Below are 60,948 nucleotides of genomic sequence, written 5' to 3' on the forward strand. Positions count from 1 at the left end.
GACCGAACACTCATCAGGGTCTGGGTCTGCATCCCGCTCGCCATCACGGCAAACTTTGATTTAAAAAAAAACCCAGATGGAATAGACACGAGTGAAGAGAAGGTGAGAAGCAGGTGAGTGAGGGCTGATAGGGTCTGCGGGATACGGCTCGCATGAAAGTATAGTGGATATTATTGGACCTGCACATACAAGAGACAAGTGACTGGTGCATAAATGTATAAACAAAACTGACTTCATAAACATTTCATAACAGGCACAAGCAGAATCTTTAGATTGGTAGGGGTGAAAAAGTTGTTAGTATCATATGAAAACGGTACTACGGTATTCTAAAAATGTTGGTATCATAAGTATCATGAGGTTTTGGTACGATGATATTACCATCGTACAGATATACCGTGCAACACTAATGTCCGGCCTATTGGGCCAAAATCAATGATAGACTATTGTATAGATAATAGAACGAAAATGAACTATTATTATTATGAACTAAACTTTTAAGAGATCAGATTTTTGGTTTGTTTATTTTGCTAAAAGGACATACTTTTCCAGCTACCCACCTCGTTCCTTTCTGCTAGCATGTGCACGTTTGTTCACCCAACCTAGAATACCTCAATCAAATGTCAACCGCATTACCGCCCAAGAGAATTCTCTTCGGTCATCGGCACAGCCGTATATATTCCCCCTCAAGCCGATACCGCGAAGGCTCTCAGGGAACTACACCGCATATCCCGAGGCAGCATTTATTGTAGCTGGGTAGTTAACACATTGCCTGCAGTACTCAAGCTTCAAAAACTCTCAACCATTGTTACACTCCCTTTCGGAATGGCTACAAGGCCCTCCCCCACCCTCCCTTTGGCAAATCAGATCACAACTCCATTCGGCACCCCCTTCCTATAGGCAGAAACGCAAACAGGAAGTACCGTGCAAAGGTCTACTCAACGCTGGTCTGACCAATCAGAATCCATGCTTCAATATTGTTTTGATTACGCGGACTGGGGTATGTTCCGGGTTACCTCTGAGAATAACATTGACACGGTGACTGAGGTCATCAGGAAGTGTATAGGGGATGCTGTTCGCACTGTGATGATTAAAACCTATCCAAACCCAAAAACATGGATAAATCTAAAAGAACGAACCACTGCATTTCACCACAGCAAGGTGACTGGGAATATGGTTGAATAGAAACAGTCCAAGTAAGCCATTCAAAAAGGCAAAACGTCAGTACAGAAACAAAATGGAGTCACAATTCAGCGGCTCAAGACACGAGATGTATGTGGCAGGGACTCCAGACAATCACGGATTATAAAGGGAAAACCAGCCACGTCGCTGATACCGACGTCTTGCTCCTGGACAGCTAAACATGTTCTGCGACCGCTTTGAGGATAACGCCGTGCCGCAAACACGGGCCGCTTCCCAAGGACTGAGCTCTCGTTCTCCCTGGCCAACACGAGTAAGACATTTAAGCACGTTAACCATCGCAAGGCTGCTGGCCCAGGATGCATTCCTAGCCACATCCTCAGAGCATGTGCAGACCAGCTGGCTGGAGTATTTATGGACATATTCAATATCTTCCTATCCCAGTCTGCTGTCCCCACTTGCTTCAAAATGTCCAGCTTTGTTCCTGCACCCAAGAAAGCGAAGGTAACTGAACAAAATCACTATCGCCCCGTAGCACTCACTTCTGCCATCATGAAGTGTTCTGAGGGGCAAGTTCATTTTTTTTTCTCCCTCGGCTGAATGATCTGAATCTAGGATTACAGGGACTCTCCGCAACTATATTCAATGTGCGGGACAAAATTGAGGCTATGATTAAGAAGTTGGAGCTGTCTGCATTATCAAGTACAATATACAGGTCTTTTCATCATTGTATGATTTTGTGTGTGCAAATGAACTCAAGCTTACAGACAATGGCAAACCATCGAATCCCCAAGCTGACATGGTAAAAATCTGTCGTTCTGCCCCTGAACAAGGCAGTTAACCCACTGTTTCCCGGTAGGCCATCGTTGCAAATAAGATTTTTTTCTTAAATGACTTTCCTAGTTAAATAAAAGGTTTAAAAAATGTCAAATGTGATATAGCGAAGAACCCGAGTGAGTTGTGTGAGCAATTAGGCGGGTACTTTCCCGAAATGGATGACACAAACAACTGGATTAGTTATCCCTTTCATGCCCTGCCTCCAGTCCACGTACAGATATCTGAACAAGAGACTTATCGAAATTGCAACAAGCGGTTCTGTGAAAATGTCATTTAAATCAGATGCCACTGCCAGATTTCTGGATTGGGCTGCGCTCAGAGCTTTGTCTATTTCAACAGTATATCTTTGCCGAATATTAAAATACATTTCAGATCATGATCGAAAATAAATCAATTTGGCAAATTTGCCTTGGCAAATCACACTGTTAAGACACTGATGCCCTTTGCAACCACGTACCTATGTGAGAGTGGGTTTTCGGCCCTCACTAGCATGAAAACTAAATACAGGCACAAACTGTGTGTGGAAAATGATTTAAGACTGAGACTCTCTCCAATACAACCCAACATTGCAGAGTTATGTGAATCCTTTCAAGCACACCCTTCTCATTAACCCGTGGTGAATTATTCACCATTTTCGATTAACAAATAAGGTTTTATGTGTAGAATGGTTAAATAAAGAGCACAATTATTGATTATTAATAAGAGCTCTGTCACTTCCCACGAGCCTGGTTGTGACAAAAAAAATGTATTGTATGTGGCAGGCTTACAATGATGGCAAAAAACAACATTTCAGAGTGCGCTGACTGACCCTGGTGATAGAGGGAAGGGTACGCAGCTGGAGGTTGAATGTTTGAAGGGGTACAGGACTATAAAAAGTTTGGGAACTACTGATAAGGAAATCGGTCAATTTAAATAAATACATTAGGCCTTAATATGGCTATAGCAAAAGACTGGGAGCCTAAATGCATGCTGGGCCGGGCATGTCATGAACTGGTGAAGTGAGCACAACTGGAGAGGATGTGTTAACAAGGGCCTTATTGCTTATATTATTGGTCACGTGGCTGAGATTGGCACAAGCACTGTCCATGACAAACTGTTCACACCCTTCTTGTTGGCGAAGAGAACATTTTGCAGGTTTACGCGCTTATTTCCTGCTATTCTACAACTTTTTGCCATGTCTTGTGTGTTCATGTGATATCTGAGTGACTCAAACACAACAGAATCAATGGCAAAAAAAAAAAAACTAGCTAAATAACATTAGCTGAAATGGGCTAGTTGATCTAGACATTTCTGTCAAGTTACAAATAGCTCTTTTTTAGGTCTGCAATTACAAGAGGAAAAGTGACGATTCGAAAATTGCACCTCGTGCATTGTAATATTACAACTTTCAAGAGTAAGCCTGACTGAGCTCCTTAAAAAAATATATATTTAAGTTTACGAACCACAGGCCCAGGGTTTTGAGAAGTGTGAGTCCTTAGCCCTGAGCTCGAGCTTAGCCCATGTTAACAAAGGCTTGGTGAACACAGGATAAGCTAGCCCAGGGTCAGCCATAGCCTGGGGCTAAGATAGCTAGAGGTCGAGGTTAAAAACAATGCGTGTGAAAAGGCCTAGTGCTATTACCCCTTGTGGTAGACACATAGGCAGGCCAGCCGGGCAATGGTCTCTCCTTGCTGCAGCTCCTCCAGACAGATGGAACACTCACCGCTGTCCTTACTGAGCACGTCCGCTGAGAACACAACACACACACATCACAAACATGACAGTTTGACGTTAAAGTATCCTCACAAACCCAGGGGGCAGGGAAGGGGCTTTTAACATACATACTTTCAACACACATTATACCTGAACTTTCATATATGCTACTGTTTGTGTAATAGACTGTAAATATTATTATTTGGTGGGTGCTTACATTTGTCCTATTTCAAACATGTACAAGTGTGTATTCATGTGTGTGATTTGGAAATGTGTTTTTTCCATATCCCTCTGAGAACGGGGTCACGGCCAGGGTCTGCCATTCAAAGGTAACCCTGGAGCAAACATGATTTAAGTGCCTTGCTCAAGAGCACAGACAGATTTTTCACCTTTGTCGGCTCGGAGATTTGAACTAGCAACATTACGGTTACTGGCTCAACGCTCTAACCGCTAGGCTACCTGCCACCACTATAACACCACTGTTTACCATACAATGTCAACCCTTTCTCTGGGTGAATGTAAAGAGCTTCTTTTGTTTGTAACAAATGATACAGGCCTCTGCTCTGAGTTTTTTGGTGCACTCATACTCACCATTGTAAGGGAGAGATGGAGATGTGAGGCAGCTCAACAGGTGATTCTCAATCTTGCCCCCCGAGAAAGACTTGGAGCAGAACGGACAGCGGATATCTGGGGATGAGATGGCAAAAAACATGCACATGATTAACAACGAAACATTAGACAAACAAAGGCGGGGAGAAGATCAAATCAACTTGTCCATCATGCATGCCATGGGTCTTTAGTAGATGTTGACATTTATGTGATCCGAGTATCATCCTGACAATGATGAAGTCAGGTCAACTCAACTCATGATTAGTTTTCCAGTCATCATCATTCCACCAGAACAACATGCATAACTAGAGGAGTCCAGCCTCAGGGGTGGGACGACAAGGGGAAAGAGTGTGCCCAGTTGGCTTCCATATCCCCTCCCTCCCTGGCCCTGCTGTCAGCTGTGCCCATGTGATTACTTTGACCCATTTCCTAGACTTGCTTGGGGGGTGGATTAATGGCGCGTGGGAAAATAAATCCAAAGCTTGGTTTGGGTAGGGGTCTCACTGACATACAACCACTTCTGTCCATCTGTCTGATTAATAATGTAGGCCTACACTGAGATTCTTCCTTGTCAGTCAGGACCTGGCCATATGTGAAAGCTTCTTTTAAAAAAATAGCTGTGGATTGTTTCGTAGGCCTATGACTATAAGGAAAGCTTTTTTTTATTTTGATAAATTCCCCATTACATGCCACCAGTAGTACATATGCAGTTAATCCCCGTAATTTGGTTACATCAATTTATGTTCCTGCATGTATAAATGACAGTCATTTACCGATCTCATTCTCAGAGTGGAAATGTTATTTGTAGAGTTCACAACCTGCTACACAATCTGAAACAAGTTTTGGTTAATTTCATAACCATAATTGACGAGTTGTCAATTTTTTTTCATTGTCTTTTGTTTGGAGTGGTCCATGTGACCAATGAGCATGTGTCTTAGTTTATCTGTCCTGTTAATGTTGAGGGAGCGTGGGCGCCTGAGCACATATAGAAGTACCTGGCCTGCTGCGCAGCAATGTAGGAAAGTCAAAGTATTTTTTATTTGATTTTTTACATCCATTGCAAACGACAATATAAAGCTATTAATACTATAGTTCTTCACTGGAGGTTATTTGAAAAATCTTTCCAACAATCTCCCCCTCGATAATCACCAAGCCTCAGAGTGTTTAAGAGCTAAATGTAATGTGATGATCTCATACAGCGCAATTGGAAAGTATTCAGACCACTTGACTCTTTTTACGTTACAGCCTTGTTCTAAAATTGATTAAATCGTTTCCCTCAACAATCTAGACAATACCCCATAATGACAAAGCAAAAACAAAAGTTTAGAAATGTTTGTAAATGTCTTAAAAAATAAAACTGATATACCTTATTTACAAGTATTCAGGCCATTTGAAAGTATTCAGGCCATTTGCTATGAGACTCTACATTGAGGTCAGGTGCATCCTGTTTCCATTGATCATCCTTGAAAATGTTTCTACCACTTGATTGGAGTCCATCTGTGGTAAATTCAAGTCATTGGACATGATTTGGAAAGAAACACCTGTCCATATAAGGTCCCACAGTTGACAGTGCATGTCAGAGCAAAGACCAAGCCATGAGGTCGAAGGAATTGTCCGTAGAGTTCCGAGACAGGATTGTGTTGAGTCCCAGATCTAAGGAAGGGTACCAAAAAATGTCTGCAGCATTGAAGGTCTCCAAGAACAGTGGCCCCCATCATTCTTAAATGGAAGAAGTTTAGAATCAACAAGACTCCTAGAGCTGGCCGCCTGGCCAAACTGAGAAATCGGGGAGAAGGGCCTTGATCAGGGAGGTGACCATGAACCAGATGATCACTCTGACAGAGCTGCAGAGTTCCTCTGTGGAGATGGGAGAACCTCCCAGAAGGACAACCATTTCTGCAGCACTCCACCAATTTATGGTAGAGTGGCCAGACGGAAGCCATTCCTCAGTAAAAGGCACATGATAGCCCGCTTGGAGTTTGCCAAAATGTCGCTAAAGGACTCCCAGACCATGAGAAACAAGATTCTCTGGTGTGATGAATCAAGATTGAACTATTTGGACTGAATGCCAAGCGTCACGTCTGGAGGAAACCTGGTACCTTCCCTACGGTGAAGCATGGTGGTGGCAGCATCATGCTGTGGGGATATTTTTCAGAGGCAGGTAGACTAGTCAGGATCGAGGGAAAGATGAACAGAGAAAAGTAAAGAGAGATTCTTGATGGGAACCTACTCCAGTGCGCTCAGGACCTCAGACTGGGGCGAATGTTCACCTTCCAACAGGACAACGACCCTAAGCAAACAGCCAAGACAACGCAGGAGTGGCTTCAGAACTAGTCTCTGAATGCCCTTGAGTGACCCAGCCAGAGCCCGGACTTGAACCCAATCGAACACCGCTGGAGAGACCTGAAAATAGCTGTGCATCCAACCTGACAGAGCTTGAGAGGAACTTGAGAGGAACTACAGAGAGTAATGCAAGAAACTCCCCAAATACAGGTGTGCCAAGCTTATAGTGGTAGGGTCTGAATACTTATGGAAATGTGCTATTGTTTAAATATTTTTTTACATTTCCAAAAATGTCAACCTGTTTTTGCTTGGTCAAACATTGAGTCACCATCAGTCGATTCTTGTAAAAATGGCAAATCTGAAAATGTTTGTCCTGTACAACAGTGGTCCTTCTGCAGGGTGCTGAAATTCATACTTCTAATAAAAACTATTAGCAAAGTTCTACTGGGACGGCACTAGCATAAACTTTAACATTAACCCCTGCCCAAACCTTAAGCATAACCATTTAAAATGTAAACGTCCATTGCGTAGGGGCATCCCAATCATCCCATCCTCTGTCTCTTACTACAGAAAACATTTCAGCACAATCTGAGATGGTGGGAGTCAATTCCCTTTCTTGTGCTTTTTGAGGTGGAACGACCCAGCAGCCTGATTATCACAACTTAATACAATGGGTTCAGCTGTAAGTCAAGTAGCCTGTATGCACGAGAGAAAATCACCCCTCCAAGAATGCCGTTTCAGTAGTAAGTCTGACCAATTTGTGTCACGTCTCACATATTAGCTTTAACAGATGTTTGCGCCCAAGCCAATTCACGTTGCTACCTACTGACTGCCTAAATGATGCCGTGTACAGGATTTAAATCTGCCAAAAGTGAATAGCAACTGCAACTTAATAAAGCAATACATAAAAAACACAAAAAGGGTTGTCACCATGTCGGTTGTTGACACGGTAGAGGCCAATCCAAGCCTCCGACGCCGGGCGTTGATTGATGCCTCTCATTCGTGCGGATCTTGCGCTGACGTTGCGCCAGTTAGAGTGTCGATTGCCGGGTAAACGTTCAGAGAAAGTGCGGTGAGACACGCGGCCTGTCTCCTCTCCGGGCAGATGTTCCCCGTTGACAGCACCCTCGGGACTGCTATTACCGTCTTCCTCGCGCTTGCATTCGCTGTTGTCTTCCGCTGGTGATGACTGGCTGATGGATGGGTGGCTGTTGTGGTCGGCGGGGCTTCCAACGGCACTCGCCTGTTGCCCTATGTCCGAATCGCTGCCCTCCTCCGATCGGCTACGGTTGGTCTCCGAATCGTCAAAACTCCCCGAAAAGTCTATTTTAAGACTGGCGGGCCTATTGCAGCGGGGTCGTCGATAGGAATCCCGCTTTATGCCATCTTTGACGAAATCCGAAGACACTGGGTCCTCTTGTAAACGACTAGCTCTTGTCCCCATCTCTTTCGTTTTTTTTACCCACAAAACAGGAGATTTAGCTAAAAAGTGATATTTTCGAAATGTCTATTTAAATTCTTACCACGATCTCTTAAATTATATTCGTTCTATAAATAGAGTATTGTCAAACGGTTCCTTTCCTGTTTCTGAATCGTCTCTTCTCTCCACATTTAATTTTCTTTGACATCCCTCACGTCTGACTGCTTTTGGTTACCAGCGGAAGTGAATTCAGTTTCATCTTCTTCTTCTTTGGGTTTAATTGCGAACTACGCGCAAAAAGGTGTATCGTCGCCACCAACTGGATGGTTGTGAAGAAATTCACAAAAGAAAAGTACATTCCATTATGGGAAAGAGAACCTTGTAATTAATCCACACAAACTACAAAATAATTTACAAAAATAAATAATATATATTCCCACTCCTTCAGACAATTCAAAACTTTAAATCCCCTGCTCAGGCTCTGGGGCCTGAGAGTGTGGCACTGCATGAGCCAATACTCCAATAGCTCCTCAGATGTATTTTAATCCCAAAGGGGAACATCAATGATGTCAATCTATTTTTTTTCCCCAATTTAGCACAGTACCATTCATCACCATTGCTATAAAAGCCGATAACCATATGATCCATCATACGAACATCGACCACTCCAAAATTATTCTTTAGTATATCAATGTCAACTTCTTCCGGCACTCCAGAAATTACTCTTTTGACATGTGCCCTGCTCCGTAGCTCAATTGCACGACCCAGGATAATCATCAACTTGAGTGAGGCCCATTCCCTCTGATCAGCACAAACACAATAAATCAAAACATGCACACTTCTCGTGATCTTCACAGGTGGTACTTTACCCAAAAGTTTCATACCAAGGTAAAGACAGTTTCAAGTTGGATATTCAACTGATATTCATGCTTTCAAACCACTTGAGCCACAGACTCCAAATAAGTGTCATGATGTTGGAAAAATTGCACACAACATTGCACAGGTCTTATTTTCACGATTTGGACATTAATTCGCTTTCCAAAGCTAATACACATGTGGAAATGTGAGCAGCATTTTGTATTTTGCTGACCAACTGGCAGGTGTCTTCACTGACATTTTCAACATGTCCCTGATTGAGTCTGTAATACCAACATGTTTCAAGCAGATCACCATAGTCCCTGTGCCCAACAACAAAAAGACAACCTGCCGAAATGACCACAGACCCGTAGCACTCACGTCCGTAGCCATGAAGTGCTTTCAAGGCTGGTCATGGCTCACATCAACACCATTATCCCAGGAACCCTAGACCCTCTCCCATTTGCATACCGCCCAAACAGATCCACATGTGATGCCATCTCTATTGCACTCCACACTGCCCTTTCCCACCTGGACAAAAGGAACACTTATTTGAGAATGCTATTCATTGACTACAGCTCAGCGTTAAACACCATAGTACCCTCAAAGCTCATCACTAAGCTAAGGCTCCTGGGACTAAACGCCTCCCTCTGCAACTGGATCCTGGACTTCCTGATGGGCCGCCCCCAGGTGGTGAGGGTAGGTAGCAACACATCTGCTACGCTGATCCTCAACACTGGAGCACCTCAGGGGTGCGTGCTCAGTCCCCTCCTGTACTCCCTGTTCACCCATGACTGCATGGCCAGGCATGACTCCAACACCATCATTAAGTTTGCAGACGACACAACAGTGGTAGTCCTGATCGCCGACAATGACAAGACAGCCTATAGGGAGGAGGTCAGATACCTGGCCGGCTGGTGCAAGAATAACAATGTAACCAAGACTATGGAGATGATTGTGGACTACAGGAAAAGGAGGACCAAGCACGCCCCCATTCTCATCGACAGGGCTGTAGTGGAGCAGGTTGAGAGCTTCAAGTTCCTTGAACAACAAACGAGAATGGTCCAAACACACCAAGACAGTCGTGAAGAGGGCACAACAATGCCTATGTCTGTTTATCAAATATGCATAGTCACTTTAACTATACATTCATGTACATACTACCTTAATTGGGCCGACCAACCAGTGCTCCCGCACATTGGCCAACCGGGCTATATGCATTGTGTCCTGCCACCCACCCCCTGCCAACCCCTCTTTTACACTACTGATACTCTCTGTTAATCATATATGCATAGTCACTTTACGACCTCAATCAGCCTGACTAACCGGTGTCTGTATGTAGCCTCGCTACTTTTATAGCCTCGCTATTGTACATAGCCTGTCTTTTTTTTGTGTGTGTGAATTCTACCCCCTTTTTCTTCCCAATTTCGTGATATCCAATTGTTAGTAGCTACTATCTTGTCTCATCGCTACAACTCCCGTACGGGCTCGGAGGTTGAAAGTCGTGCATCCTCTGATACACAACCCAACCAAGCTGCACTGCTTCTTAACACAGCGCGCATCCAACCCAAGCCAGCCGCACCAATGTGTCGGAGGAAACACCGTGCACCTGGCAACCTTGGCTAGCGTGCACTGCTCCCGGCCCGCCACAGGAGTCGCTGGTGCGCGATGAGACAAGGATATCCCTACCGGCCAAACCCTCCCTAACCCGGACGACGCTAGGCCAATTGTGCGTCGCCCCACGGACCTCCCGGTCGCAGCCGGTTATGACAGAGCCTGGGCGCGAACCCAGAGTCTCTGGTGACACAGCTGGTGCTGCAGTACAGCGCCCTTAACCACTGCGCAACCCAGGAGGCCTTTGTTTTATTTCTTTACTTACCTATTGTTCACCTTATACTTTTTTTGCACTTGTAAGTAAGAATTTCACTCTAAGGTGAATACAACACCTGTTGTATTCGGCGCACGTGACAAATAAACTTTGATTTGATATTCCTAGATTAATTAGTTAAGGACCGTAAACAAAGTACAAACTTTTTTTGAATTCGAATTTTAATAGCTCCTTGGTCATGTGACCTACTGACTTCAAACAAGGTTCAGAATGTACATTCAGTGGGCCTACACATTGCACACCCTTTAGTTTGTCCATTATCATCTCACACATTTTTACATTCATTTGTCAACTTTCTAATTTCAATAGCTCCTTGGTCGTGTGACCTACTGTCCCCAACCAAGGTTCAGAATGTCCACGGACTACCCTTCTATATTGCACACCTTTAGTTTGTCCATTTTCATCTCACACGGTTGTACATATTTTTTTAAACATGTTTAATTTCAATTGTTCCCTGGGTCATGTGACCTTACATCCCTCAAACTACTTTCAGAATATCCACTGACCAGCCTTATACATAGCACACCCTTTTGTTTATCCATTTTCATATCACATGATTTTACATTAATTGCCTGCTCTGATTCCCTGAAGGACAGTGTCACTCACACACCTATTCACTTGGGTCTTCTCCCTGGGGCCTTCCTGACCTCCAGGCATGCCCCCATTGACCTGGTGATTCCAGGCCTCTAGTGTGAGATGGAAATGGACAAACTAAAGGGTGTGCAATGTGTAGGCCCACTGAGTACATTTTGAACCTTGTTTGAGTCAAGTAGGTCACATGACCAGGGAGCTATTGAAATTAAAATGTTTGAAAAATTCATGTAAACATGTGTGAGATGGAAATGGACAAACTAAAAGGGTGTGCAATGTGCAGGAACAATGAGAGTAAATTCTGAACCTTGTTTTAGGTCAGCAGGTCACATGACCAAGGATATATTGAAATTCAAAAGTTTTCAAAATTACAGTAAAATCATGTGAGATGAAAATGGACAAGATAAAGGGTGTGCAATGTTTAGGCCCACTGAGGGGACATTCTGAACCTTGTTTGAGGACAGTAGGTCACACGACCAAGGAGCTATAGAAATGTACAATTTTGAAAAATTCATGTAAAATCACCTGATATGCAAAGGGACAAGCAAAATTGTGTGCAATATAGAAGGACATTGTGGACATTCTGAACCTTGTTTGGGGACAGTAGGTCACACGACCAAGGAGCTATAGAAATATACAATTTTGAAAAATTCATGTAAAATCACCTGATATGCAAAGGGACAAGCAAAATTGTGTGCAATATAGAAGGACATTGTGGACATTCTGAACCTTGGTTGAGGTCAGTTGAGGTGTATGTCTCTATTTTAGGTTGGTCAGGGCGTGAGTTGGGGTGGGCATTCTGTTTTGTTCTTGTGTTTATATTTCTATGTGTTTGGCCTGGTATGGTTCCCAATCAGAGGCAGCTGTCGATCGTTGTCTCTGATTGAGAACCATACTTAGGTAGCCTGTTTTCCCACTCTTGTTTGTGGGTGGTTGTTTTCTGTTTAGTGTGTTGTTTCACCTGACAGGACTGCTTCGTTTCTTTCATTCACTTTATTTTGTGTGTTCAGTTCTAATAAATTAACATGGACACTTACCACGTTGCATATTGGGCTGATGCTTCCCACTCCTCCACAGACGAAGAGCAGAAGCGTTACAGTCAGTAGGTCACATGACCAAGGAGCTATTTAAATGTGAGTGAAAATGTATGTATAATCTATTGAAATTAGAATCTTAAAATTATTTTAAAATGTCATGAGATGCAAATGGACAAACAAAAGGGTGTGCAATGTGTAGGTCCACTGAGTGGACATTATGAACCTTGTTGGAGGTGTGTGGGTCTAAAGTGTGTGCAATGTGTGTCTATGTCATCGGGTTAGCTTGAACCCGTTTTGAAAGTTTTAGGAGTATTGGTTAAAGAGCTATTAAAATGTGAAAATGTTGATTTGTAACTGTTGACGGTCCCTAACTGCTGTTGGTGGACGTAAGGAAAACTACAGCCGAATATCCGTTGAATATTCAACCTGAATCTGTCTTTACCTCGGTAGCTATCATCACCAATATTCCCTGAATTGTTTCAATTTAGTTCACCTTTATTTAACCAGGTAGGCTAGTTAAGAACAAGTTCTCATTTGCAACTACGACCTGACCAAGATAAAACAAAGCCGTTTGACACACAACAACACAGAGTTACACATGGAATAAACAAACATACAATCAATAGTACAGTAGAAAAATCTATATACAGCATGTGCAAATGAGGTAGGATAAGAGAGGTAAGGCAATAAATAGGCCACAGTGGTGAAGTAATTACAATATAGCAATTAAACACTGGAATGGTAGAATGTGCAGAAGATGAATGTACAAGTAGAGATACTGGGGTGCAAAGGAGCAAGATAAATACATAAATACATTATGGGGATGAGGTAGATTTGATGGGCTATTTACAGATGAGCTAGTGGGGCAAAAAAGTATTTAATCAGCCACCAATTGTGCAAGTTCTCCCACTTAAAGATGAGAGGCCTGTAATTTATCATAGGTACACTTCAACTATGACAGACAAAATGAGAATTATTTTTAATTAATTTATTTGCAAATTATGGTGGAAACAAAGTATTTGGTCAATAACAAAAGTTTCTCAATACTTTGTTATATACCCTTTGTTGGCAATGACAGAGGTCAAATGTTTTCTGTAAGTCTTCACAAGGTTTTCACACTGTTGCTGGTATTTTGGCCCATTCCTCCATGCAGATCTCCTCTAGAGCAGTGATGTTTTGGGGCTGTTTCTGGGCAAAAGACTTTCAACTGCCTCCAAAGATTTTCTATGGGGTTGAAATCTGGAGACTGGCTAGGCCAATCCAGGACCTTGAAATGCTTCTTACGAAGCCACTCCTTCGTTGCCCGGGCTGTGTGTTTGGGATCATTGTCATGCTGAAAGACCCAGCCACGTTTCATCTTCAATGCCCTTGCTGATGGAAGGAGGGTTTCACTCAATCTCACGATACATCGCCCCATTCATTCTTTCCTTTACACGGATCAGTCATCCTGGTCCCTTTGCAGAAAAACAGCCCCAAATCATGATGTTTCCACCACCATGCTTCACAGTAGATATGGTGTTCTTTGGATACAACTCAGCATTCTTTGTCCTCCAAACACGACGAGTTGAGTTTTTACAAAAGTTATATTTTGGTTTCATCTGACCATATGACATTCTCCCAATCTTCTTCTGGATCATCCAAATGCTCTCTAGCAAACTTCAGACGGGCCTGGACATGTACTGGCTTAAGCAGGGGGACACATCTGGCACTGCAGGATTTGAGTCCCTGGCGGCGTAGTGTGTTACTGATGGCAGGCGTTGTTACTTTGGTCTCGGCTCTCTGCAGGTCATTCACTAGGTCCCCCCTTGTGGTTCTGGGATTTTTGCTCACCGTTCTTGTGATCATTTTGACCCCACGGAGTGAGATCTTGAGTGGAGCCCCAGATCGAGGGAGATTATCAGTGGTCTTGTATGTCTTATATTTCCTAATTGCTCCCACAGTTGATTTCTTCAAACCAAGCTGCTTACCTATTGCAGATTCAGTCTTCCCAGCCTGGTGCAGGTCTACAATTTTGTTTCTGGTGTCCTTTGACAGCTCTTTGGTCTTGGCCATAGTAGAGTTTGGACTGTGACTGTTTGAGGTTGTGGACAGGTGTCTTTTATACTGATAACAAGTTCAAACAGGTGCCATTAATACAGGTAACGAGTGGAGGACAGAGGAGCCTCTTAAAGAAGTTACAGGTCTGTGAGAGCCAAAAATCTTGCTTGTTTGTAGGTGACCAAATACTTATTTTCGACCATAATTTGCAAATAAATTCATTAAAAATCCTACAATGTGATTTTATGGATTTTTTTTCTCATTTTGTCTGTCATAGTTGATAATTACAGGCCTCATCTTTTTAAGTGGGAGAACTTGCACAATTGGTGGCTGACTAAATACTTTTTTGCCCCACTGTATGTACAGGTGCAGTGATCTGTGAGCTGCTCTGACAGCTGGTGCTTAAAGCTAGTGAGGGAGGTAAGAGTCTCCAGCTTTAGTGATTTTTGCAGTTCGTTCCAGTCATTGGCATCAGATAACTGGAAGGAGAGGCGGCCAAAGGAAGAATTGGCTTTGGGGGTGACCAGTGAGATATACCTGCTGGAGCGCGTGCTACAGGTGGGTACTGCTATGGTGACCAGTGAGCTAAGATGAGGCGGTGCTTTACCTAGCAGAGACTTGTAGATGACCTGAAGCCAGTGGGTTTGGAAACATAGGCTACTAGATACTGTACAATGGGATATTATCAACACTAGATGTTCTCACCCACATTTTAGTTTATTTTTTCTATTATTTTGGACAAAAGTCTATTCATCCTTATTTCCACTGCCATCAGATTTAAGCTCCATATCCACTTCTGCCATTGTCTCATCGCCCGCTGAATGTAAAATGCTAATGCTCAGGCGGGCCAGAGTTCAGTTTGCGTTTTTAGAATGACAATTACTGTAGGGCAGGCCCCTTTTGAATACTTTTAAGCACACCCTTCTCCCCTACCTTAAAATATCACTGGACAGTAGATTTGTTTTAAATTTGACACCCTCTCTACATCCCTCTCATTTTCCTGTGGGTGAAAACAACTAGTTGATGAGAGGGGTCGAAGGAGAATGGCAAGAATCGTGCAACCTAACAGGTGGGCCACAAACAGAAAAATAAGAGCGCAGCATCTCAGCAGACGACCACAACGAGTTCCACTCCTAGCAGCTAAAAACAAGAAGCAGCTGTTCCAGTGGGCGCGTGATCACTGGGCAATTGAGAAGTGGAAAAACATCACCTGGAACATGACAGTGAGATCCGTTTCCTTGAGTGGCCTGCGCAGTCCCCAGACCTCAAGCCATTAGAGCATCTATTGAGAGATGGAACAGGCTGTTCACAGCATGAATGTACCGCCGTCCAATCAGCAGCAACTGCGTGATGCCATGACGTCAGCATGGACCAACATCGCTGTGCAACGTTTCCGACATCAAATCCCCAGCTGAGTTACAAAATAAACTGGATAATATATATAAATTAAAAGCAGAAGGAGCCTTTATTAGATCTAGGAAAAAAATGGATTGAGGAGGGAGAACAGAATTCATCCTATTTCTTTAGACTTGAGAAATTTCACTCTAAAAATAACACTATCCATAAGTTAAACATTGATGGTGTTATTACAGATGACCAAAAATTAAATCGCTAAATACTGCAGCAACTTTTACAGAAAATTGTATAGCTCTAAGTACTGTCAGGAATCCACAGATATGTTTTTTAACTCACTGAATAATGTTCACTCTATCAGTGATATAGAATCTAAACAGTGTGATGAACCCATCAAAGTTGAAGAGATTAGAGTCTATCAAACATCTAAAGAACAATAAATCACCAGGTGTTGATGGAATTACATCAGAATTTTACAAATTGTTTTCTGAAGAAGTAGCTCCCTTCCTATTTGAAGTCTTTTTAGAGAGTATTAAAAACAATGTTCTCCCTCCTACAATGAGTCAGGGGTTAATAACACTGATACCTATAAACCTAAAAAAGAAGTGCTGCTCATCGATAACTGGCATCCAATTTGTATTCTTAATAACGACTATAAGATATTAGCCTCACTACTTGCAAAAAGAATTAAAGAAGTCCTGGATGCAATCATTGATGAAACACAGTCTGGCTTCATGAGGAACAGACATATTTCTAACAATGTCAGACTAGTATTAGACGTACTTGACTACTCAGACCTAATAACTGAGGATAGCTTCATATTATTTTTAGATTTTTAGAAAGCATTTGACACAGTAGAGCATCAGTTTCTCTTCCACACCCTTGAGAGACTTGGCTTTGGGGATTTTTTTCTGTAAGGCTATTAAGACTCTATGCAAATGGTAACAGCTCTATCAAATTGAAATATGGCACCTCACCTAGATTTGAGTTAAAGAGAGGAATTAGGCAAGGTTGTCCTATCTCTCCGTACCGGTTTTTATTAATCACCCAACTTCTTGCAAATTCTTTAAATAATACAAGGTACAAGGTATTTCCATAGCTGGTAAAGAAATTATTATAAGCCAGCTGGCTGACGATACTACACTTTTTCTGAAAGACGCTAACCAAATTCCCATATCGATCAATGTGATTACAATCCTTTTCCAAAGCGTCTGGTCTATATCTTAACATTAAGAAATGTGAACTCGTGGCTGTCAAAGATTGTGTGACACCTTCATATTATGGTATTCCAGTAAAAGAAGAACTTACATATTTAGGCATAACCATTACAAAGGATCAGAAGTGTAGAGGCTTACTCAATTTTAACCCTCTTATTAAAAAACCCCAGAAGAAACTAAATCAATGGCTACAGAGGGACTTATCTTTAAAAGGTAGAGTCCTAATAACCAAGGCTGAAGGTATCTCTAGACTAACATATGGGGCGCGATCTTTATATCTTTACCGTAAAATAAGCAAGGAGATAGTTGAAAAGCATCTTGTCTTTCTTTGGAGAAACCGTACCCATTACATTAGGAAAACTGTTGAAATGAACACTTATGAGAATGGTGGACTGAATTTTCTGGATTTTACTACTTTAAATAATACTTTCAAGATCAATTGGATAAAACAATTCCTAAGAAGACCCACTTCTATCTGGAATTTTATTCCTCATCATGTCTTCTCTACTTTTGGTGGCCTTAACTTCATGTTGTTTTGCAATTATAATATTTACAAAGTTCCAGTAAAACTTTCTGCTTTTCATCGGCAGGTTCTTGTCATGGTCTTTAATTTATAAACACAATTTTTCTCCACACAGATATTATATATGGAATAATCGGGATATATTGTATAAAAATACCTCTGTTTTTAGAATATTGGTTCAGAAATAATATCCTATTGGTGAGCCAACTGGTAAATGCAGAGGGTCTTTTACTCAGTTATAAAGAATTCTTATCACTTTACAAGGTCCCTGTAACACCTAAAGATTTTGCAATTGTTTTAGATGCCATTCCCTCAGGTGTTGCTATGTTATTCAGGAACATGTCAAGACCTGACCCTCAGAGCCTACCTTCTATTGACCCTGTTGACTCATCCATAGGAAAGATTTGTTTCTCTTTTGGTCCATTCAACAACAGAGCAATACGATCCTTGTTTCATATATTGATATTGATAATATCTGTTGGACAAAAGTTTGGATGTTGCCACACACATACCTACTTGTTAACAAAGTTAAGGAAGTTTCCTTTAAAATTATTCATAAATATTATCCTGCCAACCACTATATGAAGAAGTTTAAGGAAAACATCAACTCAAATTGCTCCTTTTGTAATGACCACCCAGAAACAGCTGTGCATCTTTTTTGGCATTGTATGCATGTAAGAAAACTGTGGCAAGACATCAGTAGGTTTATAATTGAACACATTTATGAAGATTTTACACTATTGTGGAGAGATGTACTGTTTGGATTCTTTACATACAATAGAAATAAGCGGAATCATTTTTATGTAATTAATTTCCTTATTCTTTTGGCCAAATTTCATATACACAAATGTAAATTTACAAACAGAAAACCACATTTTCGTACCCTACAAAAAGAAATTGAACTGTATTTTAAGACGGTTAAATGCTCTACTAACAAAAAAGCTGTTAGAATTGTAAGTATATACATGTCCCTTAAGGTCCTTGTGTAATTGTAATGTGATATTGTACCCCCTAGCTCGATTGTCTATTGTTTGTAATCTATGTATGCTTGTGTTCCCTCATGTGCTTTATGTATTGATTTGATATAAAAAATAAATTAAAAAACGTTTCCGACATCAAAACATTGATGTAGCAATTAAGGAATCTAGATTTAACATGCGTTAAAAATCTGTCAGTGGCGGCCACCTGGGCAGCTTGGTCCCGTTTCAATTTAAACCCCTGAAACATATCAAAGCCAGCCCATGGAAACATAGGGCAGGCCTAGTTCTATCACATTCTTTTGTCATTTTCTTACTCTCTTTCTTAAGAGAGACAACTCTCTTATTGTGACCTATGTATTATATGTTAACTTTGACGCCCTCTATTGACGAGATACGGATCTTTACGTAGCCAGGGTTGGATCTCAATACAGCTTCCTCTCCACTTCCGCTTTAATAATCTACACTGATTTGAAATAATTTAACAGGTGAAACCAAAATCCCAGTATCCACCATATTGCTTTCACCTGTCCAGGGTTTTCAGATCTTTGTAGGTGAAGGGAAGGAGCCAAGGAGATGAGCCAAGAGTATTGACATTTCCCCAGTGTACGTGTATGAAAATGACTCAAATGAAGTAGGTTTAGTATGCTGCCTGCCAATTATTCTTGTCAGCAGTTCATTGATAAATGCCAACTTCAGTTTGCAGGTGACAGCTGCACCCTATTTCAGCCAACCGTTCTTGAGGTAAGAGGAACCCACCTTACTCGTTTGGACGCTTTCTCATGTTCTTCGAGAGAGAGAGTCAACAAAGGGAGGACAGGGAAGTAGGTTACTTTTTACAGCCTCGCTCAAATAATCAATGGTTCGCGCAATCCGGGATCCCTGGGACGTCCCTACACTAAACTCTAACCACTACCCTAACCCTTACCTAAACCCAACCTTAGCCGTTTTAAATGTCAACTTCAATTGGGTGATGTCAGAGTCTGGAAAGTCCCAAGAATTCCGTTTCAAATAATCAACAAAAAAAAACTATTCGGCACAACCCCCCTTTCAACAACCACAGCAACTTCTTTTACAATTGGTAAAGGCTAGGTGGGCAAATTATATATTGCCACAAGTTCACAGACAAACAAATACCACAGGCAATCATAATGGTAAGAGGTGGAAAGCATCGCCGTGGGAAGTAGTTTGGGGTGGGGGTGTTGCGATTTTTTTTTTTTTTTTTTTTTTTTTTTTTTGAGGGGTGAGAAATAAAAAGCCCATGCTGAAGATGTAAATATTGGTCAGGACTAGTAAAGGCTCAGTGCACTACTTTTGTGAACAAATTTAAACTAGATGTATTTAAATTGTTTACCAGGATTTGTAACTTGAGTCTAATCATTATCTGTACAAAAAAGTGAATCTGATAAACAGGATCTGTCCAGTTTGTATAAATACTTTGCAAATGCACTTATTTCTATGTGAAAACTGAAATGGTCTATTCATTGTTTTGTAGAAGCTCTTATCCAGAGCAACTTACATTAGTGAGTGCATACATTATCATACTATTTCAAACTGGTACCCCATGGGACTTGAACCCACAACCCTGGCATTACAAACACCATGCTCTACCAACTGCACCACATTACATAAACCCAAACTAACTTTGCACTTTTTGATGTATCCTAAATGTTTGAGGACAGTGTTTTGTCCTTTCTGGATTCCATTAGAATCAAACGTATTTATAAAGCCCTTTTTTACATCAGCCGATGTCACAAAGTGCTTTACAGAAACCCAGCCTAAAACCACAAACAGCAAGCACTGTAGATGTAGACTCACGGTGGCTAGGAATATCTCCCTAGAAAGGCAGGAACCTAGGAAGAAACCTAGAGAGGAAACATGCTTTGAGGGGTATCCAGTCTTCTTCTTGTTGTGGCGGGTGGAGATTATAACAGTACATGGCCAAGATGTTCATAGATGACCAGCAGGGTCAAATAATAATAATCACAGTGGGTGTAGAGGGTGCAACAGGTCAGCACCTCAGGAGTAAATGTCAGTTGGCTTTTCATAGCCGAGCATTCAGAGTTAGAGACAGCAGGTGCGGTAGAGTGAGAGAGTCGATATAGCCAGTCTGGTACAAGGTAGCACGTCCGGTGAACTGGTCAGGGTTCCATAGCCGAAGGCAGAACAGTTGAAACTGGAGCAGCAGCACGACCAGGTGGACTGGGGGCAGCAAGGAGTCATCAGGCCAGGTAGTCCTGAGGCATGTTCCCAGGGCTCAGGTCCTCCGCGAGGGGAGGGAGAGAGAGGGTGCATACTTAAATTCACACAGGACACAGGATAAGACAGGATAAATATTCCAGATATAACAGACTGACCCTAGCCCCCCCGACACAAACTATTGCAGCATAAATACTGGAGGCTGAGACAGGATGGGTCGGGAGACACTGATGCCCCGTCCAACAATACCCCTGGACAGGGCCAACCAGACAGGATAGAACCCCACAGCAGGGGTTCAAACTGTAGAACCCAGTTCCTACATTTGAATACAAAAATGTATTTTATCAAAGAAAACTATGCTACATTTTATTTCTGGGACCCTCAAGATGACAAATAAGAGTAATATTGGTCCTTCTGTAGCTCAGTTGGTAGAGCATGGCGCTTGTAACGCCAGGGTAGTGGGTTCGATTCCCGGGACCACCCATACGTAGAATGTATGCACACATGACTGTAAGTCGCTTTGGATAAAAGCGTCTGCTAAATGGCATATATTATTATATTATATTATTATTATTATTATATTACTGAATGTAAGTACATTATATACCTTCAGAGGTGAATATATCAAACCAGTTGCCGTGATAATTGTTGTTGTTGTGCACTCCCCTCAAACAATAGCATGGCATAGCTACTGTAAATTTTACAGTGCATTTAGATTAACAAGAATTTAAGCTTTCTACCCATATAAGATATGTCTATGTCCTGGGAAATGTTCTTGTTGCTTACAACGTCATGCTAATCATGTTAGCTTACGTTTGCGTAACCGTTCCGGTGGAGGTTCACCGATCCCGTAGAGGTTTTTAAGATCGAGACCGAATCTGCGTCTCTCACATGGGTAGGCAGACCATTCCATAAAAATGTTGCTCTATAGGAGAAAGCCCTGACTCCAGCTGTTAGCTTAGAAATTCTAGGGACAATAAGGAGGCCTGCGTCTTGTGACCATAGTGCAGGTATGTACAGCAGGACAGATAGGTAGGCGCAAGCCCATGTTATGCTTTGTAGGTTAGCAGTAAAACCTTGAAATCAAGCCCTAGCCCTGGAAACCAGTGTAGAGGGGCTAGTACTGGAGTAATATGATCAATTGTTTTTGTTCTAGTCAAGATTCATGAGGTGGCAGGTAGCCTGGTGGTTAGAGCTTTGGACTAGTAACCAAAAGGTTGCAAGATCGAATTCCAGAGCTGATATAGTAAAGAAAAAGCTGTCGTTCTGCCCCTGAACAAGGCAGTTAAACCACTGTTCCTGGGCTGTCATTGAAAATAATAATTTGTTCTTAACTGACTTGCCGAGTTAAATAAAGATCAAATGTAAAAAATAATAAAATAATAAAACAATTTAGCAGCTGTGTTAGTGCCTAACTGAAGTTTATTTAGTACTTTATCCGGGTAGTCGGAAAGTAGAGCATTGCAGTAGTCTAATCTAAAAAAGCATGGATTCACTTTTCTGCATCATTTTAGAACAGAAAGTTTCTGATTTTTTGCAATGTTACGTAGATGGAAAAAAGCTGTCCTTAGAATGACAATTGCAGAGAAAGGGACAAGGCAACAACTCTTACAATTCCAACTATTGAAACACGCAAGATACTGTTAATTATACAACTACCTTTTTTGCCAAAGCTGAGATGTGAAAATGTTTTTTTTTTTTGCCAGGGCTACAGATGTCTATCGTTCACTAATACTAGTAAAGGCAAAGTGCACTAGTTTTGGAAAATATCCCCCCCAAAAAATAATATTTTTTTACAAGCACCCTCAACACCCCTACTTCCTGTGGCCATGGCCCGAAGGGATTCATGAAGTTATAAATATTCAAACTATTTTGGTTATAATTTTAAGGGATATTTTGATCTGTTGTGTCAGCCGAGATGCATTATTGACTGGGGGAAATACAATACTGTAAATTGTAAGCGGATGGTAAATTGCTCACGCGTTATTATGGGAGATTGCTTAACATTTGTTTTGACAGGATCGGAAAGGGCGATATGATGACATGCTGGATTTGGAGTGTGAGGGAGAAGTTATGGTTAGACTTGCACTGTTGAATAGCATCATTCTATTCTAATCTGAGTAGCCTACATATGTTTTCTTTAATCCAAGACACAGGACCAATCCCTCTGTGTAATTGTATAAGTCCTCTGTGAAAGAAGAACAGGGCTCCGGGCAGCCGAGCGGAAATGGAGGAAAACTCGCCTCCCTGCGGACCTGGCATCCTTTCACTCCCTCCTCTCTACATTTTCCTCCTCTGTCTCTGCTGCTAAAGCCACTTTCTACCATTCTAAATTCCAAGCATCTGCCTCTAACCCTAGGAAGCTCTTTGCCACCTTCTCCTCCCTCCTGAATCCTCCCCCCTCCTCCCTCTCTGCAGATGACTTCGTCAACCATTTTGAAAAGAAGGTCGACGACATCCGATCCTCGTTTGCTAAGTCAAACGACACCGCTGGTTCTGCTCACACTGCCCCACCCTATGCTCTGACCTCTTTCTCCCCTCTCTCTCCAGATGAAATCTCGCGTCTTGTGACGGCCGGCCGCCCAACAACCTGCCCGCTTGACCCTATCCCCTCCTCTCTTCTCCAGACCATTTCCGGAGACCTTCTCCCTTACCTCACCTCGCTCATCAACTCATCCCTGACCGCTGGCTACGTCCCTCCCGTCTTCAAGAGAGCGAGAGTTGCACCCCTTCTGAAAAAACCTACACTCGATCCCTCCGATGTCAACAACTACAGACCAGTATCCCTTCTCTCTTTTCTCTCCAAAACTCTTGAGCGTGCCGTCCTTGGCCAGCTCTACCGCTATCTCTCTCAGAATGACCTTCTTGATCCAAATCAGTCAGGTTTCAAGACTAGTCATTCAATTGAGACTGCTCTTCTCTGTATCACGGAGGCGCTCCGCACTGCTAAAGCTAACTCTCTCTCCTCTGCTCTCATCCTTCTAGACCTATCGGCTGCCTTCGATACTGTGAACCATCAGATCCTCCTCTCCACCCTCTCCGAGTTGGGCATCTCCGGCGCGGCCCACGCTTGGATTGCGTCCTACCTGACAGGTCGCTCCTACCAGGTGGCGTGGCGAGAATCTGTCTCCTCACCACGCGCTCTCACCACTGGTGTCCCCAGGGCTCTGTTCTAGGCCCTCTCTTATTCTGCTATACACCAAGTCACTTGGCTCTGTCATAACCTCACATGGTCTCTCCTATCATTGCTATGCAGACGACACACAATTAATCTTCTCCTTTCCCCCTTCTGATGACCAGGTGGCGAATCGCATCTCTGCATGTCTGGCAGACATATCAGTGTGGATGACGGATCACCACCTCAAGCTGAACCTCAGCAAGACGGAGCTCCTCTTCCTCCCGGGGAAGGACTGCCCGTTCCATGATCTCGCCATCACGGTTGACAACTCCATTGTGTCCTCCTCCCAGAGCGCTAAGAACCTTGGCGTGATCCTGGACAACACCCTGACGTTCTCAACTAACATCAAGGCGGTGTCCCGTTCCTGTAGGTTCATGCTCTACAACATCCGCAGAGTACGACCCTGCCTCACACAGGAAGCGGCGCAGGTCCTAATCCAGGCACTTGTCATCTCCCGTCTTGATTACTGCAACTCGCTGTTGGCTGGGCTCCCTGCCTGTGCCATTAAACCCCTACAACTCATCCAGAACGCCGCAGCCCGTCTGGTGTTCAACCTTCCCAAGTTCTCGCACGTCACCCCGCTCCTCCGCTCTCTCCACTGGCTTCCAGTTGCTCGCATCCGCTACAAGACCATGGTGCTTGCCTACGGAGCTGTGAGGGGAACGGCACCTCAGTACCTCCAGGCTCTGATCAGGCCCTACACCCAAACAAGGGCACTGCGTTCATCCACCTCTGGCCTGCTCGCCTCCCTACCACTGAGGAAGTACAGTTCTCAGCCCAGTCAAAACTGTTCGCTGCTCTGGCCCCCAATGGTGGAACAAACTCCCTCACTGACGCCAGGACAGCGGAGTCAATCACCACCTTCCGGAGACACCTGAAACCCCACCTCTTCAAGGAATACCTAGGATAGGGTAAGTAAGGGTAGGTAATCCTTCTCACCCCCCCCCCCCAAAAAAAAAGATTTAGATGCAAGTGGCTGTTCCACTGGATGCCATAAGGTGTATGCACCAATTTGTAAGTCGCTCTGGATAAGAGCGTCTGCTAAATGACTTAAATGTAAATGTAATACATAGGCTACCTAGCTCCAAGAATGTACTGTTAAGGAGTGTAGCCGACCCTTCCCAGTGGGCAAAACCTGATTTGAATCATGAAGTATTAGCTCGAACATCCCCCCCCAAAAAATGTACTGACCAGAATGAGATTTACACTACATGACCAAATATATGTGGACACGTGCTCTTCAAACATCTCATTCCAAAATCATGGCCATTAATATGTAGTTGGTCCCCGCTTTGTGGTGAAAACAGCCTACACTCTTCTGGGAAGGCTTTTCACTAGATGTTGGAACATTGCTGTGGGGACTTGCTTCCACTCAGCCACAAGAGCATTAGTGAGGTCTGGCACAATGTTATTGTATGCTGTAGCATTACGATTTCCCTTCACTGGAACTAAGGGGCCTAGCCCGAACCATGAAAAACAGCCACAACCCATTATTCCTCCTCCCTCAAACTTTACATTTGGCACTATGCATTTGGGAAGGTAGAGTTCTCCTGGCATCCTCCAAACACAGATTTGACCTTCGGACTGACAGATGTTAAATCTTGTTTCATCACTCCAGAGAACGCGTTTCCACTCCAGCCGTCGCTTGGCATTGCATATTGTGATCTTAGGCTTGTGTGCGGATGCTCGGCCATAGAAACCCATTTCAAGAAGCTTTCAACAAACTGTTCTTGTTCTGACTTTGTTTCCAGAGACGATATGTAACTCAGTAGTGAGTGTTGCAACCGAGGACAGGTAGGTGATTGTTACGCACTACGCGCTTCAGGACTCGGATGTCCTGTTCTGTGAGCTTTTGTGGTCTACCACTTCGCGCCTGAGCCGTTGTTGCTCCTTCACAGTAACAGCATTTACATTTGATCGGGGCAGCTCTAGCAGGGCAGACAATTGACAAACTGACTTGTTGGAAAGGTGGCATCATATGACGGTGCCACATAGTCCATTCTACTGCCAATGTCTGTCAATGGAGATTGCATGGCTGTGTGCTCGATTTTTATACACCTGTATGCAACAGGTCTGGCTGAAATAGGGTTTCCACATACTTTTGTATATTTAGTGTATTTTTCTGACCACCATACGACCAGCTGGTCATAATTCTGACCACTATATTAAGTGCTATATTTTGTAGTCTACTGGCCATAGGGTTACGTCAGTGCTTGGACGTCCCAAGGATCCCGTTTAGACTTTTCAAACAATCAAGTCCAGACAGAAACTATTCGGCACACCCTGCCTTTCAGCAACCACCAGCTAAGCGAGCAAATCGTATATTGCCATTAGTTCACAGACAAACAACCACTGCAGGCAGTCCTAATGGTAAGCGGTGGAGCACTGCTCACACTTGAAGCAACTCCTGTCATTTTGAATATTGGAACTATTATGGTTATACATTTAAGTGGTGTTAGCCGATGTATTATTTGTTGGGGGAAATACAATGTTTTAAATTGTAAACTGATGGTAAATTGCTCTCGAGTTAGCCTAACATTGGTTAACATTTGTGTTGACAGGATCTGAAAGGGCGATATGATGCTATGGTGGATTTGGAGTGTGAGGGAGAAGTTATGGTGAGCCTTGCACTGTTTAATAGCATAATTCTATTCTAATCTGAGTAGACTACATATGTTTTCTTTAATCCAAGAGCAAGGACCAATCCTTCTGTGTAATTTTATAAATCTGTGAATGAATGCATATAGGCTACCTAGCCCAAGAATGTACTGTTAAGGAGTGTATCCTACCCTTCCCAGTTGGTAAAACCTGACTGAATTACATAATATTCTTGTCGCAAACTGGTTGAAAATATATATATATATTTATTTCTTTACAGTTGGTCTTAATTGTGACCGATCTGACCAGCTGGTCATAATTCTGACCGTAATATTATGTAGCCTACTGGTCATAGTTAAGACCTCATAACCTGGTAATGGCCACCTGACTACAGTTTACCTACTGTAAAAGTATTGCAGAGGATAGTTGGATATTGAAAACACAATTCATCACATTTGTATTTGTTTCCATAGTCACCAAATTAAAGTTGAAATATCCAACATTCTTACATTTAAAACAGATCAAGCAATGGCAAGAACATATTTGGCACATCTGCATACAGTAATTGTTTCACAATTCACCCACATACATTACATGCATAGAAATACTGGGACACAGAGTATATAAAGGCTGATTGATTTATTTGATTGATTAATAAAAGTGGTATGACTGGTTAGATCCTCATCAAGGACCTCTGAGCACAGAAGGTGATCGGGAGCGTGGTTTCTCTCTCGAAGAGTTGTGCATTACAACTGTATCTTCCCTGAAGACATTTTTTTGGACTCTGCTAAAGTATTTCCATGGTACTAGTTGAAGAAGCTTGTGGCAGTTATCACTAAGTTATATCTTCAAAAAATAGCTACTTTTTTATGCAGACTTTGCATCCTCCTCCACCACGGTGGTCAGGGGCATATTTTAGGGCTTTCCAGAGGGCCCGCAACTCATTAACCTCCTACATTTTCTGGCTTTTCATGACACTTCAGCATACAAAGCGAAGAATATAAGTTAACGAATGGCATATTGTGGGCATGCAAGACACAACAGTAACGCAGAGTATAATATCTTTAAAAAGTCAGAATCTACAAAGAAATTCTCATTGTCTATGTCAAATGTCTCAACTGCTTACATTTACTTAGCAACTACAATGGAGCACACACACGAGTGGTAGCGAAGGCATGTTTGCTCCTCTGTCTCTTCATATTGAAGTGGGACATGAATTCATTGGTCATCAATCTGAAACATTTTAAGAAAGAGGATATCAATATTAGATAGTAGTTGGATAATTATAATTTTGAACTAATCTCTACATTTTAAAGTTTTGCTTAATGTTAATACATGTTGTAATATTCAAACAACTTTTTCTAAATGCACCACTCCGTATTCCTGAGGACATGGTCCGGGACAGAGGTTCCCCAAATTGAGGACAGCTTGGAAGTCTTAAACGGATACTTCAGGATTTTGGCAGAGGCCCGTTATCTATTTCCCCAGAGTTAAATTAACTATTGGATACCACTTGTCTGTATCCAGTATGAAGCATGTTAAGAACTAGTTTCCTGAGCCAATGTTAATTAGCGTTACCGCAATGCAAGCAGATATCCATAGACTTCCAGTCATTGAGCTATCTCTAGTCTGACTCTGGAGAAGTAGATAAAGGACCCGAAGTATCATTTAAAAAAAAATAAAGGTAAAGAGGCAATAAAATACAATATGAAAAATGGGAGAAACTTTACATGACTCACCAAGGGAGGTGTCTGTTGAATCAGGACACAAGGGTTTTGCACCTAAAAAAAAAGGCGAGTTAAAATAGGATTTTATTTGCTTTACACAGACTTATATTATTAGAAGCAGTGCTAATTTAAGTTGGATCTACTTACACTACACTCTTAGAAAAAAGGGTTCCAAAAGAGTTCTTTGGCTGTCCCCATAGGAGAAACCTTTTTGGTTCCGCATATAACTATTTATTTTGTTCCAGGTAGAACCCTTTTGGGTTCCATGTTGAACTTTGTGGAAAGGGTTCTACATGGAACCCAAAAGAGTACTACCTGGAACCAAAAAGGGTTATTCAAAGGGTTCTCCTACGGGGACAGCTGATGAACCCTTTTAGGTTCTAGCTAGCATCTTTATTGTTTTTGTGTAAGATCAAACAATCATGGGCAGCTGAATAGCATGTCTCTTGGGAAATCCAGTCTCAGTGAGACCTGATGCAGAGAAAATGTTAATGATCATCAGCATAGCTAGTACAACCCTACTGTAGTTTGTACAAAGCTGGTTAGTAGGAATAGTAGGAACACATTGAAGATCATAGTATCAAACAGAAAAAAAAAAAGAAAAAAAATTGCACAAAAAAAAAACTTACTGCCAATACTGGATTTAAGGAGTAGTGGTGCTGCTCTCTCCTTTTGTAGCAGAATAGGTCACTGGTAATGGAGTGGGCCATGCATTAGGTCATTGACATGTTTCAGGAACTGTAAAGACCGAGAGGAATCACGATTAACCATTACCTAAGGCCTTCACTTCACTAAGACTTTAGCCTAGCAAGTTCATTGACTGTTGCCCCTCAGCAGTCTGGCAGACATAGAGAGAGAGAGATTGACAGAGACAGAGAGGGCAAAACATATGCTATTTACATTTCTTAGTCAGCCGGCTGGATAACTTCTGTACTCCTTCCCTTTGTTCCCTCCTCCATCCTGGCATCAAAGCTAGAAGATTCCTGCAAAAAAAGTAACGTTGGAATGAGTGTTGAGGGGGAGCAGGGATAGGAAAACTGTATCCTATTCTGTAATCATCAGGAACTGATTTACTTATTTACAATGACGGCCTACCCCGGCCAAACCTGGACGACGCTGGGCCAATTGTGCGCCGCCCTATGGGACTCCCAATCAAGGCCAGATGTGATCTAGCCTGATATGCATACCTCCTTATTTAGCTACTAAAATTAAAATTAAATGACTGCAGGTATGTTAATTGCTTAAAAGCGTTAAGGGAAAATATAGTCATTTTCAGGGTCAAATTCAGGTGCAATAATTTTTGACTTATTTATGGGAATAAATGTGATTAAAAATAGGGTTGTGTAAATCCTGGTGGATTGTAGTAGGGTATTGAAAGAAAAAAGACAGACCTAAGTGTTGTTAAATTCTGAAAAATGTAGTTAGTCGTATTAGAACATCAAAACAGCATTCAGTGGAACAGAAGAAACACACAGCACAATAAACAGTGCAATTAGCTAACACTGACAAAATATTACCATGAGAAGCCAACACACAGTAAGCTATCAGATATCATGAATTAAACCACCATTATTTAATTGTTCTGCAGTTTTACGGCAAATCATCTTTTGTTAGGGTATCCTGTATTATTGTACATGGGGCGGCAGAGTAGCCTAGTGGTTGGACGAGTAACCGGAAGGTTGCAAGTTCAAATCCCCGAGTTGACAAGGTTCAAATCTGTCGTTCTGCCCCTGAACAGGCAGTTAACCCACTGTTTCTAGGCAGTCATTGAAAATAAGAATTTGTTCTTATTAACTGACTTGCCTAGTTAAATAAAGGTCAAATATACGGCTTGCCACAGCAAACATTACTATGGAGGTCAATTTGACAAATGAAAAAATCTTACATGCTGGTACCTAGAACAAATTTTATGGAAGTGAATGTGCACTTTCAAATTGGATGGACTGCAAACTACAAAAAACACTGTCATAGCCTGTAGTAAAAGCAAAAGTATCAGAGATTCTCTAAATTAGGGACCATCTCTGATAGCTATAGGACCAGAGACTGTCACAAATGTTTGCTTTTATTTTACCTTTCAAATTCACTGAATTGGAGGTGAAATATCAAATTTTTTATTTTAAAAAATATCACTGCTCAAATAAATAAAGGGAACACTAAAATAACACATCCTAGATCTGAATGAATGAAATACTTTTTTCTTTACATAGTTGAATGTGCTGACAACAAAATCACAATTATCAATTCAAATCAAATGTATCAACCCATGGAGGTCTGTATTTGGAGTCACACTCAAAATTAAAGTGGGAAACCACACTACAGGCTGATCCAACTTTGATGTAATGTCCTTAAAACAAGTCAAAATTAGGCTCAGTAGTGTGTGTGGCCTCCACGTGCCTGTATGACCTCCCTACAACGCCTGGGCATGCTCCTGATGAGGTGGCAGATGGTCTCCTGAGGGCACCTCCTCACAGACCTGGACTAAAGCATCCGCCAACTCCTGGACAGTCTGTGGTGCATGGAGCGAGACATGATGTCCCAGGTGTGCTCAATTGGATTCAGGTCTGGGGAACGGGCGGGCCAGTCCATAGGATCAATGCCTTCCTCTTGCAGGAACTGCTGACACTCTCCAGCCAACCGCACCAGCATATGGTCTCACAAGGGGTCTGAGGATCTCATCTCGGTACCTAATGGCAGTCAGGCTACCTCTGGCGAGCACATGGAGGGCTGTACGGCCCCCCAAAGAAATGCCACCCCACACCATGACTGACCCACCGCCAAACCGGTCATGCTGGAGGATGTTGCAGGCAGCAGAACGTTCTCCACGGCGTCTCCAGACTCTGTCACGTCTGTCACATGTGCTCAGTGTGAACCTGCTTTCATCTGAAGAGCACAGGGCGCCAGTGGCTAATTTGCCAATCTTGCAAGGAATGTCTCTTTTTAATGCCATTTTTCCCCATTGGAGGTAGTGTAAGTTTGAACAACATAGCCTAGAGTAGTTTGAACAGCCTGTTTAGTGCCCTGCCTGGATAAGAATATGCTTATTTATCAGATTAAGAATGAGTTGCCAATTCCTTATACAATTGCACATTTATAAAACACATACTAGACAGCTAGTACATAAGTCTGTGGCTAAAATACTGCTAGAGGTACATGGAACCGCATTGCCACACGCAACAAACTGAGCATTCATTTTCCACAATCATGTTCATTGACACCCGTCTGCTCTGTTAAAAATGTTGGGAGTTGAGACATAAGGGTATTGTTAAGTTCTCCTTTATTACAGTAAAATAATGGCAATATGTTTGGGTGTCCATATAACCAATTATGTCACACCAACCCTCAAATGCAAATAGCGAGTTGAAACTGCTTGTCAGACAGGATAGTCTTTCATCTTTGTTGTTGTGAGTAGCAGGGGGTGGGGCTTGGTGTCTGTGTGTGAGTGGGAAGGTGCACAGATCCCCCAGCACAAAAGGGGCGAAGGAGACGAGACCAAAAAGACAAAACACACAAAAAAAAACAAAAAAAATGAAACCTCAATTCTTGTGGTACAGGTGTTTGGAACATACTGAAACATACATTTGAATTCATTCGATATATCACCCAGCAGCAAAGATTTCAAAGTAACGATAACACATCTTGACACTCAGTCCATTTTCCAGAAGGCAAGAACAGTGCCATGCGCATTGAAGGAAGCTGTGGACAACGAGTTGGATATGCTCGAGGAAACAAAGATGACCAAATTCGTTCCAAAGAGTAACGATTATAAGGCCACCATCAACCAGAGTGTGAAAGAGGCTTATCCCTTACCAAGCACAGCGAGGGACTTAAAATCGCTCAACCTGCTGGATGTACATCAGTCAGCAAGTTGGATCCCTTGCACGCCTACCAGTTGGATGCAGATTCTGAGAAAAACCTGACAATCAACACTCACCTTGGGCTGTGCAAGTATTGTCGCCTTAGCCACGGTGTCTCAAGTGCTACTTACCTTTTTTTAGTTGGTCATGGACCTACAAGGAATCACTGCACTGATCTCCCACATCATGGACAACAGATAATAAAACCCCATTGTGTTTGCTTTGCGGACACTATTGGACACAGAAAAGAACTAGGCCCAGATTGAAAAAGAGGCCCTGCCAATCTTCGGAGTCAAGAAATTACATAAGTATCTATACGGACAAAAGTTCATGTTGATTACAGACCAAAAGCCTCTTCTGGCTATCTTGGGAGTCTGCTGCAAGTCTGCTGTTCTAACCTTAGCAGCATTGAGAATGCAAAGATGGCACTCCTACTCATGCCGAACGACGACATCGAATACAGAAAGTCATCTGTTCACAGTAACACGGACGTGTTGTCAGGACTACCAAGAGAAGACAAAGACATCACAGCTGAGGGGGGAAGCATATTATACTTCTCACATGTGGATGAGCTGCCAATTTTTGCAAAATACTGAACAAAGTACAAGAAAAGATCCTCTACTCAGCAAAGTGTGGCTCACAGTAAATGGGTGGCCATGCTACGTGACAGGTGAAACCATACTACACGAGTTGTCTAAACATCCTGGCACCTGTCGCATGACAGCCTTAGCCCGTAGCTACATCTGATGGCCAGAGTTGGACAGTGACATTCGGAAGGAAGTGCAGAGTTTCCAAATCTGCCAAACAGTACAGAAGATGCTGGCTGTCGCACCACTTCACCCTTAGAGAATTCCCATTCGTTTCACTGAAAAGGACAAGCAGAACTTTTTAGAGATCATCAACAGCTATTCAATGTGTTTGGAAGTTATTCACGTGACATCAGCAAACCTCATCAAAAAGCTACAAAGGCTGTTCGCAGCCTACAGATCGTGCAAAAAAAATCATCCCAGACAAATGGACCCCAGCTGGTCTCTTCAGATTTGAAACAATTCCTGAAAAACAATGGCATCAAGCAGACCCTTCTTCCCACCTACCATCCCGCCTCGAACAGCCAGTACTTAATTTGTGTAACATATACGCTGGGAGTCAGGAAGCAGGTGCAGAAGGTGAGTTTAATGATAAGAAGGTGTACTGAGTGTGACCAAAACTGCCTGATTACTGGGGGCTAAATAAAGGGAAAGTAATCAAGGAGATGAGGCCAGGTGTGCATAATTGGGAGCAGGTGTTCGTAATGATGGTTGCCAGGACCAGTGGTTAGTAGACCTGCGACATCGAGCGCTGGATCCACCTCTCCTTTTTGGACTGTTTCATTTCGGGAACTATTTGGCCAGAGCCGGTACCTGTTTTTTTTCTTTATTTTTGCAATGTAAAAATTCCTGATATTGTTGTGTTGATTCGGGTTGGCCAGGGCTTAAAGTTTGCTCAACATTGTAGCCTGTTAGACACCAACACGTGGCCATGTGAGAAGCAGGCCTGTGTCTCTCACAGACCTGGAACAAGATTCACATTCTATGATCTCTCTCCCAATAGACATGAATTTGCCTGAAACTCTCCTCTCTCCAGCGTTGCACTTCATAATTTATGTCCTTATAGAATCATAGCTGCGCAAAGGGTTCGGGGGGAGGGGGGTCCGCAGCACCCCTGATAGAGTTACTGATGTCTGTTCAGAAATAAATTAAAAATTCAGAATAGCATATAATTTAACCAAAATATTTGATCAACTTCTAAATAGGCTTTTTGTTTTACAAAAGAGAGAGAGAGACTTATGGCACTAGTGCATCGGCCATCACCAGCCAGTGAGCTGCGGTGAGTCAGTGAAATTGAAAAGCTTAAGACACATTGTAGGCTACACTATGAGGAGGAAATATGTGTCTCCATATGCCTAGGCAATTGATGGATTTAAGACAAGGTTGTTTTCATAGATCTCAGTTTGTCAATGTCAAAGTAGCCTGTCATTTCGAATTCCGAGTTGGATGACCGTTCAAAACGAATTTTCCCAGTTGGAGCAAATGTTTTCTTCCCGACTTCCCTGTTGTCTTGAACACACTGACGTTGGAAGTCGGAGCTTAAAAAGATTATGCCAAAGTCTCCAGTTATGTAGGATTGCATGAAATGCGTTTATTAAAGGCCACATTTTTCCTCAGACTCTAGGCCACTAAAAATGGTATCCATGTGTGACTTTACTGCTCTATGCCACTATGCAAATGCGATGATAAGGTGATCTCCTTTTTCCGGTACCTCAGAGGTCCCTAGGTCAGTGTTTACAACTTCCATGCAGTGACCCTTTAAAGATTCACTGGACATTTGAGAAGCAGTGCTGAAGGTCAGCAGCACTCCATATTTGGTTTTCACCTGGTTGAGTGTTTCAAATCTCTCATCCACTCTCTCACAGAAGAGTCGACCACAATGTTGAAGTAGTTTACTTCAAGGTTTTTCAGTGCGTCAGTCACTGGTTCATCAGGAGCCTCATAGCTGAAATTCCTCTGGCTGTTTCTCAATCTCTTCTCTTTCAGAACAGCCTCCACATTCATTTCTTAATAAATACTTTTGGCTGTTGTCTGGGCCTCAGAATCCAGTTATGTACTGAGGGAGGCCTTTGCATTTGAGATTAAATTCACTGCGATATCCAACTGCATTGAGGTGGATTAGAGGAGCTTGTTCACCTTGTTTGTCATTGTCAGTATCTCACCCCATACGACACAGAAAATCAAGTAGCGGTAGAACCCAACTTCCTCTGCAAGTGCTTGTGCCTCCACTTTGGCCACAGGATCGTTGATCGTCTGTCTGGCTTCCAGTAATGCCTCCCGAACTTCTGAAGCCCGATACCTGTTTGCATGAACACTTTGGAGCCTATTCTCCCATCTTGTGTCACTTCCATGACTTGTGTCACTCCACACATCTTTGTGTGCCAGCTGAGAAGGTGAAGAGCTTTTGCACATGCCCAAAAAACCCATCTGCATCTTTTGAAGATTTGGCAGCATCTGCAATGACAAGGTTTAGAGTATGTGCTCCACATGGGATGAACATGGTTCTGGGATTTCTTTTGAGCAGTCTGGCTTGTACTCCTTGGTGCTTGCCCTTCATTTTGGGCCCCACTATCATAAGCTTGCCCTCCAATCTTCAAATGGAATCAACTCGTTCAGCTTATCTAAGATGACGGTGGACAGATTCAAGCCTGTTGTAACCTCAACATTCACAAAGCCAAGGAAGTGCTGCTTGATCTCTGGCTTTCCCTTTAAAGCCACGCTTCTCAGAATAATGGACATTTGCTCCTGGTGACTGTCAGGTGTACAGTCCAAGAGAGAAGTACATTGAGTCTCTTACATGAGTCACTATTGCTTCCAGAAGCTTGTCGCGCTCATACTGTGTGCGCTTCCCAAGGTAATGAGCATGTGTGTCTCCATCTTTAAATTTTGCTGAGATGATTTTCCATAACTGGGTCAAATTTTGCCAGTAATTCAACCTCTTTTAGGAAATCTCCATTATCTGGTTGGAAGAGCTTGTCTGATGAACTCCTGAATGCTATGTTTCTTTCAGCCAGAGACTCGGTGATACTCATTAAACATGCATGAACATCCAGCCATTTCTTTCAGCCTCCAAATTTGTCATTTGTATCTGGTCAAGAGTCTGTCCCCGACTTAGGCGCAGATCAAGTTCTCCACTTAACCATATTATCTGTGTTCAGGACTACCCTCACGGTGTTTCAGAATGGTGTTGATATTTGACCAGTCATTCACGCCTTCCTTTATTATTTTGTAGGCTTTTGTAGAAAAGAGCTTACAGCAAAAACAATACACAGCGTTGTTTTAGATTGAGTGTGAAAAGCCAGCTCCTGGTAATCTATTCCCCATTTGACAACTGTCTCTGTAATAAGCCTGAATGGAAACCTTTTCTAGACTTGTCTGGACCTCTGCGCACTAACTTGGTCCTCAGTCTGTTAAGCAGCAACTGTTCTATTCGGGTCTGAGTTGTTTGTATCTGATGGTGGCTGGATGTGGATCAACTGAGTCTGCTTGTACTGGCTGATGATCCAGCATCTCCTTTACTGACATAGCACCTGTAAATTTAAGCTGCATATCAGGCCCATTCAGGCTCGCCCCATGGACCTCCCGGTCGCAGCCAGCTGCGACAGAGCCTGGGCTCGAACCCAGAGTCTCTGGTGGCACAGCTAGCGCTGCAATGCAGTGCCTTAGCCCACTGTGCCACTGCTTTCCATTTTGCATTAGTCCAGAGTTGTAACTAAACCTTGATTGAGAGACTAGATAATCATTGCCTTGTTTTAAAATTATGTGCGCCTATGAGGAGTGCAATCACTCATATATTGTCTGGACTGGTCCCCACAGAGGTTGCTGCTGGAAAGCGCAAGTTTCATTTTGTGCACTCGCATATGAACTCATGTTCGCGCACGACACAGTTATCCTTTCCGAGCTGCAGTTTATAAACACCATTACCCGTTGGCGTTTATCAAAAGTAATAAATAGTTGTATTTCACTCTCACTTTTGTCAGGCACAAAGTCACAGAACACAGCCCTGGAAGTGGCTGGCAAGCGAGACACAGACAGACCAAGAGATATCACTGCCCAGCTAGGTTAGCAAGACAGACTAGAGAGAGATGCACTGCAAGCTAGCACATCAACTTATCATCACTGTTAACATCAAACTTGGAGAGGAGAGAACATAAGTTTACCTGATTGCTCTTTCCACAATTCACTGTGGGTTTTTTTCTCTTTTTGTGACCAGAAGGATAGTTCTGCCGCATCCTCTCATCGAAGTTGTAAATATTGACACGAAGGGGAGACGGGGCCCTTGCGTAATTTGCAGGGCCCTACACAACTTGCGTATAGGGCCGCCCGGCTCTGCCCAACAGACCGCTCCAGTCCTGACCACTCACCAATGTTCCCACACAGCAACCTCAGCCCAAGTCAAGTTGCTCAACCAGCACTGGAAACTGGAAACTTACCAGCTCCAGTGAACTCAAAGATTGCCACGAAAGTCTGCAGAGCGCAGGTACCCTGAAAGGATCTGTATGGTTCCTAGAAAACTTGACCTGTAAATAAACTGAAACAAAAGAGTGCTCAGTTAAGAGACTGAGTTCAAAGATTAGAAAATAAAAAACTAGACAAAAGGTCAAAGGAGACGTTCTTAGTTCAAAAAAATCTTTAAAAAGAAAATCAAAAGCATAAAAAAATTAATAAAAAAATGTAAAAACCCGACCTCAAATTTGTATCTCAAACAGACCGTTGAGAAAATGATTGCTTTTGCCTCAGAGGATGTCATGAACTGGCCAATCAGCGATCTACTGTCGTTGTAAGGACAGACGCTGGAAGACGAGAAGCAAGTACAGGGAGTGAAGCTTTAATGAAAAAACAGGAAACAAACCACGAAGAGCGTCTGGACAAGGGAAATATAACGACATTAATGCTGACACGGGGATCAAACTGAGGAATAGACAGATATAGAGGAGGCAATCAATAAAGTGATGGAGTCCAGGTGAGTCCAATGTAACGATGGTGACAGGTGTGTGTAATGATGGACCGTCTAGCGCCCTCGAGTGCCAGAGAGGGGGAGTGGGAGAAGGTATGACAGTTGTTGGGGTACGCCCACACCATTCCAACACACAAGCTGCTATTCAACGTACCCAATAAAAAAAAGTTGGAAGTAAAACTATTTATCTTTAATTGTAATGAATTATTGGTCATATTTCATAGAAATCTGGAAGGACAGTTACTGTAGGGTAAAAAGTGTCATAGATTGGTCTTTAATACCACTTTAATACCACTAATTCCACACCAGCGTAGCCTGAAAATATTTTTCCTATCACAGATTGCCAGAACAATCCTCACATAGTATTTGAAGAAAGGAAAAACCCACACTCACTGAAATATTCTTTACATTTTAATGTACTGTATATATTTATTTTTTTGCAGGACAAATACAAAACAAATGGACCTCGTTTCGGTGGCAGCCTTCATCAGCATTCTCACATAGTAACTTCATTGGGAGGAAGGATGTTTGACGTGCTTTTACTTTTTTTTTCATACCTTCATTTATTCAAACATAAAGAATATTAATACTATATTGGTATCTCAAAAGCACCCCTTTAGACATATTGTTTGTGACAATATACTCTTCAAACATGTCAAATGTTCATTGTGGGGGCTCTGGTACTTTTAATGATATGACCCATTTTATACAGTGCCTTCAGAAAGTATTCATACAAAAATATCTAATTTGCATAACTATTTACACCCGAGTCAATACTTTGTAGAAGCACCTTTCTATTACAACTGAGTCTTTTTGGGTAAGTCGCTATGAGCTTTGCACACCTGGATTGTACAATATTTGCCCTTTTTTATTTTATTTTTATTCTTCAAGCTCTATCACGTTGATTGTTGATCATTGCTAGACAGCCATTCTCATGTCTTGCCATAGAGTTTCAAGCTGATTTAAGTTAAAACTAACTAAGCCACTCAGGAACATTCAATGTCATCTTGGTAAGCAAATCCAGTGTAGATTTGGCGTTGTGTTTTAGGTTTTTGTCCTTCTGAAAGTTGAATTAGTCTTCCAGTGTCTGTTGGAAAGCAGACTGAACTAGGTTTTCCTCTGAGCATATAGCTTTATTCGGTTTATTTCCCCCCCTAAAAAACTCCCTAGTCCTTGCTGATGACAAGCATACCCATAACATGATGCAGCCACCACCATGCTCCAAATATGAAGAGTGTACTCAGTATTGTGTTGAATTTTCCAAACATAATGCTTTGTATTCAGGATAAAAGGCTCATTTATTTGCCACCTTTTTTTCAGTATTACTTAAGTGCCTTGTTGCAAATAGGATGCATGTTTTGGAATAGTTTTATTCTGCATGCTTCCTTCTTGTCACTCTTTCATTTAGGTTAATATTGTAGAGTAACTACAATGTTGTTGATCCATCCTCTGTTTTCTCATATCACAACCATTAAACTCTGTAACTGTTTTAAAATCCCCGTTGGCCTCATGGTGAAATCCCTGAGCAGTTTGCTTCCTATCCAGCAACTGAGTTAGGAAGGACACCTGTATCTTTGTAGTGACTGGGTGTATTGATACACCATCCAATAGCCTAATTAATAACTTCACCATGCTCAAAGGGTTATTCAGTGTCTGCTTTTTATGTATGTAACTTTTTTACACATACCAAACGATGCCCTTCTTTGCAAGGTATTGAAACACTTCTGGTCTTTGTGGTTGAATCTGTGCTTGAAATTCACTTCTAGATTGAGGAACCTTACAGATCATTGTATGTGTGGGGTACAAAGATGGGGTAGTTTTTCAAAAAATCATGTTAACCCTTATTATTGAACAGGAAATGACTCCATGCAACTTATTGTGCGATTTGTTAAGTATATTTTTACTGCTGAACTTATTTAGGCTCACCATAACATAGGGGTTGAATACTTATTGACTGAAGACATTACAGATTCACTTTTTCATTAATTTCAAAACTGTATTGTGTGTAGATCAGTGACACAAATCTAAATGTAATCAATGTTACATTCAGGCTGTCAAAGGGTGTAAATAATTTCTGAAGACACTGTACACAGAAATGGACATAATGGGCTCTATTTTCGGCTGGCGTAAGTGAGCACAATTATCAAATGCATGCTTGTTTGCAATTTCGACCTTTTACAGCAGTTGTTCTTCTACACTGAACAAAAATATAAATGCAACATGTAAAGTGTTGGTCCCATGTTGTTTCATGAGCTGAAATAAAAGATCCCAGAAATGTTCCATATGCACAAAAAGCTTATTTCTCTCAAATGTGTTCACATCCCCGTTGGTGAGCATTTCTCCTTTGCCGAGATAATCCATCCAGCTAACAGGTGTGGCATATCAAGAAGCTGATTAAACTTCTTATGGCTGCAATCCCATTAACGGGAGCGATATGTCAGCCAGTGAAAGTGCAGGGCGCCAATTTCAAAACATCAAATCTCAATTAAAATTCCTCAAACATACATGTATCTCATAACATTTTAAAGCTAATCTCGTTGTTAATCCCATCAGTGTCCGATTTCAAATATGCTTTACAGCAAAAGCACCGCAAACGATTGTTAGGTCACCACATAGCTACAGAAAAACACAGCAATTTTTCCAGCAAAAGATTTCAGACAGTCACAAAAACCACAAATAGAGAAAATGAATCACTAACCTTTGATCATCTTCATCAGATGACACTCGTAGGACTTCATGTTACACAATACATGTATGTTTTGTTTGATAAAGTTAATATTTATCAAAATATGAGTTTACATTGGCGCGTTACATTCACAAATTCCAAAAGCATCCAGTGATTTTGCAAAGCCACATCATTAAAACAGAAATACTCATCATAAATGTAGATGATAATATAAGTTATACCCATGGAATGATAGATATACCTCTCCTTAATGCAACCGCTGTGTCAGATTTCAAAAAAACTTTACGGAAAAAGAAACCCATGCAATAATCTGAGACGGCGCTCAGAAGTAAAAATCACAATAGCCGCAACGATGGCGCCAACATAAACAAGAAATTGCGTGATAAATATTCCCTTACCTATGATCTACATCAGAAAGCACTCCAGGAATCGTTTGGTATATCGTTTGGTATACATATCCAAACGCTCATTCTGGTCAGCGTTGCATCGGACAAAAACTTTAAAGTTATATTACAGGTCGAAGAAACATTTCAAACTAAGTACAGAATCAATCATTAGGATGTTTTTAACATATAGCTTCAATAAAGTTCCAACCGGAGTATTCCTTCGTGTCTTCATGAGCAATAGAACGCAAGTGGGTTCCATGAGGAATAAGCGTGATCAGAAAATGCCTGACTGCCAGTCACCTGATAGATTCTGCTCTCATTCAGTCCCACAACGTAGAAGTCTCATTCAAATTTCTATTGATGGTTGACATCTAGTGGAACCCCTAGGCAGTGCAACATCATTAATATCTCAAGGGGATTTCATTTTGGACTCTGGTGAATACATACTAAACTCAGATTTCTCACTTCTTGTTTTGATTTCTCCTTAGGATTTTGCCTGCTATATGAGTTCTGTTATACTCACAGACATCATTCAAACAGTTTTAGAAACGTTAGTGTTTCCTATTCAATACTAATAATAATATGCATATATTAGCAACTGAGACTGAGGAGCAGGCCGTTTACTTTGGACAACTTATTCATCCAAGCTACTCAATACTGCCCCCCAGCCATAAGAAGTTAAACAGCATGATCATTACACAGGTGCACCTTGTGCTGGGGACAATAAAAGGCTTCTCTAAAATGTGCAGTTTTGTCACACAGCACAATGCCACAGATGTCTCAAGTTTTGAGGGAGCGTGCAATTGGCATGCTGATTGCAGGAATGTCCAGCAGAGCTGGATGTCCAGCAGAGAATTTGATGTTAATTTCTCTATCATAAGCCACTTCCAATGTCATTTTAGAGAATTTGGCAGTATGTCCAACCAGCCTCACAACCGCAGACCCACCTGTATGGTGTTGTGTCGGGGCAGCTGTTCGCTGATGTCCACGTTGTGAACAGAGTGCCCCATGTTTGGCGGTTGGGTCATGGTACAGTATGGGCAGGCATAAGCTACAGACAATGAACACAATTAGCATTTTATCGATGGCAATTTGATTGCACAAAGATACCGTAACGAGAGGCCCATGTCATTGAGCATGTTTGGGATGATCTGCATCGACGTGTACGACAGCGTGTTCCAGTTCCCGCCATCATCCAGCAACTTTGCACAGCCATTGAAGAGGAGTGGGACAACATTTCACAGGCCACAATCAACAACCTGATCAACTTTATGCAAAGGAGATGTGTCGTGATGCATGATGCAAATTGTGGTCACACCAGATACTGACTGGTTTTCTGATCCACGCCACCACTTTTTGTTGAAGGTACTATATCTGTGACCAACAGATGCATATCTGTATTCGGTAACATCTTTGAAAATATTGTATGTTGCGTTTTTTTATATTTTTGTTCAGTATATTTTCAAACCCTAGCGCCAGGATTGATAATGTACCTGTTTTATATAAGCTCGCTTGCGCTAAGGTGAGAGGGGTGGCAATATCTGAGCTGTGTCCTTAAAATCATGTGCCAAAGTTCCAATTTCAGTTTTCATTGGTGGGGATATTTAAAACCAGCCTAAAGCTGGTTTTAGCAGTAACGTCGTTGATTATGGCATGGATTTTGACAACGGAAGCGCAACCTTTCCAACCGTGACGCACAGTGCCCATATGCACATGGAACAAGAGAGAGATGTGCTTTTTTGTGCCTGTAAAAATTGAAAACAACTGTTTTTTTTCCACCATTTTTTGTTTAATTTAATTAAAAACCACGCATAGCTTCCCCTCTCAATATGAAGGCAGTTTTTTTGGTCATGCCCAATCCATTTGTCAAGTAGTCAAAACTATAGACCATAAAGTGTTTAGCTCATGATACCGCTTTGAAGTAAATCTTAATTACCAAAGCTTTATTAAAAGTTCAAGTTCGGCAGCAGCCAAACATCCCCTTTTTATCCATGTAGGCTATTACGTTATTGTAGCCAGCTCCTGTTATTATTTTGGATGTGTGTAAAAACTTCCATGTTGGCCACACGTGTCAAACTCATTCCACCAAGGTGTGTGTCTGTGGGTTTTCGCTCCTCCCTTGTACTTGATTGATGAATTAAGGTCACTAATAACTAAGGAACTCCCCTCACCTAATTGTCTAGGGCTTAATTGAAAGGAAAAGCAAAAACCCGCAGACACTAGGCCCTCCATGGAATTAGTTTGACACTCCTGATGTAGACTATATGCCCATCATGGAACGAGATATGAGATAATCTGGTGACACTGGTATTTGGAAACATTGAAGTTATTTTCCTCTAACAATTGCTTGTTTTCCATTTAACTCGAAAAAAACTATTACAACACTGTTGACTGTCAACACTTCAAACATATTGAGCAAACACTGCATGTTTTTTTTGTTGCATTTGCTGTCACTCTTTATGCAATTTAACAGAGTGTAGTATCAATCCACAATGGACTAGGATGAGAATATTCTGTGCCCCCAGCCAAATTGGAGTTGATGACGATGCAAAGACCTACAGAACTTGAGACAAAAACATGCATTATTAAGCCATGGAAAGCCTTGATTGGCCAGTGAGTGGCCAAGTCCTCCTCACACCTACAACTTCATCAACCTTCATCAAAACCCAGAGCGTTTGCGCCACCGCCAGCTATTGCGCTCATAATAATGGATGTGAAATCAGCAAAAATATTTCTGACACACCTGGACCTATAGCGCTACCACCAGTGCTTAGATTTACCATTGCGTTAGGTTTGTTAAAATGGAGCCCTATAAGTCATTAACCAATCACAACCCTCCTTTAGGATTGCACATTCAGCCAATCACCAGCAGAAGGAGTTCCCTTTGAATCCATTTTCCCATTCACTGTGTTGGTGGTGCTCATAAAATGTATCATACCTTCAAAATTAGTCTAGAGCCAACTCTGGACATTTGATGTACTTGTAGATTATATTGTTCCAAACAATGTCTTGAAATTAACACAAAAAAAGTTGTACATTTGAGATATTCATATTTTGAATGTTGAATAAATGAATGTGAAATACTAAATCTGAATCAAGACCTTCTCCATATGTTAGAGCCCACTATAAGGAGTATAATGACACCAAGATGTTGTCTGTATCATGTACGGTTCACAGATCATAGGGTCTTACAGGAGACATGTATAGGTCTAAAAAGGGCCCAAAATGTCCACTTTCATCATGATTTCCTAAAAAATGGTGACACAATATATATTTCTACCAGGGGAGAACTACTGACCCTGTCTTTGAAGTTACGGTTGTTGAGCGGTACTGCAGGTATCTAGTGGAAAACAGGATCCCCATTATAGTGAATGGAAAAATTGCAATCTCGTGGTCAATTTTCGTGTAAAAAAAAAATATATATATATATATATATATATATATTCAAAGACAATCGTGGTACCAATTGTTTCTTGTAATACACCAGATTCTTGAAAATATTCTTTAAAAATTGCACACAGATGAAGTTATATGGATAATTTAGTTGCTAAGGGCAGCCTGCAGTACCTCAGTCGGCTTTCAACTTCAGTTATTCAATGAGAGGGTGCAGCACTGAACTTGTCTGCAACGTCACTTTCTGGTGTAGCTCAAACGAAGCATGTTATGTCTCCATGAGACGCAATCTTAACTGACTTAATTTGTCTTCAAAGCGCTATTGGCCGCAGTCCAAACGCAAAGTAGACAGCCCTCGGCCCTTGAATGGCGTTTTACATCGTCACATCCGAGTGTACTTCAAATGTCCCTTGCTCAAGCGAGGGAGAGTGATGATCGGAGAAGCAACCTAAAGCTATTAATGTACCTAGCAAGCTAACGTAGCTAGCTATCACTCCTGTCATCTAGGTAGCTACAGTTACCCATAGCTGGCTAGCTAGTTTTATAGTTTGGGTAATTTATTCCAATACATTTCAGAATTACACAAAATATGTTTATGAAGCTAGCTACGTTGTATAGGCTCCTTCCTATGAGACTAAGCCAATTTGAGTGTCATTCTCATTTGCCAACTGTAAAATCAATGTCATCTATATATTTTCTTTAGCAAGCTAGCGTCATAATTATGTCTCACATGCTGAAAATGCAGCCGTGTTGATTACGTTTGACATTTCGTGGCCACCAGAGTTTGACACAACTACAGTTTGCATTAAACTGTGGGTCTTGTTATCAAAGTTCTTCACTCTCTAACTTGAGGGCCGAGGGGGCGATGTTTGTTTGTGAATTGGACCTCCACTTAATTAAGTTGGCAATCAAACTACATCCAATTTTGACGGGGATCTCCAAGGGAAAGTAGCTAGGGCGACGGCTGAGGGGGTAAAATTAACTTGTTTGGACTGCAGCCATTGAGTCTTTAAATAGGAATGAATGGTGTCACGTGATCGATGGCTTTGTCCATTCATATATACAGTCATTGATTTCTACTCTTTCCCCACTCTTTCCCAGGAAAAAGGAGGAAAATTCAGTGGGATGTTCAAAAGATCCTCCAAACCAGCAGAACACTCAGTACCTGTGCAGGTGATAATGATGTCAATATATTAAACTATTACAATGTATCTACATCTTGATTTGATGAAGTCTGACTGTATTGACTTAACATACATCCTATTGATAGGATCATTTGTCTGTAAACACTGAGCTCTCAGCCAGCAATGTCAGCCTCAACAACAACACTAAGGTATGTGTGAGGCTGGGGGATTGATTGATTGGGCAAAATTATCAACTTGCCTCCTACTTTTTTTTCCAGGAGAAAGGAGGGATGTTCAAAGGAATTTTAAAGAAGTCTCCCAAGCCTTCCCAAGATGTAACACATGCTCAGGTGTGTGTGTCCATGTCTCAAGGCTTAAAAATCCTTCTTTAACCTGTCTCCTCTCCTTCAGCTACACTGATTTGAAGTGGATTTAACAAGTGACATCAATAAGGGATCATACTGTAGCTTTCACTTGGATTCACCTGGTCAGTCTGTGTCATGGAAAGAGAAGGTGTCCTTAATGTTTTGTATACTCCAGTGTATATTATCTTAACTGATATGTTTCAGTAATTGGAGGATATTGTATGAAAAATGTTTTTATGCACAAGTATATGTATTTTTAGAACACATGTACTGTTTACTGTGTCTTAGGATCATTTGTCAACAGACAGTGAGCTTTCATCCAGGCGAGGCAGCGATGACAGTCTCATTGTCAATATCAACACTAAGGTTTGTCTTCAGTTAACAGATTCCTCATTTGACTATTTCCAATGGCATACAGTAGGATCACCACTGACCTGCCCTTATTTTACAGGAGAAGGGGGGAGTGTTCAGTGGAATGTTTAGAAAGTCCCCCAAGCCCCTGGGGGCTAGGACACATTCTCAGGTGAGTCTCTTCAGAGGTATAGTTTACCTAACAGAAACTGTAAACAACCTTGTAACGGAATAGTCGTTTTTCACGTGGCAACATTGATAGTCACAGGTAAACCTAAAATGCATATTGTCATCTTTGTGTCTTTTAGGGTAATCTGGATGACCTATCTACTCACAGTGATCTCTCAGCCAGCACTGCCAGTCTCTCGGAAAAGACCTCGAAGGCGAGTCTTACCCATAAACTTAGCATAGTCCTCATTTTACTTTTATGATTTCTGCTTCACGTTGATTTATACTATTTGCTTGTACCTGTACTAATTCTCTGTATAATTATTTGACTCAGTTAGTCCTACTATATGTAGGGTATCCACCCACTCTATCCAGAGTCTGTGAAAATTAGCTTTGATGAAATTTTACTTCCTTATGTTAGAAAATACATTTAACCAAGACAAATATGGTGATTCATGTTCTGAATTGTTCATTGGGGTCTTTCATTAACATTTGATGAACATTATACCAACAAATTCGGATATCGTAATGTACTACATCAGATAATAAGCACCGAGCTCTGTTGACAGAGCGGTGCAGCTTTCTCGCAACAACTTTTGAGGATATTACATGTTGTGGGGGTTGTCTTCAAAAAATAATTCTGCGGGTCACAAAAAGCGAAATTAGCTTGACACTAACTGAATTAAATGTAAAAGCGTTTGAAAATAAAACGCTTGCGGTATGCTCAGTGCTCCGTTGACATTTCACTGAGATACACTTGTTTTTGTGAGAAGCTTTTCATATTAATTATGCATTACTATGAAAAGCGTATACTAAAATATGAAAATACCACATGTCATGTCTCAAAATTGATATCTCTATATTGTTTTATGCCCTGCGGATTCAAGAAGACAGATTACGAGTTCAACTGGAAAGTAATGTGATCTGATTATAATAAACCAATGACTGTTCATCTGGGTAAGGGGGTGGCTCTAGAGTCTAGACCATCCTATCAGAGCTGTGTATGTAAATATCTTCACATTTGTTTCCTGATGTCCACACAATCAAAACTGAGCATTTCTAGGGCCAAAGGAGGCTCAGGGGAACAAAATATTGCAAATATATTTGGGAATTATTTTCATTAAATAAAAACATACGGGGATTTTATTAGACATACAAAGCATTCTGAAAGTATTATAATATATGCCATTTAGCAGACACTTTTATCCAAAGCGACTTACAGTCATGTGTGCATACATTCTACGTATGGGTGGTCCCGGGAATCAAACCCACTACCCTGGCGTTACAAGCGCCATGCTCTACCAACTGAGCTACAGTATTCAGACCCCTTCAATTTTTCCACATTTTGTTTCATTACAGCCTTGATCAAATATTTTTTTCCCCTCATCAATCTACAGACACCCCATGATGATGAAGAAAAAAACGTTTTTTTAATCAATTTTATGAAAAATAATTTAACTGAACTATCACGTATTTCTGTTTATTTTTTAAAATAAATGTTACAAACATTTCTAAAATCCTGTTTTTGCTTTGTTGTTATGGGAAAAGGTGAAGGGGTCTAAATACTTTCTGAATACTTTTGATTTAAAAATAAAATGACAAAAACTGCTTTGGGGTTTTAACTTTAGCTGACATAAAGCTGTGAAACTTTCCTTATTTTTGACCTGCTTTTTTTCTGTCCTCCATTGAGTTAGTCACCCTAATTTTGGCCATCCTACAAGGGTAAAAACTCTAATAGCTTTTGAACGAATTATGATAACGACATGAGGTTTGCACCATTGGTTTTCTTCGAGGATTATCTACACATTGGTCAAAATATACCGTTTTGATTGGAGACCCTACTATATAAAAAGGACAACTAAACAATATCATCCAGTAGGCTTTAACTCCTCTAGATGCTTTTGATGTTGATGAGTGATGACATTTTATACTTTATTGCAGGATAAGGAAAGGGATGAAGACCTATCAGGCTCTAGGGAGAAACTCACCTTTTCTGACAAACACTTTGAAGCCAAGCAGGTGAGGATTTTGGTGGGGTTTATTTTTGTACTATTTTTGGTACTCTTTATACTTCAATTGGGAACTTCAGTTCTCAAAACGTACTTAGTATTTATTTTTCATATAACAACTTTAGTGTTCAGGTCAAGTCTAAGGTACTTGTTCTCTCTCTGCGTGTGTCAGGGCGAACGTTCTACAAACAATGATCTCTCAGCCAGCAATGAAAGTTTATCAGAAAAAACCTGCCCACCAACCTACACCAGTCCTTACATACACTATATATACAAAAGTATGTGGACATCCCTTTAAAATGGTCGATTAGACTATTTCAGCCACACGCGTTGCTGACAGGTACATAAAATCATACACACTGCCATGCAATCTCCAAAGAAAAACATTGGCAGTAAAATGGCCTTACTGAAGAGTTCAGTGACTTTCAACGTGGCACCGTCATAGGATGCCAGCTTTCCAACAAGTCAGTTCCTCAAATTTCTGCCATGCTAGAGTTGCCCCGGTCAACTGTAAATGCTGTTATTGTGAAGTGGAAACATTTAGGAGCAACAACTGCTCAGCCACGAAGTGGTAGGCCACACAAGCTCACAGAATGGGACAGCCGAGTGCTAAAGTGCCTAGCGCTGTTGTCAGTTGCAACACTCACTACCAAGTTCCAAACTGTCTCTGGAAGCAACGTGAGCACAATAAATGTTTGTCGGGAGCTTCATGAAATGGGTTTCCATGGACGAGCAGCCACACACAAGCCTAAGATCACCATGCGCAATGCCAAGCGTTAACTGGAGTAGTGTAAAGCTCGCCGCAATTGGACTCTACAGCAGTGGAACTGGAGTGACGAATCACGCTTCACCATCTGGCAGTTCAACGGACTAATCTGGGTTTGGCGGATGCCAGGAGAACTCTACCTGACCGAATGCATAGTGCAACTGTAAAGTTTGGTGGATGAGGAATAATGGTCTGGGGCTGTTTTTCATTGTTCAGGCTAGGCACCTTAGTTCCACTGAAGGGAAATCTTAACGCTACAGAATACAATGACATTGTAGACGATTCTGTGCTTCCAACTTTGTGGCAACAGTTTGGGGAAGGTCCTTCCCTGTTTCAGCATGACAATGCCCCGTGCACAAAGCGAGGTACATACAGAAATGGTTGCCGACTGCGAGCCAGGCCTAATTGCCCAATATCAGTGCTTGACCTCACTAATGCTCTTGTGGCTGAATGGAAGAAAGTCCCCACACAGAAGTGTTGATGCTGTTATAGCAGCAAAGGGGGGACCAATTCCATATTAATGGCCATGATTTTGGAATGAGATATTTGACGAGCAGGTGTCCACATACTTTTTGTCATGTAATGTACCTTTTTTTTATCATTTATTAATAATATTGATGTATCTTACTTACTTAGAGACCCATGCAGATTTGCGGGAAGGATATACGTGTTTATATCAAATCAAATTTTATTAGTCACATGCGCTGAATACAACAGGTTACAGTGAAATGCCTACTTAAAAGTGACTATGCATAGATGATAACAACAGAGAGTAGCAGTGGTGTAAAAGAGGGGGAGAGGGGGGGCAATGCAAAAAGTCTGGGTAGCCATTTGATTAGAAGTTCAGGGGTCTTATGGCTTGGGGGTAGAAGCTATTTAGAAGCCTCTTGGACCTACACTTGGCGCTCCGGTACCACTTGCCGTGCGGTAGCAGAGAGAACGGTCTATGACTAGGGTGGCTGGAGTCTTTGACCATTTTTAGGGCCTTCCTCTGATACCACCTGTTATATAGGTCCTGGAAGGCAGGAATCTTGGCCCCAGTGATGTACTGGTCCGTTCGCACTACCCTCTGTAGTGCCTTGCGGTCAGAGGCTGAGCAGTTGCCATACCAGGCAGTGATGCAACCAGTCAGGATTAGAGGTCGGCCGATTAATCGGAATGGCCGATTAATTAGGGCCGATTTCAAGTTTTCATAACAATCAGAAATCGGTATTTTGGGGACCGTTTTTGCCGATATATATATATATATATATATATTTTTTTTTTACACTTTTATTTAATCTTTATTTAACTAGGAAAGTCAGTTAAGAAATTCTTATTTTCAATGTCGGCCTAGGAATGGTGGGTTAACTGCCTCGTTCAGGGGCAGAATGACAGATTTTCACCTTGTCAGCTCGGGGGATCCAATCTTGCAACCGTACAGTTAACTAGTCCAATGCAATAACGACCTGCCTCTTGTTGCACTCCACAAGGAGACTGACTGCCTGTTACTCTAATGCAGTAAGCCAAGGTAAGTTGCTAGCTAGCATTAAACTTATCTTATAAAAAAACAATCAATCAATCATAATCACTAGTTAACTACACATGGTTGATGATATTACTAGATATTATTTAGCGTGTTATGCGTTGCGTATAATCTGACTGAGCATACAAGTATCTGACTGAGCGGTGGTAGGCAGAAGCAGGCACGTAAACATTAATTTAAACAGCACTTTCGTGTGTTTTGCCAGCAGCTCTTCGTTGTGTGTCAAGCATTGCAATGTTTATGATTTCAAGCATATCAACTCCCGAGATGAGGCTGGTGTAACCGAAGCGAAAGGGCTGGCTAGTTAGCTCACGCTAATAGCGTTTCAAACGTCACTCGCTTGCTCTGAGCCTTGGAGTGGTTGTTTCCCTTGCTCTGCATGGGTAACGCTGCTTCGAGGGTGGCTGTTGTCGTTGTGTTGCTGGTTCGAGCCCAGGGAGGAGCGAGGAGAGGGACGGAAGCTATACTGTTACACTGGCAATACTAAAGTGCCTATAAGAACATCCAATAGTCAAAGGTTAATGAAATACAAATGGTATAGAGAGAAATAGTCCTATAATTCCTATAATAACTACAACCTAAAACTTCTTTCCTGGGAATATTGAAGACTCATGTTAAAAGGAACCACCAGCTTTCATATGTTATCATGTTCTGAGCAAGGAACTTAAACGTTAGCTTTCTTACATGGCACATATTGCACTTTTACTTTCTTCTCCAACACGTTGTTTTTGCATTATTTAAACCAATTTGAACATGTTTCATTATTTCTTTGAGGCTAAATTGATTTTATTGATGTATTATATTAGAGTAAAACAAGTGTTTATTCAGTATTGTTGTAATTGTCATTATTACAAATAAAATAAATCGGCCGATTTAATAGGTATCGGATTTTTTGGCCCTCCAATAATCGGTATCGGCGTTGAAAAATCATAATCGATCGACCTCTAGTCAGGATGCCCTCGATGGTGCAGCTATAGAACTGTCAGGATGTCCAGGATCCAGTTGCAGAGGGAGGTGTTTAGTCCCAGGGTCCTTAGCTTATTGATGAGCTTTGAGGGCACTATGGTGTTGAACGCTAAGCTGTAGTCAATGAATAGCATTCTCAAATTGGTGTTCCTTTTGTCCAGGTGGGAAAGGACAGCTGTGCTTCCCTTTGTAGTCTGTAATGGTTTGCAAGCCCTGCCACATCCGACGAGCGTCGGAGCCGGTGTAGATTCGATCTTTGCCTGTTTGATGGCGATTCAATCTTGTTTTGTTTTAGGGTGGCATAATGGGGAAGATGTTCAGGAATCCATTTAACTCCTCAACTCAGGTAATCCAATACTGTATAAAAATGACTAGACTGTCTGACCAAGTAGCCTTTCATTCTTCTTTATGCTTCAAGTAATGGTATTTATGATGAGATTGATAACATTCCTTCAATCGCAGGATAAGGAGAGGACTGAAGACACATCAAGATCAAGTGACAAACTAATGTCATCTGATAAACATTCCAATGCCAAAGATGTAAGCATTTTAGTAGAATGTCTTTCAGTACTCTTCAATTCTACAATATGGTATCTCAATGCTGAATATATACTGTTACTTACCTTTGATAGAGTATATTTTTAATATGGCAACATAAACATTAAAATAAAATAAAAAACTGAGTTTGTTACATAATTTATACGACACACACATTCCCAGCAGCCTTTGCTTCTCTCCAACTCCCACAAAAAAAAAACAGGACCAGAACATTGAGTGACTGTGTGTGTCCTTGTCAGGTCAAAAGCAATCTTATCCAGAGAGATAGGAAGGAAGGAACTGAAATGCCAGCAGTTGCTCCTAGACCCACTGAAGAGGTAGGCAAACAGATCAAACTGCTCCTCCTCACCGTATGTCTAATTTTATAACTTCTCTGCTAAGGTTGTCTGTCACTTCTCCTCAACAGGAGCTGAAGGGTACAGCCTTACATGACCGACTGAAGAAGAGAGAGATGGGCGAAAATCAGGTGCGGTTTACACCAGTCATGTTAATTTGTTGATGTATGTGTAAGAACATCTGTATGTAGCGTGACTATATCGAGTGACTATATTTGTCCTTCTTGCTAATTCAGGCTAACGGGAATATGATCCCGAGAGAGAGGACGGAGAAAACTGCTGAAACTCCAGAGGTTCCTCCCAGACCTACAGAAGAGGTAGGCGATTGATATTCATATCTAAATGATCTGTATCTATATATCTATGTATCTATGTATCACAGTTGTCCTGTGTAATGGTGGCTCATAGGCTGTGTTTAGACAGGCTGCCCAATTCTGATATTTTTTTCACTAATTGCCATTGGTCTTTTGACCATTCAGATCTGAAGTAGGTCTGATGTGAAAAGATCTGATGTGATTGGTCAAAAGTAGATCAGAATTGGGTTGCCTTTCTAAATGCAGCAGTACAAGAGGACTTTGTCTTCTGATTCCAGGATATTAACATACCAGCCAGACTTGGTCAGCAAAAAAATCAAAAAGACAATCAGGTACACACACACACACACACACACACACACACACACACACACACACACACACACACACACACACACACACACACACACACACACACACACACACACACACACACACACACACACACACAACTACCCTTGTGGGAACCTACAATTGATTTCCATTCAAAATCCTATTTTCCTTAACCCCTAAACCTAACCTTAACCGCTAACCCTAACTCTAACTTTGATGAGGCTGCCTTTCACTGGCCTCATCACCATTTTAAAATAGTGATGAAGTTTATATTATCTCAAATGCTTAAGTGTCTACATGTGTGGTTTGATAAAGTGCACTAGTCCATTGCCATGCATACCGTAGTTATCCACCAGTTTAGGTGTGCCTGACCTTAATTGTTTTTTAATGAGTTGATTGCTCCAGTTGAGTGCTTAGTTCACCCATGCTTTCAGTCTCCCTGAATCATATTCTATTTAATGTAGCTCTGTCTTTTCAACTAAAGTGTAGTTGACCAAATATGGTCATTTAAACTAATTAATGCAATTAACGTAAATCGTGTTTTCCATAGTATTTCCCGGTCTAATTAACAAAGTAACATTCAACTAATTAAATGTACAGTACATTCGCATTGGTTAATCATTATGGGCATTTGTGCTAATGTGTAAATGCTGTCATTTTCTTATCAACTTTGAGTGTAACACCATTTTACAATATGCTCCATAGCAGTTTGTTTGTTGCGTCCTGTGTGTACAGTCAGTTGAGTTTAGCTGTTCTGGACTCTCTTTAGTCCCAGTAACGGGGAGAGTAAGGCTCTGTTTAGAGCTAGAAATGGGGTAAATCCCTAGTTATGCCGTTTAGGATTTAGGCCTCGGTTTTTGCTGCAGTAGGAACCCTATTGAAGGACTGAGCTTTAGACTCACCGTCATCTGTCATTTTTGTGAGTTTTCATATCCTGAATGTTGCTGCTATGGACAACTGTTTGTCAAGACATGTTTCCTAAAATCCTACATTTGCAATAAATCAAGTGCTATTTTTCTACCACCATGGCTCCTCCTCATTCCCACCTATCACCTCCCTTGGAGTACTCTGGGTCCACTATTCTACACTAACCCTAAACCTAACCCCTAAGCCTAAAATAGACTTTGTTCTTGTGGAAACCTGGGAAATGTCCCCACAAGGGAGAAACTCTTGTTTTACTATTTTTGTGGGAATTTCCGGTACCCACGAAGATAGTAATACAAGCCCACAAGTGAAGCACACACAGAGACTCACACACACACACACACACTCTTACTCTGTCATATTTTCTGGAATATGATTTTGCCATGACAATCTATCGAAATGACATTTGTTTGTTGGTTATTTCAGGACCAATCTGATGATCTTAAAGAGGGTGAATCTCTCCTCACTGGGGAAAAGGAGGAGGGAGAAGACAAGGACGGAGAGGTGATGGTTAACCCTACGGATAGCACAGCTTCCACTAGACCAGTGTTCCTTACTGTGGCCATGCAATCTTGCAAATATCAGGGTTTCGCTTTAATTTAGTTTGTTATTATTCCATTACAAAATGCTGGTATTTTCCAGATTTTCTCACAATGTTTCTCACTTCCCTTTACTTTCCCTTTGAATTCATGTATATTGTTTTATTCTATTGTTCTTAGGCCAAGATGAGAAAACCGAGGCGACACAATCCGTTCATGCCACGCGGTGCAGGAGGCAAGGTAACATGTAAATGAGCTCCCATCATATTGTGTACACTACGTTTCACTTCCTCCAGGTGTTAACCATAGTTTGTGTCTGGGTTTACAATATGTACAGTGCCTTCGGAAAGTATTCAAACCCCTTTACTTTTTTTTTCATGTTACAGCCTTATTCTAAAATGGATTAAATATTTTTTTTTAAATCCTCAGCAATCTACACACAATACCACATAATGACAAAGTGAAAACAGGTTTTTAGAAATGTTTGCAAATGTATTAGAAATGGAAAACATATAAACCTTATTTACATAAGTATTCAGACCATTTCTTTTGAGACTTGAAATTGAGCTCCGGTGCATCCTGTTTACATTGATCATCCTTGAGATGTTTTTACAACTTGATTGGAGTCCACCTGTGGTAAATTTATATTGATTGGACATGATTTGGAAAGGCACACACACCTGTCTTTAAGGTCCCACAGGAATTGTCCGTAGAGCTGCGAGACAGGATTGTGTCGGGACACAGATCTGGAGAAGGGTACCAAAACATTTCTGCAGCATTGAATGTCCCCAAGAACACAGTGGCCTCCATCATTCTTAAATGGAAGAAGTTTGGAACCACAAAGACTTTTACTAGAGCTGGCAGCCCGACCAAACTGAGCAATCGGGGGAGAAGGGCCTTGGTCAGGGAGGTGACCAAGAACCTGATGGTCACTCTGACAGAGCTCTAGAGTTCCTCTGTGGAAATCAGAGAACCTTCCAGAAGGACAACCATCTCTGCAGCACTCTACCAATCAGGTATTTTATGGTAGAGTGGCCAGACGGAAGCCACTCCTCGGTAAAAGGCACATGACAGCCCGCTTGGAGCTTACCAAAAGGCAACTAAAGACTCTCAGACCACGAGAAACAAGATTCTCTGGTCTGATAAAACAAGATTGAACTTTTTGGCCTGAATGCCAAGCGTCACGTCTGGAGGAAACCTGGCAGCATCCCTACAGGGAAGCATGGTGGTGGCAAAATCATGCTGTGGGGATGTTTTTCAGTGGCAGGGACTGGAAGACTAGTCAGTATCGAGGCAAAGATGAATGGCGCAAAGTACAGAGAGTACCTTGATAGAAACCTGCTCCAGAGCTCTCAGGACCTCAGACTGGGGCGAAGGTTCACCTTCCAACAGGACAATAACCTTAAGCACACAGCCAAGACAATGCAGGAGTGGCTTTGGGACAAGTCTCTGAATGTCCTTGATTGGCCCAGCCAGAGCCCGGACTTAAACCTGATCGAAATACAGGTGTGCCAAGTCTGTAGTGTCATACCCAAGAGGACTCGAGGCTGTAAATGCTGCCTAAGGTGCTTCATCAAAGTACTGAGTAAAGGTTCTGAATATACTTATGCACATTTTTTATAAATTAGCAAAAATGTCTAAAAACCTGTTTTTGCTTTGTCATTATAGGGTATTGTGTGTGGATTGATGAGGGGAAAAAACAATTGAATCCATTTTAGAATAAGGCTGCAACGTAACAAAATGTGAGAAAAGTGAAGGGGTATGAATACTTTCCGAAGGCACTATATGTTATGGTTGCGTTGTGGGAAAACTGTATAATACTGTAGAGTAAAAGTTTTTCTATTTGATTACATTTGAAACAGTGCCACTTGCCCCTAAGTGCATTTCTTATAGTTTTTGTTTTGAGGAAATGAGCATCCAGCATCATTGTAAAACATCTACTACATTCTCTGCTGTTGGTATCGCGTGTGGATTGATGAGGGGGAAAAAATAAAATTATGTTGTTTGAGGTAACGTCTTTGTTGTTGTAATATAGCAAACGTACGTGGCAGTTTCACTGCTATGGATTCCACCTTTTAACAGAGTGTCTGTTTCAGGGTAAAGCCATGCCGAGGAAGGTTGAAACCCAGCCGGGAGCTACAGGCAGTGACTCAAAAGAGGTAACTCTACTCCATGATCCTCCTTCTAACACTGTTCTTCCACATACCGGTACCGTTATAATGGATACCTAGGTTTAGTTTTTGTATCTGAAGGCTTGACTGTCACGGCTGGCGGACTGAAAAGTTGTCCAGGATTTGCAAAATGGCCGTCACATTAGCTGATCCATTAGATGACTCGGTTCTTTTTCTAGCCCTTTGACTCCTAACTAAGAACATTATGTTCAAGTGGTGTTTTGTTCTCTCCTGTTCTTTTTCTTTCTTTCTCTACCTACCTAACTGCCACCCACACCACCACTCCCAGATTGTTGTGCCAATTCCTTTCCACTGCGGATTAGATTAGATTGCTATGTGCCCAAACTTGTTCCCTTGCTTCTTTGTTCTTTGAACCCAGGAAGATTTTAATGTCCCACTTCTGCAAAACAGCAGAGCTAGTATATGCACCATTTCACTCTTTCTGTCTGTAATCTGAAATTGTCCACACATTTTCTATTTTCATTTTCGGCATGTGAATGTGATCCTGTATCATTCTCCTGTATCCCTCAGTACAATGTTGCTACCATGGCATGACAAACATTGTTTTGCCAAGACATATTCTATGTTTCTCTACTGTGTTAAATGTATAGACAGACCAACAGTACATAACAGCATGTATTCATCACCCCCCTTCCTATCTCAGAATGACGGTGGAAATAAATCTTTATTCGACCAATTGGAAGAATTCCGTGTTAATCCGGCAGAGCCAGAGGAGCAGGTTGGTTGCTGTAAACAATGCTAAATAATGTCAATTTGTACTCTTTAAGATTACTTTTCAAACTTGGTTTCCTCTCACTGACTGCTAACTGCCATCGAGTTTTGCAATGGATTTTTGATTGAAAAGTATGGAGTTTCTAAAGTGGCGATTCAAAGCTGACTTAGAGAAATGTCTCTCAGCAGGATATGGATGGCCTGATGGACTGGTGGGGCACAGTGGAGCGTGAGTCCAACACACACACACACACACACACACACACACACACACACACACACACACACACACACACACACACACACACACACACACACACACACACTTCATCCAAATTATGCCATTTTTATTTTGCTACAGAGTGGGAAGACATGCCTCAAGATGATGACTTGACTGAAAAAGAGGAGGCCAAGTAAGTGATGCTATAGTTGAGTCTCACTTTGTGTACAGGCACACACACATACAGAAGAGCCTTGTTATAAAGCCCCTGGGTAAACAGTAGTAAGCCCCTGGGTCACACTGTAGTAAGCATTGACGATGGTTATATGAACTCGTTTTCCAGGGCGTTTGCAGTGACAGCTGAGAAGGTGCAGAAAGGTATCCGTGTGTTCAACAAGCTGTTCTCAGAGCGTGCAGAGAGCCTGTGGCAGCACGTCATTGACCTGAACAGCATCGCAGATGCCCTCGACTGCTTCAACAAGAAGACCAAGATCGCCCAAATCACTGGCGGCTCCACCAGCGCTGTAGGAGGCGTGTGTACCATTGTAGGCCTCGCCCTGGCCCCTGTCACCATGGGAACCTCCCTGATCATCACAGCGGTGGGACTGAGCGTGGCCACAGCGGGCGGCCTGACCTCAGCCGGAGCCGGACTCTCCAACACGGTCAACAACTCCATGGACCGTAAGAAGGTGGAGGCCATCGTGACGGACTACCAGAAGAAGATGACCGACATCAACAAGTGCATGCTGTTCATCAAGCAAGGGATAGAGAGCCTGCGCAGGTTCGATCTGCTGAAGATGAAGAAGCATGCGTACAACCGTGACTTCCCGGGCCTCAACAACATCTATGAGGACGGTGCCATGGCTGGGAAGGCCATCCTCATCAACGCCAACGAGATCATGCGTGTGGTGCAGATAGCCAACGTGGCTGGCAGCACCGCGGCCAGGGCTGTCCAGATTGCCAGCATGGCCACCGGAGTGCTCACCGGCCTCTTTGTGGGCATGGACATCTACTTTGTGGCCAAGGACTCCAAGGAGCTGAAGAAGGGAGCCAAGTCTGAGTTTGCAGCCAAGATCAGGGAGGTGGCGACCCAGCTGCATGATGGACTGGTGGAGCTTAATGGCATACGGGTTGAGCTGCAGTCCACAGATCCAGACAACACCAATGGCACCAACACCCCAGACAGTACCAATAATCGGAAAAAGCTGGACAGTGATGACGACACAGACAATTATAAAACTTCTGACAGCAAAAGCATTGTTGATAACAGCAATACTGCAGATAACAGCCATAAGACCAGCAAAGCCTAAACTGTACTTCATTCCAACCCATCTCTACAACTACACAAACTATCCTGTCAGCATTAAAACGACTCGAAGCCGGAACTCTGAGGCTATGATTCATATGTCTCTCTTTGATGGCACAAGCACCAATGCCTGAAACTTTTGTTTGACATAGACTGCGCATAGGCAGGTGAAAAGATGACATCACCAGTCACCACTGGCTAGGGTGAAGAATTATTATTAAAACTCTCTGTAATATCTGGGGAAATTATATGTTGTACGACAAGCCCATGTCCACATTTTGTCATTGTAGATGTGTGCATTGAGCCTGTCTTGACAACATTATCTACAGTACTTTATGAAACGTAAGGGTTGTGAGCTAAAGCAATTTGTTCGTGGAGGCAGGAAACTGTTCAGAGATGCAAATTATGAAATGAGGTTACAAAATGTTAAAAATACATTCTCAGGCACATTATTGAAGGGATCATGCGAACAGTCTTTTCCTTAGAGCCAAATGTAAAAGCTAAATATAATATTTTCGAGTTCAGCCAAATACATATTTTGATGGTTTAGATTATTCATAGGCTATGTATTTACAGTATGAAGGGTATGGGTTTAGTCACTATTTGATTCCTAAGACTATTGCTTGTTACATTGCTTTGTTTTAGAGGAATATTAGTTCATATTGAAACATTCAGGTTTTTATCAAGTCTAATTTGTATTTTAGATTAGGATTGTATGTTCTATTACTGTTGAGTGCCTTCCTCATTTATATGATGCCTTTCAAGCACTTTAGGATTATTCTATTTCCCTGTCTCGGGTTAAAACTATAAGTTTGATGTCATGGATGGTCACTCCTTGCATCTTTAGCTCCATCTATGAATTTGAGAGTGGTGACATGTGTCCAGGCTCATCTCTCAGCTTTAACCAAAACAGAGGCTGGCCAATTTGTTATTGTTTCATAGAAGGATTCTAGCTTTAATTCTAGTATATTTTTGTTGTAATTTTTCATTGGTCAACTTTAGTAGTTTTTTTGTATTTATTTAAAGATATATGAAATGTAGTTGCCAATAAACTTTGAAATGTATGTTAACATACAGTTCTTTGAATTCCATGGACAGGGTTGCAGAAATGTCCTTCTTTCTGCCAGTGCTGCTGTGTCAATAGGCCTTTGATATTGTATTTGTTTGACAAATAGCTGAGCTCATTTGTCAAATTGACCTCCATAGTAATGTTTGCTGTGGCAAGGTGGTAGGCCGTATATTTGACCTTTATGACGGCCTAGGAACAGTGGGTTAACTGCCTGTTCAGGGGCAGAACGACAGATTTGTCGTTCTGGGTCAGCTCGGGGACTTGAACTTGCAACCTTCCGGTTACTAGTCCAACGCTCTAACCTCTAGGCTACCCTGTATGTACTGCACTTGAAAGGCAAAGGTAAGCAATTGATTTAGTGGCTGCAGGGAAGGGGCAAAGGCAATTGTGTTGTTTTCATTTACTAACTCTAATTTATCTAACAAGTCTGGTTCATCCTTGGGAGCAATTTCCAAACGCCTGAAGGTACCACGTTCATCTGTACAAACAACAGTACGCAAGTATAAACACCATGGGACCACGCAGCCGTCATACTGCTCAGGAAGGAGACGCGTTCTGTCTCCTAGACTTCGGTGCGAAAAGTGCAAATCAATCACAGAACAACAACAAAGGACCTTGTGAAGATGCTGGAGGAAACAGGTACAAAAGTATCTATATCCACAGTAAAAAGAGTCCTATATCAACATAACCTGAAAGGCCGCTCAGCAAGGAAGAAGCCACTGCTCCAAAACTGCCATAAAAAAGCCAGACTATGGTTTGCAACTGCACATGGGGACAAAGATCGTACTTTTTGGAGAAATGTCCTCTAGTCTGATGAAACAAATATAGAACTGTTTGGTCATAATGACCATCGTTATGTTTGGAGGGAAAAGGGGGAGGCTTGCAAGCCGAAGAACACCATCCCTATCATGAAGCACGGGGGTGGCATTATCATGTTGTTGGGGTGCTTTGCTGCAGGAGGGACTGGTGCACGTCACAAAGTAGATGGCATCATGAGGTAGGAAAATGATGTGGATATATTGAAGCAACATTTCAAGACATCAGTCAGGAAGTTAAAGCTTGGTCGCAAATGGGTCTTCCAAATGGACAATGACCCCAAGCATATACATCCAAAGTTGTGGCAAAATGGCTTAAGGACAACAAAGTCAAGGT

General features: G+C 41.8%; 2 protein-coding genes across 6 annotated transcripts in view; one reads left to right on the forward strand and one right to left on the reverse strand.

Moving 5' to 3' along the window:
- Nucleotides 1-8,238, reverse strand: part of LOC118394974 (E3 ubiquitin-protein ligase ZNRF1-like) — a 21,166-nt gene extending 12,928 nt beyond the window's left edge. For both annotated transcript variants that reach the window (XM_035788693.1, XM_035788695.2), the window contains exons 1-3: nucleotides 7,489-8,238; nucleotides 4,258-4,353; nucleotides 3,595-3,700 (exon numbers count right to left, since the gene is read on the reverse strand). In XM_035788693.1, coding sequence (XP_035644586.1) covers nucleotides 3,595-3,700; nucleotides 4,258-4,353; nucleotides 7,489-8,002 — 716 coding nt within the window. In that variant the 5' untranslated portion in view covers nucleotides 8,003-8,238. The remainder of the gene's footprint in view (nucleotides 1-3,594; nucleotides 3,701-4,257; nucleotides 4,354-7,488) is intronic.
- Nucleotides 8,239-22,707: 14,469 nt separating this feature from the next.
- Nucleotides 22,708-59,822, forward strand: LOC118394975 (uncharacterized). Of its 4 annotated transcripts, none has more exons than XM_035788696.2 (21): nucleotides 26,113-26,203; nucleotides 26,395-26,451; nucleotides 45,123-45,194; nucleotides 45,424-45,495; nucleotides 45,799-45,876; nucleotides 45,962-46,033; nucleotides 46,170-46,244; nucleotides 47,971-48,048; nucleotides 51,591-51,641; nucleotides 51,758-51,835; nucleotides 52,093-52,170; nucleotides 52,260-52,319; nucleotides 52,425-52,505; nucleotides 52,781-52,834; nucleotides 54,186-54,263; nucleotides 54,479-54,538; nucleotides 56,395-56,457; nucleotides 57,134-57,208; nucleotides 57,388-57,430; nucleotides 57,563-57,614; nucleotides 57,765-59,822. In XM_035788696.2, exons 1-21 carry the CDS (start codon nucleotides 26,201-26,203, stop codon nucleotides 58,729-58,731), a joined length of 2,247 nt encoding a protein of 748 aa, XP_035644589.2. In that variant the 5' UTR covers nucleotides 26,113-26,200; the 3' UTR covers nucleotides 58,732-59,822. The 4 variants fall into 4 exon arrangements, with proteins under 4 accessions (XP_052320106.1, XP_035644589.2, XP_035644590.2 ...); XM_035788697.2 differs by having other exon boundaries at nucleotides 57,391-57,430; XM_052464146.1 differs by lacking the exons at nucleotides 26,113-26,203; nucleotides 26,395-26,451 and adding an exon at nucleotides 22,708-22,731.
- Nucleotides 59,823-60,948: the final 1,126 nt, after the last annotated feature.

The sequence above is a fragment of the Oncorhynchus keta genome, chromosome 15 (assembly GCF_023373465.1).
Source record: "Oncorhynchus keta strain PuntledgeMale-10-30-2019 chromosome 15, Oket_V2, whole genome shotgun sequence".
NCBI lineage: Eukaryota > Metazoa > Chordata > Actinopteri > Salmoniformes > Salmonidae > Oncorhynchus > Oncorhynchus keta.

Coding starts and splice junctions, on each gene's coding strand:
- LOC118394975 (XM_035788696.2), top strand. Junction 51,836..52,092: donor AACATTCCAATGCCAAAGAT/GTAAGCATTTTA, acceptor TGTCCTTGTCAG/GTCAAAAGCAATCTTATCCA. Junction 52,320..52,424: donor GAGAGATGGGCGAAAATCAG/GTGCGGTTTACA, acceptor TTGCTAATTCAG/GCTAACGGGAATATGATCCC.